At 42.8% G+C, this 72,089-nt stretch overlaps 1 long non-coding RNA gene across 1 annotated transcript; it reads right to left on the reverse strand.

Moving 5' to 3' along the window:
- Window positions 1-5,687: 5,687 nt before the first annotated feature.
- LOC126064196 (uncharacterized) lies at window positions 5,688-45,015 on the reverse strand. Its single transcript, XR_007514458.1, has 3 exons — window positions 44,988-45,015; window positions 18,330-18,407; window positions 5,688-5,707 (listed from the first exon to the last, which is right to left on the reverse strand). It is a non-coding gene; the product is annotated as an uncharacterized LOC126064196 (long non-coding RNA).
- Window positions 45,016-72,089: the final 27,074 nt, after the last annotated feature.

Consider the following 72,089-nt stretch of genomic DNA (forward strand, 5'->3'; position numbering starts at 1 on the left):
TTCACTGGCCCCTGGAGCTCTTGTATTTTCCTCATTTTTTATGTTTTCTGTTAAGGGGTAGGGTGGCCTAAAAAACATTGTATTTTGCCATGTTAGAATGTTCTGAATACAGACATAAGGAAGCCTGAATGGTGACAGCCAGAGGTTCTTCCTTCTTAACGGTAAAGCAAAGACAGCATCAGTTAGAAACACTAAATGCAAAAGAAAAAAATTCACCCTTTTTCATGTATTTAAATATAAGCAGTACTTTTCAACTACCAACCCCCCCCCCAAAAAAAAAAAACCCATTGCAGTTGCGTGGATTTTGACTCATAGTGACCCTGTAGGACGGAGTAGAACTTCCCCGTAGGGTTTCCAAGGAGTGGCCGGTGGATTTGAACTGCAACTTTTTGGTTCGCAACCATAGCTCTTAACCACTACACCACCAGGGCTCCTTTTCAACTACCAAAAAAAAAAAAAAAGTTGCTGTCCATCAATTCCTACTCATAGTGACCCTATAGGACAGAGTAGAACTGCCCCATAGGGTTTCCAAGGAGCCCCTGGTGGATTCAAACTGCTGACCTTTTGATTAACAGCCATAGCTCTTATCCGCTAAAAAACTCCACCAGAATTTCCTTTTCAACTACACTCAGTACTAATCCTAGGTCAGATCTTCAGCCAAAAGGCAGAGCACCATGACACAGTCCAAGCTTATAGTTAGTGACACTGACTCATTTAATGCTGCATAGCTGAAAGGTTTGCCAGGACTTTCATATTTTTAAGATGTATCAAGTAAAATCCACAGGTAAGACTTCCAGGTGATTTGTTTTGGAAGCAGTGTATGTTATTCAGTAAGGTAATTTAAAATCCATTTAATGAGATCATATCATGAAATAATCCAAGGACAGGTAATGTTCACTTTATTTTACTATACAAAATATTTCATTTTTTCTACCTCCCATTAATAAGAATAACATTCTACTTACTGAACTGATTAATTTTTGGAAGAATATACCTTTCATTAAATGCATATGAAAAATTAGATCATATTTCATCTCATTAAGAGATGCATTTCCAATTATATTTAATTTTTATGTTTTAAAATGATCAAAATTGGTAATTTTTATGCAGTTTTGTTCAATTGTGTGATCATTCAATCCAGAAGCACTTTTTTAAAATTGGAGAGCTTAAGGTCATAATAATAAAATATATTTTTTAATGTATCAAAATATACATTTAATGTATTTTTAATGTAATAATATATGATGGGGTGATCAATAAAAGACTTAAATTTAAAAAATATTAAATTACGTTTAAGGGTTGTGAAGGAAGGAGAAAGGGAATATGAATTCAAGAAGAATGTTAAAGAGATTATGTATTTTAACTTTGATGGTGGTAGCTATCAAATCATTATTAGCTCAAGAGACAACCTATAGATTGGGAGAAAATTTGGGGGAATGATTTGTCTGGTAAGGGTCTAATACTCAAGATATATATATATATATATATATATATAAAACCTCCTACAGCTCAGCAACAAAAAGACAAATGACCTAGTCAAAAAAGGAGCAAAGGACTTGAACAGACAGTTCACCAAAAAGGACATTCCAAATGGCCAAGAAGTACATGAAAAGACGCTCAACATCGTTAGCCATTAGGGAGATGCAAGTCAAAGCCCCAATGATTTAACACCTCATCCCCATTAGAATGGAAATGATAAAAAAGGAAAATAAGAGGCTTTGGAGACCCTCACTCATTGCAATGAAAAATGCTACAGCTGCTGTGGAAAACAGTTTGGTATTTCCTTAAAATGTTGAACATGAAACTACCATACGACCTACAATCCCAGTCCTAAGTATATACCCAGAAGAAGTGAAAGTGTGAACACAAACAGAAACCTGTCTGCCAATGTTCATTGCAACACTTTTCACAAAAAAAGGTGGAAAATGTCCATCAACAGAAAAATGGATAAACAAAATGTGCTACATACATACAATGGAATAATACTTAGCCATAAAGAGAAATGAAGTCCTGATACCTGTCCTAACATGGATGAACCTTGAAAACATTATGCTGAGCGAAATAAGTCCCAAAAGGACAAATACTGTATGACCTCACTTATATGAAATAAGCAGATATATAGAAACTGGAGCTTATTAGTGGTTACCAGGGATGGGAGGGTAGGGGAAAGAGGGGTTTTCGCTTGGGAAGCACTGAATTTATGTTAATGGTGGTAAAATAATTAGGAAAAATATAGGGATAAGGGTTGTGCCACATGAAAAATATAATCAGTCATGAAATTGTGCATGTACAAACTGTTGAATTTGCGAATGTGCTGTTGTGTATATATGTACCACAATAAAGAAAAAAAAATCATTATTAGCTCTAGGTTCTCTTTGATACTTTAAAAGGTTGATTTAATAGTTTTATGTTTACATGTCAGTATTTGCAGTAAAATGAAAATCATATCCCTTGCAATTATTTAAATTTATAATGAGAAATTTTAGGTGTGAAATCAAAATTTTGCAATGGTATGCATTATTTTTCAAAATTCTTTTTGAGGTATGCAAGCAAAAATGGAAGACTACTGAACTACAGAAAGGCCACAAGACAAAGACGGGAGGTACTGTTTTCTTCTTCCTGGCTCTACCCTCTTGACCTCCCCAGTCCCTGGTCAACTTGACAAGGGGACTCTGTGCCACAATGGACACAGAATTGCCAACTCCCTGTGGGAAATAACAATAATAATAAACACTTAACACCTCAGTCAGCTATTGCCACAATTATATTGCATGGAAAAACAACAAGGAAACCTTGAGGGCAAACAACAACAAACATTTAATTCAGGTCATGCACCTGTGGGTTGGCTGTGCAGTTCTCCAATCTTGGCCAGCGTCTCAGCTGGGCTAGTTAATGCATCAGCAATCACTGCCCTGTTCCAGATGACCCTTCATCCTCCAGGAGGCTAGCTTGGCTTTGTTATCGTTGCAACTGGGCAGGCAAGAGAAAGAGAAAACCATGCAAGTCTTCTTGAAGGCCTTGGTCTGTCTTGGCACCCTATCACTTCCACCACATTTCGCTGGCCAAAGCAAATCACGAACTGTCCCAGATTCAAAGGAAGCAATTTCCATCTCTTGGTGGGAGAAACTGTAGTTACATTGCAAAGGGGCATTGATATGGGGAGAGGTAGAGAATTGGGGCCATTTCTGAAATTTACCATAAACAATAATAGCTATTCTGAATTAGGTCTTTGAAATGAGCCAGCCGTTCTCTGGCCAACAAACTAAAAACTTTTTCTTAAATCTGATTGGTCCAACCTTGGTCATGTTCCCACTCTTTGTCCAGTGACTATGGGAATGCCAAGTCTGATTAGCTTAGTTAGGTCTGGGTTACCCAATCAATCACTGGCAGGGGAAATGGGGTGATTATGATTGGTTGAGACTAATCAGGGTATACCTCTGGAGTTACGGTCAATTTTTCAAACCCCATTGCCACTACTGAATGGGGCAGAGGTGAGATGGAATTTGGAGGGACCATCCACTACTTATTGTTGTCGTTAGGTGCCGTTGAGTCGGTTCCGACTCATGGTGACCCTATGCACAACAGAACGAAACACTGCCCGGTCCTGAGCCATCCTCACGATTGTTGTTATACTTGAGCTCATTGTTGCAGCAACTGTGTCAATCTGCCTCCTTGACGGTCTTCCTCTTTTCCACTGACCTTGTACTTTGCCAAGCATGATGTCCTTCTCCAGGGACTGATCCCTTCTGACAACATGTCCAAGGTATGTAAGATGCAGTCTCACCATCCTTGCCTCTAAGGAGCATTCTGGTTGTACTTCTTTCAAGATAGATTTGTTCGTTCTTTTGGTAGGCCATGGTATATTCAATATTCTTCACCAACACCACAATTCAAAAGGCGTCAATTCTTCTTCGGTCTTCCTTATTCATTGTCTAGCTTTCACATGCATATGATGCAACTGAAAATACCATGGCTTGGATCAGGCACACCTTAATCTTCAAGGTGACATCTTCGCTTTTCAACACTTCAGAGAGGTCCTTTGCAGCAGATTTACCCAATGTAATGAGTCTTTTGATTTCTTGACTGCTGCTTCTGTGGGTGTTGATTGTGGATCCAAGTAAAATGAAATCCTTGACAACTTCAATCTTTTTTCCACTTATCATGATGTTGCTCATTGGTCCAGTTGTGAGGATTTTAGTTTTCTTTGTGTTGAGGTGCAGTCCATACTGAAGGCTGTGGTCTTTGATCTTCATTAGTTAGTGCTTCAAGTCCATTTCACTTTCAGCAAGCAAGGTTGTGTCATCTGCATAACGCAGGGTGTTAATGAGCCTTCCTCCAATCCTGATGCCCTGTTCTTCTTCATATAGTCCAGCTTCTCGGATTATTTGCTCAGCATACAGATTGAATAGGTATGGTGGAAGAATACAACTCTGATGCACACCTTTCCTGACTTTAAACCAATCAGTATCCCCTTGTTCTGTCCGAACAACAGCCTCTTGATCTATGTAAAAGTTCCTCATGAGCACAATTAAGTGTCCTGGAATTCCCATTCTTCGCAATGTTATCCATAATTTGTTATGATCCACACAGTTGAATGCATTTGCATAGTCAATAAAACACAGGTAAGCATTCTTCTGGTATTCTCTGCTTTCAGCCAGGATCCACCTGACATCAGCAATGATATCCCTGGTTCCACGTCCTCTTCTGAAACCGGCCTGAATTTCTGGCAGCTCCCTGTCGATATACTACTGAAGCCGATTTTGAATGATCTTCAGCAAAATGTTGCTTGCGTGTGATATTAATGATATTCTATAATTTCCACATTCTGTTGGATCACCTTTCTTGGGAATAGGCGTAAATATGGATCTCTTCCAGTCAGTTGGCCAGGAAGCTGTCTTCCATATTTCTTGGCATAGACGAGTGAGCATGTCCAGCGCTGCATCTGTTTGTTGAAACATCTCAATAGATGTTCCATCAATTCTTGAAGCCTTGTTTTTCGCCAGTACCTTCAGAACAGCTTGGATTTCTTCCTTCAGTACCATCGGTTCCTGATCATATGCCACCTCTTGAAATGGTTGAACGTCAACTAATTCTTTTTGGTATAATGACTCTGTGTATTCCTTCCATCTTCTTTTGATGCTTCCTGTGTCGTTTAATATTTTCGCCATAGAATCCTTCACTATTGCAACTCAAGGCTTGAATTTTTCTTCAGTTCTTTCAGCTTGAGAAATGCCGAGGGTGTTCTTCCCTTTTGGCTTTCTATCTCCAGCTTTTTGCTCATGTCATTATACTTTGTCTTCTAGAGCCGCCCTTTGAAATCTTCTATTCAGTTCTTTTATTTCACCATTTCTTCTTCTTGCTTTAGCTGTTCAACGTTCTAGAACAAGTTTCAGAGTCTCCTCTGACATCCATCTTGGTCTTTTCTTTCTTTCCTGTCTTTTCTATCACCTCTTGTTTTCTTCATGTTTGATGTCCTTGATGTCATTCCACAACTCTTCCGGTCTTTGGTCACTAGCGTTCAATGTGTCAAATCTATTCTTCAGATGGTCTCTAAATTCAGGTGGGGTATATTCAAGGTCATATTTTGTCTCTCGTGGGCTTGCTCCGATTTTCTTCATTTTCAGCTTGAACTTGCATAGGAGTAATTGATGGTCTGATCCACTGCTTATGTACCATTATTATTCTTACGCTGTAGAAGCAGCTGAAACTGTGGGAGGAGAAAGAGAGAAAGCTGTGGAATAGTGTAAAACAAAACTAAAAAACCCAGCTTCTGTAGAGTTGATTCTGACTCCTGGTAACCCCTTGTGTGCAGAGTAGAACTGCTCCATAGGGTTTTCATGGCTGCAGTCTTGTAGAAGCACATCAGCCGGCCTGTCTTCCAAGGTGCCTCTGGATGGGTTTAAACAGCCAACCTTCTGGTTAGTAGTCAAATGCTTAACTGTTTGTACCACTCAGTGACCCTGGGATAGTGTACAAAATACTCTACGTATAGCGTGATGACGGGGTTCAACCCCTAGCCCTTCTGTTGGTTTACTAGGGGAGGCTGTTGAGAATCTCACTTCACTCTTCTGGTCTTTTGTCCCTCTTCCACCTTTAGAGGCCCTGGTTGCACAGTGGTTAAGCATTTGGCTGCCAATCAAAAGGTTGGCAGCTTGAATCCACCAGCCACTCCTTGGAAATCCTATGGGGTTGTTCTACTCTGTCCTATAAGGTCGCTATGAGTTGGAATCAACTCAGCGGTAACAGGTTTGGCTTTTTTTTGGGGGGGTCTACCTTTAGGTAGCTTACCTCCATGGTTCTTGCTGGTGCTGATGTTTTGCAATTGTGACTCTCTGGCTTGTCCAAACTCACAAGACCAGCAAGGTGCAGTACCCTCTGCCTCCCAAGCCATGGTGTTTCCCATTCTGTTGTGAAATGTAAGCACTGCTTTTTAAAACCTTTTTTTTTTTTTTAACTCAAAGACCCTTTAGCCTAGTTTGAGGAACACAGATGGCCCATCTGCATTTTATTTAGCATGTGTGAAGCCTGTTTTGACCCCTTTGTAGTCACATCTTCTGACCCCTTCTACACTTAAGTCCAGGCAGTCTTTGAAGGGAGCAAAGTAAAAAAGAGTGATGGTTTGAGCCAGCTGAAGAAACAGGCATCCTTTAATGCCAAGTTCCTTCTATCATTGCTCCATCAAGCTGTTAGTCTTGTTGGTATGATTAAAGCTGACTCATCATGGGGATGCGGCATCCAGCCCATGGAAAGGAGTAGAAGAAGTGGAGAGCAGACAGCTTCCTTTTTAATATATGAGAAGAGAGGGATCTGGGCAGAGTTTCATTTTGTCTCTTAATTTTCTTTATTTCTAATATACGTAGTTGTTGTTAGATGTTGTCAGTTGATTCTGACTCCTAGTAACCCCATGTGACAGAGTAGAACTGCCCTATAGGGTTTTCTTGGCTGTAATCTTTACTGGGAGCAGACTGACAGGTGTTTTTCCCATGGGGCTGCTGGGTGAATTTGAACCGCTAACCTTTTGGTTAGCAACCGAGTGCTTAACCAGTTCTCAAACATATAACAGCTCTTTTATATTTTCTTAGTTACATATGATTGATTTAGACATTTTACACTTGAGAGTTTTAACTATTTTATTGAGTAAATAATGCTCAAAGTGTATAAAATCTTTAATAATCTGAGAATGTAGACATTTTAACAAACACTGGATATAATGCATGAGATTCAATATCTGTGAATCATGTGTGATGATACAGGTGTAGAAATTTCAGGCTTATGTTTAAAAAAGATAAATTAACATAAAAAATGCATTAAATTCTTATAATTACTCATGACATACCTGTCACCTGCCATTAACAGTATTTCCAAATTAATAGTATCCACCCCTGGATACATGCAGGTCCATTGGCCTGAGGAAACTATCCTGGTGACTGTTGGTGGCAACACACTAAAGAGGAAGATTTCTACAAGCACAGAGTTAATCTAGATAATTAGAAAAGGATTGGCTTCATGCTGTCTTGAAATTACAACTGCAATTGAGTCTAGGGTCCTCTTAAGGAAACAGGGACATGGCTTAACAGGGCAACCCAGGGTCTTCTGTGGAGTGGCTAGCCTCTTCTTGGCAGTAATGTTCTTCCTTTGTGCTACATGCACTCATGAGCACACACACATTAACATATCCCATACTCCTACAGGAAGCACAGTTTTCCCTCGAAGGCGTCTGCTTGTGTTACCATAGCAACCCTTGTAGCCAAGTTCCCAGCTGACCAAGTTTCACAAGACACCAGAGCACTTTCCTTTAATACTCTCACCGGAAGAAGCAGAGCCTGAATTGGGCTAAAATGGACCCAAGAATGGCCAGCAGTAAGGGCAATGGGAAATGGTTCTTAGAAGGATCAAGAAGACACCAGGCTGACTCCAGGTATAGCCAGTGGGAAAAGACTGACCATTTATTTGTAATCACTTACCAGGAAAAGGTCAAATTACATGTGGAGCCCTATCTGGACTCACTGCAGGACTCCAGGTCCAAAGAAGTGACGTCAGCTCGTCGTGGATTTCCACTGCTACTACTAAATGCCTGCCCTCCAAGCAGCACCGGATTGTCCAATAAACAAGGTAGCACCAACCCTATTGTGCCTTCCCACCAATCTGCAGCACACAATTAAGCCTGTGTGTATCTTGCTCAATGCAAGCCACTGCATATAGTGCTTACTGGTTAATACGCCCTTGCCTCCAAGACAGATGATCTCTTTCTGCCTCATGGTGGGTAGAGCTTTAGCTGAACAAAAACTTCCATTTCCTCTTCCTCATAAAATAAAACCAAACAAAAACAAAAAGAAAGCAAAGGAAATTGTAATAAAATTTGTGATCACAGAACGATGTTTCTTTTCATTTTTTGTCAAGGGCTATTTGCTGCCAGCTGCATGTTGCAGATTTAAACCAACAGTCAGCCTCTCAATTCCCACCACACTCGTTCTGTGAACAGAATCTTGAGTGTGGGGACTGGGCACGGGATCTAGGACCAGGCAAAGGAGTTCACCTGTGAAGGTCATTCATGCAAGGAGATCCTGATGCCTAGAGCAAGAAAAATATTTTAAGACTTGTTTGTGGCTAGCTTGTCAACATCATGTAAGAAGCTACAAGGTCCTGTGGTAAGAGGAATCCTTATGTGGAAGGCTCTTTAAGCTTTACAAAGTCCTTTCCCACAACAGTATCTTATTTGAGCCTCATAACAAGCTTGCAAGCTGCAAGTGGGCAAGGAAGGTCCTCTGGTATCTATTTGATGAGGAAATTATACAGACCTTGGTGTGAAGCCTAGGAGATATCTGAGGAAAATCATAACCTTTATCAGAAAACTAAGGAGCCCTGGTGGCTTCTAACTGAAGATTGTCTGTTCAAACCTACCCAGAGGCTCTGTGGGAGAAAGACATGGTGATCTGCTTCCGTAAAGATTCTACCAGCCTAGAAAATCGTATGGGGCAGTTCTACTCTGTCATATGACGTTGCTATAAGTCATAATCAACTTAATGACACCTAACAACAACAACATCAGAAAACTAAAAAAAAAAAAGATTTAAAATATGTGAAGTAAGCTTTCTACTCAAAAGACTAGGAAAAGGTTATCAAAACAAATTCAAAGATTTTAAGAAATTGAATTCAAATCTTGGCTCTGCTATTTATATTGGGTAAATGACTTTTGGGCAAGTTAATTCATCTTTCCAAACCTCAGTATCCTCAATTGTTATATGAATATAATAAAAATATCTATCTTTATAAGGTTATTGGAAGGAGCTAATGAGGTACTATATTTAAAAGTGCTTTGTAAACTGTGTTGTTAGGTGCCAGACAGTCAGTTCTGATTCATAGAGAGCCCAAGTACAACAGAGTGAAACACTGCCCTGTCCTGCACCATCCTCACAATTGTTGCTATGCATGAACCCATTTTTGCAGCCACTGTCGATCTATCTCATTTAGGGTCTTCCTTTCTTTCGCTGACCTGAAGAACGTGGCATCAGGATTGGAGGAAGACTCATTAACAGCATGAGATATGCAGATGACACAAGCTTGCTTGCTGAAAGTGAAGGGGACTTGAAGCACTTGCTGATGAAGATCAAAGACACAGCCTTCAGTCTGGATTACACCTCAACATAAAGAAAACAAAAATCTTCACAACTGGACCAATAAGCAACATCATGATAAACGGAGAAAAGATTGAAGTTGTCAAGGATTTCATTTTACTTGGATCCACAATCAACACCCACAGAAGCAGCAGTCAAGAAATCAAAAGACTCATTACATTGGGCAAATCTGCTGCAAAAGACCTCTTTAAAGTGTTGAAAAGCAAAGATGTCACCTTGAAGATTAAGGTGCGCCTGACCCAAGCCATGGTATTTTCAGTTGCATCATATGCATGCAAAAGCTGGAAGATGAATAAGGAAGACCAAAGAATTGATGCCTCTTGAATTGTGGTGTTGGTGAAGAATATTGAATATACCATGGACTACCAAAAGAACGAACAAATATGTCTTGGAAGAAGTACAACCAGAATGCTCCTTAGAGGCAAGGATGGTGAGACTGCACCTTATATACTTTGGACACATTGTCAGAAGGGATCAGTCCCTGGAGAAGAACATCATGCCTGGTAAAGTAAAGGGTCAGCAAAGAAGAGGAAGACCATCAACAAGATGGATTGACGCAGTGGCTACCACAATGGGCTCAAGTATAACAACAATTGTGAGCATGGTACAGGACCGGGCAGTGTTTTGTTCTGTTGTACATAGGGTCTCTATGAGTTGGAACCAACTCAACGGCACCTAACAACAACATACTTTGCCAAGCATGACGTCCTTCTCCAAAAGGCTGGTCCCTCCTGATAACATGTTCAAAGTACGTGAGTCTTGCCATCCTTACTTCTATGGAGCATTCTGTATAAAATATTATTGTGAAGAATGCTTATTCACAGGAAAAGATATAGCATACTCACATAATCTCACTCTTGTAAGAGAAAACATAGCAGGCATACAAAACATGTAGCATGCATAGAAAAATTTGTATAAATAGCTACCAATGTGTTAAAATCAATTGTTTATTATGGGTGGTGACTGTACAACATGATTAATGTAAGTGCTATCCCTAAATTGTACACCTGAAAAACATTGAATTGGCAAATGTAGTGATATGTATTTTTACAATAAAAAAAGGAAAAATAATAAATATAGTAGGAGCCACAAATGCAAACTGCATAAGTAATTAAAATGTTTTTAGTATTCACATGATAAAGAGTAAAAAAGAAACAGGTGAAATTAATTTTAATAATATTTTATTTAACCTAAGATATCTAAAATACTATCATTTCAACACGTAATCAGTTGAAAAGTTAGTAAGATATTTTATATTCTTTTTGAATGCTAAGTTGTTGTGGATTGAATTGCGTCCCCCCAAAACGAGTGTTGAAGTCCTAACCTCTGTACCTCTGAATGTGATTCTCTTTGGGAATAGGGTTTTTCTTTGATGTTAACGAGGACGTACCAGAGTAGGATGGGTCCTCCATCTGATCACTTCTGAGAGATCTCTTATAAAAAGAGCAGAATAGGCACAAAGACACAAACATAGGAGGAAACACACTATGTGACAATGGTGGCAGATTCATCTACAAGCCCAGGAATGCCAAGGGTACCGGCAGCTACTAGAAGCTAAGAGAGACAAAAAAAGACTCTTCCCCTCTTCTCCTAGATCCCATGCTCTGAATTTGGACTTCTAGCTTCCTGAACAGTGAGAAATAAATTTCTGTTCTTTACACACTTTCCCCTCTGTCTTGGTCATGTAGGTTGCTATCACAGAAATACCACAACGGGATGGCTTTAACAAGAGAAGTTTATTCCCTCACAGTTCAGTAAGCTAGAAGTTTGAGTTCAGGGTGCCAGCTCCAGGGGAAGTGTTTCTCTCTCTGTTGGCTCTGGAGGAAGGTCCTTATTATCAGCCTTCTCTTGGTTCTGGGAACATCTCAGTGCAGGAACCTCAGGTCCAAAGACACACTCTGCTCCCTGCACTGCTTTCTTGGTGGTATGAGGTCCCCCATGTTTCTGTGCTTACTTGTCTCTTTTATATCTCAAAAGAGATTGGCTTAAGACACTATCTGATCTCGTAGATTTCATCAATACAACTGCCGCTAATTCATCTCATTGCATCATAGCGATAGGATTTACAACACAGAGGGAAATCTCATCGGATGACAAAATGGTAGACAGTCATACAATACTGGGAATCATGACCTAGCCAAGTTGACAGATACTTGGGGGGAACACGATTCAATCCATGACACCTACCCCCCCAAAATCACTTGTCTATGGCAGTGTTTCTCAATTTGGTTTGTTTTGTTTTTAATTAGCACCCTATCTAGGACACTTTTAAAACTTTTTTGTACCCCTCCAATGACATTTTAGTACCACAGATATATTGTGTATCTGTTTATGTATCGTATGCATACATGCACTGTATATATATAAAGCGATTTTTTTCACCTTGCAAGGACCAATTTTTGCCCCCTTAGGGCAATATCACTCCCATGGAGAATGCATGGCCTATGGATAGTGGAAATACGGCGGAATTTTCTTAAGGTTTTTTTGTATTTTCCTTTTCATTTTATTTTCTTTCCTTATTTCTTGTTGTCATCCTCCCCTTCCTCCTCCTCCTTCTCTTTCTTCTTCTTCTTCCTCTTCCCCCAATTAATATATATTCCTTGTGTACTTTAAAATATAGCAAATATAGCAGTGATTTAAAAAAATAAAGATGGGGGTTAAATGTACTGCACACTGCCGGACCCTTTCTCTATGTATTAAAAATTAATACAGGTTAAAGATCAGAGTATCCCGGAATCAAAATGCTTGAATTTGAATGCTGACACCATCTCATATTTGTGTGACCTGGGCCAAGCTACTTAATCTCTCTAGGTCTCTAAGCCTCACTTGCAAAATAGTGATACCTGATAAAGAGAGATTAAGTATGTATATATATGCAGCAGCTACCATTGTTTTGCTATATTAAATGTAAAAGTAGATTAAATATCACTTTCCCTATATTAAGTGTTCTCAGGACCCTACCAGGAGATGAACAGCTGATATTAAAATCTCACTCATGCCCAATGGGTGGACTCTAACATATTTCCAAATCAAGAAATGCACATAGTTGGATCTCCTGGATAAAATGCCTTAACTTACAGTAGCTGCTCTAATGGAGAGGATTTTAGACACCACAGCAAAAAGGAGGCCCGTCATGTCTCTTCTGCATCAAAGCATGTGGACGTTTATTTGCCTGCTTCTCTTCCATCCTTCCTCAGCCTTAATTAAAAACCTAATTTCTCTATTACCATAACAATGGACAAAACAACAACTGATTTGTTTCACCAAATTCATTCTCCTTTTGGGAACCTGAGAGAACATTATTTATCAGAGCAGCAGACAGAGGTTTAAAAATGGAAACATCTTTCCAATATGTATGCCAAATTCAGAAAATAGATGGCAGTGATATTTCAGCATTTGAAAGCATCTCGAAGATTTGTTCATGCTGTGCCTCAGCACCCAGGACAATGCTGGCAGATGAAGACACTCCATAATTACTTTATGAATAGATGAGTAGAACTAGTATCACCCAGACCTCACTCTTCACGAGTTATAGTTGCTGCTCACAGCAAGTATTTACAAGCAGGAGCAATGATTTAATTTGATTTGACATTCCATCCGATGTTTCGTATATTTTCTCCTGTTGGCAATGAATAAAGACCAGGTTTACCTTCTTATGCACAGTCAAAATGAACAAATCCCTCTAACGTCATTCTACTTGCCAGTGATGAAATATTTCCGAGACGTAAAAACATAAGATTATTTCCGACATAAGCTCCTAAGTTGCTCTTTTTCTAAGGAAACATGACTGTGTCATGGGTTGTAACAGTACCTTAGGAATAAACGTGTGGAAAGTGAACTCCCTGAATATTTTGATATTCTAGGGCACTCCCCCATACATCCTTTTTAAAACTTACCTTTCTAAGGACCAAGAAAATTTACCCCAACCCATATGCAGCCCTGGTTGGCATAATGGTTAAGGGCTTGGCTGCTAACTAAAAGGTTGGCATTTTTAATTCCTTGGAAATCCTATGGGGCAGTTCTACTCTGTCCTATAGGGTGACAATGAGTTGGAATCTACTGGACTGCAATAGGTTTGGGTAATTTTGGTTGGTATTTGTTGCTCAGGGTGAGAGAGGACTAGAAATATCTTTTTCCAAGATACTTACAATATCTCAGTTTCATCTTTGTTTCTTGTTTTGCAGGTTTTTAGGCTTATTTGGAAGAATTGCTGAAAGGAAATTGCCTTAGTTTCCTAGGGCTGCTATAACAAAATACCACAAACTGGGTGGCTTAAAACAACAGGGATTTATTGTCTCACCATTCTAGAGACTACAAATCTGAAATCTCTCTGAATGCTATGGGGAAGGCTTCTTCCTTGCCTCTTCCACCTTTTTGTGATTCCTGGAGACCCTTGATGTTCCCTGGCTTATAGACACATCACTGCGATCTCTGCCTCTGTCTGTACATGGCCATCTTACCACTGTGTCTCTTCTCCTTTTATGAGGATACCACTCATATTGGATTAGGACGCACCCTAGGTCAGAATGACCTCATGTTAACTTAACTGACCCAGTATCTTCAAAGACCCTGTTTCTATACCTGTGGATATAATCCAATATGGGAGTAGGGTTTTTGTTACGTCAATGAGGCCATATTGGTGTAGGGTGTGTCTTAAACCTAATGATTTTTGAGATATAAAAAGAGCAGGTTAGACACAGACAGAAGTAAGCACAAATGGGGGAAAAGTTAGCTGCCACATGGAGATTATCGAAGAACCAGGGAATACCTGGGCTACAGAAACTGAGACACGGATCTTCCCTCAGGGCCAACAGAGAGAGAGCCTTCCCCTAAGCCAGTACCCTGAGTTCGGATTTCTAGCCTGACCCAAACCATGATATTTTCAGTCTCTTCATTTGCATTTGAAAGCTGGACAATGGATTAGGAAGACTGAAGAAGAATTGATGCATTTGAATTATGGTGTAGGTGACAGATATTGAATATACTACGGGCTGCCAGAAGAATGAACATATCTGTCTTGGAGGAAGTACAGACAGAATGTTCTTTAGAAGCGAGGATGGTGAGACTTTGTCTCACTTATTTTGGACATACTATCAGAAGGGACCAGTCCCTGGAGAAGGACATTATGTTTGGTAAAGTAGAGGGTCAGCGAAAAAGAGGAAGACCCTCAACAAGATAGACTGACACAGTGGCTGCAACAATGGGCTCAAATATAGCAATGATTGTGAGGATGGCCCAGGACCAGGCAGTGTTTTTTTCTCTTGTACATCGGGTCACTATGAGTTGGAACTGACTCAACAGCACCTGACAACAGCCTTCTGAACTGTTAGAAATTTCTGTTCTTTAAAGCCACCCATTTGAGGTATTTTTGTTACAGCAGCACTAGCTAACTAACTGGTCCTACTGGGAGCATTTCCTTCCTAAATCACTAACTAGCACACACAATTTTCCATCTCAGGGTCTCTTCTAGGGAACCCAGCCTAAGATAGAAGTTGATGCGTAAAAGTGGAAAGGCTATGAGTGAAATGTGGGAGGGAAGTTTGCAAATCACTATTGTGTCTAACTTTCTTACTTTCTCCTTTTCTCACTTTCCCTTTCAGGGAAAAAACCAAGGTTAAGGCAAGAGAGGGGAAAACTTAACATCATAAAAGGTCAGGGTAGAAAGGGCCCTTAAAAACCTGGGGAAAACTTTATCGTTGCAGGAAGTTTGTTTGGGGCAGCAAATGCTGCCAGTTTTGAAACCACATCACCCCAGAGGTCAACTGCATTTTCAATTCATCGTTTCAGAATTCGCTGATGTCTTTGAACCTCAAACCTCAGCACCTCTCTCTGCTTAGGGCTTTTTTTGGCCACAGAAGTTTACTCACCAGCACACACAGAAAAGGATGGAAGCTCCTGAGAGCTGAGTCTCCCAAGATCAGCCCTCAACCAATGGAAGCTGGAAGTTGGTGCAAAAATATCTCCGATTCTTCATCCCTTGATGGGTCAGTTTTGAGGTGTGTGTTCTATAGAGTCTCTCAGAGGGTTCCTAGCAAGACTGAGCTCCAGATGCCCAGAGTGGAAACCTACTTACTAAAAAAAATCCATGTCGTCGAGTTGATTTCAATTCATGCAATCACAAGTGTTAAAGAGTAGAACTACTCCATAGGGTTTTCTTGGCTCTAATCTTTACAAAAGCAGATCACTAGAACTTTCTTCCACAGCATTGAGTGGCTTCCAACAGCCAACCTTTAGGTGCAAACCTTTTGCATACCCAGGGATCGTAACCCACTCATTAGACCAAGCTTTATTGACATTTCTTCCCTTCTTGTCTCATTTCCCCAGTCCCTCACTACGTTTCTCAGATCAACATCCAAACCAACTACCTTCATCCAGGTCTTTGTCTTAAGGTCTCTTTTGGAGGAACCCAAACCAAGCCTTATAGTTTGGAATAGGCCCACCCAGAACCTGAAAGAAGGGTCCAGTCACTAGGCAAAGGAAATTGCCAAGAGCCAGGGCTATGTGTGTGTCTGGTGGGTAGGAGGGAGCTGGGAATGCAGGGTGTCCAAAACTCAACTCAATCCTAACCTGATAATGGGAATACTCTCAGGAAACAATGACAGAAACCTAGCTAAGGAACAGGCAGTCATGGCTTTGGCCAGAGGAAGGTTGTAGTTTGTTGACTTCAGGACAATAAGAATAATTTCTGATGCCACCAGCTGGTGGTCTGGAGTTCCTCACATGCCTGTGTTGATCATCGAGGCCCATTCTGGAGCTGGGTGGTGGAGACACCCCAGGCCCTGAGCTAAGCAGAGCTGGAAAAGCAGGCAGAGACAATGGGTGGCATCCAACAGATGGTAAACAAGGGTGATGCTTTTCTAGAGGGTAGTCAGCTGCATGAACAGGTTATTCAGGATGGGAAGTGAGGGGAGCACCAGAGCTGAGGCTGTAGAGTTTGAGAATCTAGAGCAGAAGATCTAAGGAGGAGATGTAAAGACTGAGGCACTTTCACATGCTGAATTTATTTTTGTGCCCTTATTGAGCACGAGTCATTCTTCTACGAGCTCTAGAGATCTCTTTCTACGTAGGTTGATATTAAAATATTTAACAACCAGTGAGGCATGGACACTGACCAATCAGACTGGCTCTGGTGTAAGTGACGAGGAAGGTCCTACCAGTATACCTTTGCTGGGCACCAGTCCTGCTCAGAAGAAAGTGGACGCAGCTTCCAAAGCAAGGTCGACATTGTCCACGGACAGTCAGAGAAAAATTTAGGGGGGATAAAGTTTTCTAGGTACACAGGAAGTTGTCACTGCTCCCCTCTGCAAATTATAGGCATGACTGCAGGAATATGCCCATGTTACCTGGAGCTGTTGCTCTCTTTCTTAGTCTCTGCACTCTGACCCAGGAGGATAGAGTGTGGGAGAAGGAAGGAGGAGATCTAGCTTCAGATGTCCTGTGTGAGCCACGGATGAGCTGTGAGACCAGGGTACCTCGAATTCCTCCAGGCCTCCCTTTTTTCATTTGATGTGCAAGTGTGAGTGTGTGTGACTGGATGTGTGTGTGTGTGTCTGTGTCTGTGTCCGTGTCAGAGTCAAAACTAGGGTGAGGCAAGCAAGGTATCTTGGTTGCAAATTTTAAAGAGGCACTCACTCTTGGGTTTGTGTGAACCTGAGAATGAGAGACTCCTTAAATATAGCACCCTAGGCTCCTAGTCCTAATCCTGAACATGGGGTATGTGTGTGTGTGAGAGAGAGAGTAGCGGTGATGGCCCCTTCATGCTTTGACAATAAGACCTATTACCATAATTTATGGAACATTTACTATGGGCCTGGCACCTGAGGTACTTTTCTTGCACTATTTCCCTTAACCCTCAAAATAACCCTGTGTGGTGGGTAATATTCCCATTTCACAGATATGAAAACCAAGACTCAGCTGGAAGGAGATGGAACTGGGATTGAACCTAGGTCTATTTGCCATCAGGTTCTGAGCACTTAAGAATACAGACCCATAACACATTTTGTTTCTGTGACACTGTGGTTCCAAGTCCTCATATAATGTACAATGTGTCTGCCTTTTTTAAAGGATAAGCAGAATGCCAAATTATGAACTAACATAACAGACCAATAAAGTGAGTGTATTTCAAAAGGACCCTCTAGTTTATGAAATAATTCCCATAAGTAGGGAGCCTTCCTTGTGTATTGAGTTCAGAATTTGATGTGTAGCTCTGTTTCCATGGGATATTATTTCTATCTACTGAAGGCACTGAGCTACTCCTCTAGTTTAAAGCAAGGAAACTGATTTATATTAATGGATCTCTTTGCTTTTGAGAAGCATAGCATCCTTCACCATCTTGCCCTAAGTCCTCAAACCTTCCCTTCAGGGGTTATAATCCCCATTTCACAAAAGGGAAAAAGAGGCACAGAGAGATGAAGGGATCAGACCAAGGGCATTGATTAAGGGGAAAACCTGGGCCTGAAACGCACAGACCATGACACCCATGCCTGAGCACCGTGGTCTCTTCCTGGCTGCCTTCACTAACCTGAATCTTGAGGAGAAAGATACCTCATTTGAAAAAGTTCTAGAGAAGTCTGCCCAGCCAGTCTGGAGGGGCTGCTGGTCCTAATGTAAAAAAGCCAGTGTATTCCCCAGTGATTTTTCTCATGCCCAAAGGATATTTGTTTCTTACCCATCTCCATATGGCCTTTCACCTACTTGCGTTTCCAGAGAGCCTTGATAAGAGGCTGGGATGAAACAAGCTCCTTGTAGCTGGTCAGGTATTTCCATTCCTACCTGCAGGAGAAATCAAGCCTTTAGGGGCCAGTTGTGGACCATCAGGAATTTTTGACATGTCTTCCCATGCCTGGGAAAATCACAGAGTTCCCATCGATGTCTGGAATGTTCAAGGCGGCTTTGAAAGAAGCCCCCTTAATGCCCATGTGGTCATAGGTCTCCTCCTCCTTGGGCCAGTTCATGTCCTCAGCTGGCACCCTGCACTCTGGGAAGCCACTGCTGGCAGGTGGCAGGGCTAAAAGAGCATGGAATGCAACATGCCAATTCATCCCCTAATAATCATGCATCTTGTTCATGAAGGCTTGGTAGTGTCCTCTGGGAATAAGAACCTAGCTTTCGGGAGGGAACAGATGTTGTGAGCACCCTTCCTCCTGTGAAATGAATCTGCAAGCACCAGACTAGGCTATGGAGGGCATTGTTGCTATTTTTGCATTAGCTTTGTCATCAGCTGCAAATCAGGGGCACTCCTTCTGATTGGTAGACCTTGACTTTGGTTGAGGTCGAATGTAATAAATGGCCATATGTAGAATGTCTTGGTATTTTATAGGATTGCTTGAAAAAACACAGTTCACAGACTTTATGTATTTTTGTTTTGTGTGTGTTTCCATATACCCAGCCTCATTTCACAGTGGAGTTGTGTTGACATAGAACAGAAGCACATACAATAAAATGGCAAAAAATGTAGCTAGAATAAAAATTCAGGTCCTGGGAAGTATAAACAATCACTTCCTTTGCTTTTTCCTTTTCTATTTTGTGGATCTCTAAAAGTGAGCTTAATTTTTTTTTTTGGACTACTGGTGTATAAATAAAATACGTAGGCAGAAATGTTACCAGACCCAATAACAGGATGTCAGGGATAGAATGGAATGGAATTCGAACGTGCAGGCCACAGATCTCTCCATGGAGGGACTGGAATTGTGTCTTGATTCTGGTTCTGAGTTTATGATGGACAAAACAGACAGGGGGAAGCAGCCAGTTATATAGTCCTTATTATCAGATAAGGCACAACAAATGTCTTTCTCAGGGGAAGTAAAGATTTTAGTACTTGACTCTAAAAGAAATTTCTTGGGTATGAGATTCCAGAGGAGTGATTCACTGCTGTGGGAGACAGTATCTTCCCAGAACAATTCCTTGGAGGCCAGTTGTTGGGAGGTTGGAGGCCAGGGTGAGGTGGCCTGGCTTAGTTTTAAGATGTCAGAAATCCTGAAGAAATTCTGGCTTGCTTCCATAAATGTCTCTTCTTTTGAAGGGCCCTAGGTGGAGGGTGAGCAGTGGCTGGCAGCTGGAGGCTGTGTTCTCCGAGAAGGGCCTGGTGGGAAGGGTCATACTTATAAGTGGGTATGGAGACTCAGAAATGGAAGGAAGTTTTGGACAAGGTGCCAAACAGCATGGGCTGCTATGTCTTTCAAACTCAAAGCTAGAAACACCACAGGATCAAAAAGGAGGGAGCTGGATCTCAGGAGCCAAGGCAGAAACTGTGAGAAAACCCTGGGATAGTGAAGGTGGTAGGATTCCAGTGCGGGGTAAAGGTGTCAGGTGTAGGGGCCACAGGTGGCATCTTGGTTATATCTTTTCTCTCCTGTATTGCCCTGAGCAGATGATTGCCCACCCCACTCATCTCCCACAGGAATGGAAGAAGCCCCACCAGAAGAAGGTTCCAGAGTGACATCAGGGCAGTGGATGGTCACATGTGTAGGTGGTTTGGCCAGTCTTCCTCCCCCAACCCAACCCTAAACACCAAACCCATTGCTGTTGAATCAATTCCAACTCATAGCGACCCTATAGAACAGAGAACTGCCCCATAGGGTTTCCAAGGAGCAGCTGGTAGATTCAAACTGCCAACCTTTTGGTTAGCAGCCAAGTTCTTAACCACCACCCCACCAAGGCCCAGCCCTGAGGACCATTAATTACAGCAGAGTATGGTCCCCTCTGGGAGGCAGTCTTCCCTAGGAGATTGAGCCCTGATTGCTACACTAGGGACTTTATGCCCTGAAGGGACTCTTCTGGAAGGACACAAGTGAGAGCTAGGAATTTTCTCTCTACACCCACCAAGTGGATGGTAGTAGCTATGCCAACTGACAATCCCCAGAGGGCGGGGCGAGAGCTCTCAGGGAAAAATTATAGGACATTGGAGGTGTGCACATGCTTCTAAGAAACTCAACAAATGCAGAACCCTGCTCCAGAAAGATTGAACTAATGGGACAAGAATTTAAAATAAGCATAATAAACATCTTAAGGGAGTTAGGGAAGTAGGAGCAAGCAATTAGGAAGAAAACTAATTAGAGATCTTAGGTAGGAAAAAATATAATTGTCAAAATAAGGCGCTCAGTGGGTAGGTTGAAGAAGATGTGGATTCAGCTGCAAAGTGAATTAGTGAGCTGGACATTTGGGTCATCTTTCTTACAGAAAGTATCGGGAAGGGATAAAGAGATGGAAAGAATAGGAGGAAACAACGTGAGAGCTAGAATGAAAAGTTCCAACATTTTTTTTTTTTTCCTAAGGGTTTCAGAGAGAAGGAAATGAGTAAATGGAGGGGACAAAATAAATATTTGAAGAACTAATGACTGAAGATTTTCCAGATTTAATGAAATAATCAAAGATAGTGACTAGATGCGTGCGTAGAGTGATGAACAGGATAAAAACCCGTTGCTGTTGAGTGGATTCCGACTCACAGCAACCCTACAGGACAGAGTAGAATGCCTCGTAGGGTCTTCAAGGAGTGGCTGGTGGATTTGAACTGCCGACATTTTGGTTAGCAGTTGTAGCTCTTAACCGCTGCGCTACCAGGGCTCTAACAAACAGGGTAGCTTCTCTTTTTCTCTCTCTCTCATTTAGTCCTTCTCTTTTTTTGCATGTGCACACACATACACACACAGCTGGACACAGTGCAGTGAAACTTAAACACATCAAGAATAGAAAAGCTTTTCCAGGGACAAGAAGCAGGTCCCTACAAAAGAATCAGATTCAAATAGACATTAAACTTCTCAACTGCCACCTGGGATGCAAGAGAACAATGGAGCCATCTCTGCAGAATTATATCTATCTAGATGTTCATTTAATTACAAATAGGAATAAACACATTCTTGGAGCTGCACAGGCTCAGAAACAGTCTATCAAAGTCTCTTTCTCAAAAGGCCTTAGAAGGTGCTTCTGAGAGGAAGCAATGAAATGTGGGGGAGATAATGGTGAAAAAAATAACTTGGTACAGTTTATTATTGTCTAAATAGGTAATGACTTAAAATGTCTGTCTATAGCTACTTTGAACTAAAATGTCAGACCATGTCAATACTGCAGGGGTGTTTGTATGGGGCAAAGAAGAGGGGGTGCAGGAAGAGATCAGGGAGGGAATGTTAAGGGGAAAGGTTAAGTTCTTGTCTATTCAGATGGAAGACATACACGTAGACATGGATTGAACAGAACACAAAGTTGGCTTCTTGTTTTAGAACTCATGAATTGCAGTCTTGGTCAGTAGCCACTCATTACTCCCAACACTTTACAAAGGATCTGAAGCAGAATTGGCTTTTATAGTAACAAACACCAACCAGAACAAGCAGCATCATTCTCCTTCTTCCGAGCAGCAGCAGCAGCAGCAACAGTAACAACCCTTCTGAGTCATGCTCTTAAGGAGAAAGACCCCAGGACAAATCCATTTCAGGAATTATGGTTGTGAAAGTCTTGTTTCTGAAAAATTGGATTAAGCTGTTCTTATTAGATGAGCACCATGCCACCCCCTGCTTGTCCTTCTTTGCCAGGAGGCTAGTTGTGGACCTCATATGCCATGTCTCATCTTGCCTTAGTTTTTCTGTATAGTGATTTTCTTTCTCCCTCTCTCCATTCCTAACCCATCCCTGCCCCACCCCTTCTCTTCTATTTATTATTGAACTTCTCTTGTAGCTGTTTTTTTTCAGAAACTGCTTTTGAAGACTTTTTGTATCAGGCAGAGCTATGCTGGTGTCTATGTTGGAGCCCTGGTGGTGCAATGGATAAGAGCTTGGTTGCTCTTATTCATCCAAGGTCAGCAGTTCTAATCCACTGGCCACCCCTTGGAAACCCTGTGCGGCAGTTCTACTTTGTCCTAAAGGGTCGCTATGAGTCAGAATCAACTCGATGGCAATAGATTTGGTTTGGTTTTTACATCTGTGTGGTATCAAGTGGTTAGGAGCTGAGCTCTAGAGTTCCCTGTGTATTAGGCCTGTGATCTTACACAAGTTATTTGTCTTCTTTGTGCTTTAGTTTCTTTGGTGTGAGAGGGCAAATAATAATAATCCTTACATCATAGGGTTGCTATGGGAATCTGAGACCACTCAAGGGAAGGGCTTCACACAATGTCTGAAACATATTAAGTGCTCATTACATGTTGTGTATTAATACTACATCCTTTTCCTGTCATATCTTTAATTTTTTTTTTTTGGAATGAGATAACAATCCTAAAATTATGTTCATGTGTTACAGTCTGGTGACTATCTAAATGGATTGCTTTTGGGGTTTTCTCAGCAAGATGGAAGTTTGTCTGGTCCGTATTTGAGAAAGAGAGAGAGACACAGAAAGAGAGAGAATGAGAAAGAGAAAGAATGAGAGAGAGAATGAATGAGAGAATAAGAGAATTTGAGAAAGAATGAAAGAGGAAATAAATGAGAGAGAGAATGAATGAGAAAATACATGAGAGAGAATGAGAGAATGAATAAGAGAGATAATAATGAGAGAGAGAGAGAGAATATGAGGGTTGGTCAAGGTTGATACTTTGGCTTGGAACCATCAACATCAGGTTTGCAACTGAAGTTGTTGCCATGCATAAGCCCCTCAGACATTGCATTGTCTAATTTTCCCAGCAAAGACATCTTACTCTCATGTTTGTGGGTATTCTGTGTGGGACATCCTTTCCAGGAGCCCCATTCTGCTCACCTCTAACTAGCATCCTGCTGGCATTAGGCCTTTTTATTTGTGAGCAGCTTTCTCCCACTCCTCGAAGCATCCCCTTGTTATTCCATGAACAGGAACAACTTTGAGCTTTGAAAAGGGAACATTAAACAACCTGTTTCAATTTTCTCCTGGCTTCTCAGGGCTGCAGGCCTTCCTCCACTGAGGTCTTTCCCTCATTGTTTGACACAGACCTTCTGGTGGGGGCTTGAGGAATCCCAAATCAACCCCAGATCTGGTGCTCCTTATTAGGCTCACCTCCATCACTGTAGACCACCCTTCCTAGGCCTCTGGGGCTAGGAAAGCTTGTCCTGGATTGTCCCAGACCCTGTGGAGAGGACCCTGCAGAGGTAGGGGCTGCAGAAATCAGCACAGATTCGAGTTAAAAGGTGAGAGGGAAGGTGCATGAGGCATTGAAAGCAACGGACTGCCTGCCCAGCAAATGTTCAGTTTCCACCTGGCAAGTGGAGTTTGCTCAAACTTATGGAAACCACAGTCTGCTGCATGGCAGGATTCCTGGCTTGTAATTCCTGAAGAGTGGGGCCAGTCTCATAACCAAATGATACCAGCATGGCTCCTATATCTCCACTTGCTTGTGCAAGCTTGCACTCTCCTTCTCTGTCCTCCCCAGGCCAGTGGGTTCTCACTAACATAGTTCCGTGCTCACTCCTCCTTGGCATGGGCCTCCCTGGAGCGTAGATCCAGCAGTTCTTGATAGGGGGGCCATAACCAGACCACGCTGTGATTTTGGGGAAACCCAGCATCATATTCCAATACCAAAAACAGTGTCTGGCTGGTGGTTGATGCTCAATCATATCCATGGAATGAATGGGGCGGGTTTTTCTGAAAGCTGTATCTCTCTTCCATTCTCCAGGGGTGCTTCTCCAGCAAGGCTCTTCCATGTAGAGCACTGAGAGAGTTAATGCTTGTATCTCCTGCCATTGTTGGCTGTGGTTCGCCCCTCCCCCAGCTGCTGTGCTGGACTGCTAGGGCTCATAGTTGCCCTCTTGGAGAACTGCCCTCAGAGCTCCCCTTGCCCAGTAGGCTTCGCACCCCCATCCAAAACAGCCAGTAGGGATTGATTTACTAATAAGGGGTATAGAGCTCTTGGTTGCCTCAGAGGGGGCAACTCTGGTGCCATTAATGCTCCTGAACCTTCAATAGACTCAGGCCAAGGCTAGATTTACTTGAGACCACATAAGTTGGGCCCCTCCCCTTCCTTGTCCTGTCCCCTCCTTCTTTTGCACCCAAATTCCCCTTTCAGACTCTGCTTCTAGGGAAATCCACTAAGACACCCATCCAAGGCACTTCTGCTCTCATGCTGAACTCAGAACTGTTGAGTTTGGAAGGACCTTAGAGATCAAACCCCTTGGTTTGGAAGGTGGCGAAACCGAAGCCCAAGTTTGGGAAGTGGCTTGTGGCTGGTCTAACTTGTAAAATCCTGTTGCCATTAAGTCGATTCTGACTCACAGCAACCCTGTAAGGACAGAGTAGAACCTCCCCATAGAGTTTCCAAGGAGCGCCTGGTGGATTCGAACTGCCGACCTTTTGGTTAGCTGCCGAGTTCTTAACCATTGCGGCACCAGGCAAGTGCTTGAGAGCTCGAGGCATGGGGTTTCTCATCTTGGCCCTCATCCTTCACACCCTGGGGATTGACTATAATCCCCTTCTCCCTAGGGTTTCTGAGAGCAGGAAGCCCCTAACATCTGAACCAAGACAACCGAAGGGACTCTATTCACAGTAAGGAGACACTATCCCTGTCCTACCTTGTTTGGAGAAAGGATCCTGCTGGAGAAAGGACACTGACAAGGCTGATAAGGCTGTTATTGTTTCTTCCACAATCTTTTCACAGATTTGTGGAAAAAAATATACATTTTTGGAAACACATATGATATGTATTTGTGAAAAATATATGTATTTGCAAAAATATATATATTTCTGAAATATATATATTTGTGAAGAACATATATTTGTGAAAAATATATATTTGTGAAAAATATGTATATATGTGAAAAATGTATATATTTGTGAATATGTATATGTGAAAAATATATTTGTGAAAAAATATGTATTTGTGAAAAAAGTATATATATATATATATTTGTGAAAATATGTATATTTATGAAGTCGAGCTGATTCCAAGTCATAGCGACCCTACAGGACAGGGTAGAGCTGCCTCATAGAGTTTCAAACTCTATGGTGGGTTCAAACTGCCGACCTTTTGGTTAGAAGCCATAGCTCTTAACCACAACACCACCAGGGTTTCCAAACATATATATATTTGTGAAAAAATATGTATGTGAATATATATGTATTTGTGGAAAAATATATATTTATGGGAAAAATATATACATTTAACCATTTCTACCTGCTTGCTTCTTCATTCCTTGCTTACTTGACCCTTTCACTTCCTCATTCCTACCTCAAGATTGCTGTTGTAGAGACTGTTGGAGACCTCTTAGTATCTATTCTGCCCCTTCATCTTAGTTTAACAAACTCCAATTTTTAGCTGGTACATTGCTTCCCAGCTAAAAGACTACATTTCTAGCTTTGCTTGCAGCTGGTCATGTTTCTCAAATCTGGCCAATGAGAGGAGAGTGGAAATGTCGTTTGGGACTTACCTTTAAAGGTAAGATTTTCTTTCCCTTCTTCCTTCCTCCTTTCTGCTGCCATGAATGTGGATATAATGGCTGGAGCTCTAGCCATCATCTTGGACCATGAGGACAAGGGCTGGATTGTGAGGGCAAGGGCCACATCATGGGAGAGTGCAGGGTGACCTGGGAGAACCCTCTGTCTGTGGTAACTTTGTAGACCTGTCATACTGGACTACCTACCTCTTGGATTCTTCTACATACAGTGGAGATTATCGTCTTTTTAAAGTTTCTTTTTTTCCAGTCTCTGTTACTTGCAATCAAAGCAAATTCTAACTGAAAATAAATACTGGCAACTTTGGTATTTCTTTCCACATATTTCTCCACACCATACAAACATATAAAAATGTATACAGATATGTGAGTGTGTTTTGTATCCTTTGTTTAAAAATGGAGTCATTGCTTTTCTCTGCTTCCAGTTTTCTTATTTGACAATGCATCTCGGATATTGAGGTATTGCCCAGAGTGGTCCAAAAAGAAAAAAAAAAAAAACATCAAACTAGAAACAACATGAAAGTCCATCAATATGTGACTTGTTGAATAAATCGTGGGGTGTCCATACTATGGGATATTATGTTATTATTTAAAAGAATTAGCTGGACCTATATTTATTGGTCTTTCAGAATTTATCCTCCTTGATAAAATGGAGTGCATCTTTTGATCAATGACGTGGGTAAGAAATCCATTAAGTTTCCCTTTTACTCCCAATTCCAGGAAGTTCAAAGCTAAACTACTACTCACTTGAAGTAACAATCACCTTTAGTAAATGAAACAATGGTCTTCTTTCTCTATATAATGCCCAGTCTCTTTCTTATCTTTATTGCAGTAGTCCCAAACTATCTTACGTGCTTTTATTGTGAGTTCTTTCAAGTTCTTTGTGGCAGTAGGTGGGCTACGACTGATAAGTTAATCAGTAACTTTGGCATTTGATGTTCAATTGAAGATCTCCAGGGCAGTTAGAAAGGCCACCTGTGAAGAGTAAATTGAGGGAGCCAGTATCTTTTGACTCTTCCCCTGAGGAAGAAAAGAGTTCCATAGCCCTGGACTATTCCCCAGGCTGATCTTCTGTTCATGGCATGGGAAGTTTAAGAATAGAACAAAGAATTTTGACTCCTGGATATGGCCAATACTACAGACTGGTAGTTCTCATTGGAGGAAAGTGGGATATCTATGAATTAGAAGTATTTAGAAAACCCCAAGACTTCCTGCTTCCTGCCCTGCATAAGATTCTCATTTGTGCTTCAGGGCCTAGCACGCAGAGAATTGTTGCTTAGATACTTTTCATCGGTGGCTAGGAGTTGACTCTGACTCCTGTTGACCCCATGAGTGTCAGAGTAGAACTGTGCTGCATAGGGTTTTCAATGGCCGATTTTTCAAAGTAGATTGCCAGACGTTTCTTCTAAGACACCTCTGGGTGACTCGGACTTCCAACTATTCTGTTAGCAGCTAAGTGTGTTAACTGTTTGCACCACTCAGGGACTCCTTAGAATACTTAACTAACTAACCTGTTGCCATCAAGTCAATTCTGATTCATGACACCCCCATGTACAGTACTTACTGGATACCAAAAGACCAAGCCAAGTGGTTTCAGCTTGCCTCTTTATTCCCTCCTTTCCTCCCACACCTCCTTGTCCTTGGGATCCTCCTGAAATTTCTCTAAAAAATCAGAAGCAGCAATTACCTTTAGAGGGTTCTATATCCAGAGTCGGTAGTTTTCAGTTTGAGTGATCAAAGCCACCTGTCTGCTTGAATTAGACTAATCAAATACTTGCTAGGTCTTCAGTAGATGCAGCTCAGGGATTAGCAGAGCACCTCTAGGCTTCTGGATTTGTTAAACCTCTTTTACTGATCTTGGCAAACAGACACTCTTCCCAGCCCCAAGGAATTTGGGATGAAAGCCCATCCTATGCTTGATCCTTCCATTGAAAAGTTGAAGGTTTTGATCAGGCCCAGAAAGAATAAGCAAAAGCCAAGAAAGACAATCATGTGTAATAATCTCTGATACGCACTTTTTCCCCCACGTACCTGTCAGTTTGTCATACTGTGGGGGCTTATGTGTTGCTGTGATGCTGGAAGCTATACCACCAGTATTCAAATACCAGCAGAGTCACCCAGGGAGGACAGGTTTCAGCTGAGCTTCCGGACTAAGACAGACTAGGAGGAAGGACCCGGCAGTCTACTTTTGAAAAGAATTAGCCAGTGAAAACCTTATCAATAGCAGCTGAACATTGTCTGATATAGTGCCAGAAGATGAGCCTCTCAGGCTGGAAGGCACTCAAAAGATGACTGGGGAAGCCTGCCTCCTCAAAGTAGAGTCAAACTTAATGATATGTATGGAGTCAAGCTTTTTTTTTTTTTTTTTTGCTGATGTGGCATGACTCAAAGTGAGGAGAAACAGCTGTAAACATCCGTTAATAATTGGAATGTGAATATACAAAGTATGAACCTAAGAAAGTTGGAAATCATCAAAAATGAAATGGAACTCATAAATATCAATATCCTAGGAATTAACAAGCTAAAATGAACTGGCATTGGCCATTTTGAATTGGACAATCATATGGTCTACTATGCAGGGAATGACAAATTGAAGAGGAATGGCATTTCTTTAATTGTCAAAAAGAACATTTCAAGATCTATCCTGAAGTACAATGCTGTCAGTAATAGGATAATATCCATGCACCACAAGGAAGACCAGTAATATGACTATTATTCAAATTTATGCACCAACCACTAAGACCGAAGTGAAGAAACTAAAGATTTTTACCAACCTCTGGAGTCTGAAATTGATCACACATGCAGTCAGGATGCATTGATAATTACTGATGATTGGAATGCGAAATCTGGAAACAAAGAAGGATTGGTAGTTGGAAAATATGGTCTTGGTGATAGAAATGAAGCCGTAGATCACATGATAGAATTTTGCAAGACCAGCTACTTCTTCTTGCAAATATCTTTTTTCATCAACATAAGCAGTGACTATACATACACATGGACCTCGCCAAATGGAATACACATAATCAAATAGACTACATCTGTGGAAAGAGACAATGGAAAACCTCAATATCATCAGTCGGAGCAATCATCAATTGCTCATATGCAAGTTCAAGTTGAAACTGAAGAAAATTAGAATAAGTCCGCGAGAGCCAAAGTACAACCTTGAGTATATTCCACCTAAATTTAGAGACCATCTCAAGAATAGATTGCACCCATTGAACACTGTTGACCAAAGACCAGAAGAGTTATAGAATGACATCAAGGACATCATACATGAAGAAAGCAAGAGGTCATTAAAAAGACGAGAAAGAAAGAAAAGATGAAAATGGATGTCAGAAGAGCCTCTGAAACTTGCTCTTGAATATTGAGTAGCTAAAGTAAAAGGAAGAAATGATGAAGTAAAATAGCTGAACAAAATATTCCCAAGGGCGACTTGAGAAGACAAAGTAAAGTATTACAGTGAAATGTGCAAAGACCTGGAGATAGAAAACCAAAAGGGAAGAACACTCTTGGCATTTCTCAAGCTGGAGGAACTGAAGAAAAAATTCAAGCCTCAAGTTGCAATAGCAAAGGATTCTATGAGGAAAATATTAAACAATGCAGGAAGCACCAAAAGAAGGTGTAAGGAATACAGAGCCGCTATGCCAAAAAACATTGGTTGATGTTCAACCATTTCAGGAGGTAGCATACGATCAGGAACCAATGGTTCTGAAGGAAGAAGTCCAAACTGCACTGAAGGCATTGGCGAAAAACAAGGCTCTGGGAATCGGCAGAATACCAACTGAGATGTCTCAACAAATGGAAGTAGTGCTGGAAACGCTCACTTGTCTATGCCAAGAAATTTAAAAGACAGCTGCTACCTGACAACTGACTGGAAGAGATCCATAATTATGCCTAGTCCCAAGAAAGGTGATCCAAGTGGATGCGGAAATTATTGAACAAAATCATTAATATCACATGCAAGTAAAACTTTGCTGAAGATCATTCAAGAGCGACTGTAGCAGTGTGTTGACAGGGAACTGCCAGAAATTCAAGCCAGATTCAGAAGAGGTGGAAAGAGGGATATCATTGCTGATGTCAGATGGATCCTGGCTGACAGTAGAGAATACCAGAAAGATGTTTACCTGTGTTTTATTGATTATGCAAAGGCATTTGACTGTGTGAATCATAATAAATTACGGACAACATTGCAAAGAACTTAAATGTGCTCATGAGAAATCTGTTCATGGAGCAAGAGGCAGTCACTCAAAAAGAACAAACGGATATTTTGTGGTTTAAAATCAGGAAAGGTATGCGTTCGGGTTGTATCTGTTCTCCATGCTTATTCAACCCGTATGCTGAGCAAATAATCTGAGAAGCTGGACTATAACGAAGAAGAACAGGGCATTAGGATTGGAGGAAGACTCATTAACAATCTGCGGTATGCAGATGACACAACCTTGCCTGCTGAAAGTGAAGAGGACTTGAAGCACTTACTGATGAAGATCAAACCCCTACAGCCTTCAGTATGGATTGCACTTCAATACAAAGAAAACAGAAATCCTCACGACTGGGTCAATAAGCAACATCATGATAAATGGAGAAAAAAATTGAAGTTTTCTAGGGTTTCATTTTCCTTGGATCCATAATCAACACTCATAAAAGCAGCAGTCAAGAAATCAAAGAATGCCTTACATTGGGCGAATCTGCTGCAAAATACCTCTTTAAAGTGTTAAAAAGCAAAGATGTAACCTTCAAGACTAAGGTGCGCCTGACCCAAGCCATGGTGTTTTCGATCACCTCATATGTATGTGAAAGCTGGACAATGAATAAGGAAGACAGAAGATGAGAAGAAGAATTGATGCTTTTGAATTCTGGTGTTGGTGAAGAATAATGACAAAAGAATAAACAAATCTGTCTTGGAAAAAATATAACCAGAATGCTTGTATTTGCTGAGAAGCAAGGATGGTGAGACTAAGTCTCACATGCTTTGGACATGTTAGCAGGAGGGATCAGTCCCTGGAGAAGGACATCATGCTTGGTAAAGTAGAAGGTCAGGGAAAAAGAGGAAGACCCTCAGTGAGATGGATTGACACAGTGGCTGTAACAATGGGCTCAAGCATAACGATTGTGAGGATGGCGCAGACCTACCTCGGCAGTGTTTTGTTCTGTTGTACATACGGCCACTATGAGTCGGAACCTACTCGACGGCACCTAACAACATCAACACATTTTTTAAATTAAAAAAAAAAATTGTTTTTTTTGTGGGCAGAAATGTTTGGCCCCTAGAGAAGAGAACTTAATCCACAGATCTGCCCAAAAGGAGAAAAAGAAAGGCTTGAAATGGAAGAAAGAAATGTTAGTAGGCTGAATGGATATTATAAATACTTGGTTAGTTAGGTAGAAAGTTACCAGGGATCTATCACTAGCAGTTGCTAACTTGACATGTGACTCAGACTAAACCATTTTCCCCAAAAGCCTCACTTTACCCAAAAATATAATGAGAAGTCTCTTTAGACACTTTCAACTCTAACACTCCTGGTTTTGAGTAAGCTGGGCCCCTTTCTAGACACAAAGCCTCTGAACAGAGTCCTCAGGTCTGTAATTCAAGCCATCGCTGCTTCTCTTTGGATTGCTACAAAGTGCAGGTGATTCCACGGACCCTGAGACAAATGCCCAGCTACCCCTGAGTCAGACTGACAGAGAAAGTCTTGCAGGGCAGGCTGACCTGGGGCGAGAAGCATCATCCCATTTCTATCAACGACCTGCCTGGGTGATACTTGTAGCAAAAATAAAAAACAAACAACCAATCAAAAAACAAATAAGCAAATATAAAACCAGACAGGAAAGTCCTCCTAATTTTATGTGATGCAAGCTCAGTCAGGTTGTGGTGAGACTCCAGAGGAGGTGCTGGAATGTATATGCTGCCTTAGGAGAGAATGAGCTAGATTGTCAAGGACTGTGCCGGCAATGCGCGGAGCTGGGCTGTGAACTAAGGGAGAGGGGGAAGAGAAAGCAAATATTAGCTCTTTACTGGGGTTCTTTGTTGCATGTGGCAGATATGGATTCCGAATGATGTTGACTGAATGATGTAACCAGAAAACGCAATCCATAGGGCAGCTCATAGAATTAGTGGGATGTCTAGAGGATTGAATCACAGCCAACGTAACATCACAAAAATAGACTGGTAGGTGGAAGGACCCTGGTAGTCATGGCCCCCAGACCTTCTGTTGCCCCAGGACAGGAACCATTCCTAAAGCCAACTCTTCAGACATGGATTGGGTTGGAGAGGGATACTGGTGAGGAGTGAGCTTCTTGGATCAGGTGGACACTTGAGACTATGTTGGCATCTCCTGCCTGGAGGGGAGATGAGAGGGTGGAGGGGGTTAGAAGCTGGTGAAAAGAACACGAAAAGAGAGAGTGGAGAGAGAGAGCAGGCTGTCTCATTAGGGAGAGAGTAATTGGGAGTGCGTAGCAAGGTGTATATGGGTTTTAGTGTGAGAGACTGACTTGATTTGTAAACTTTCACTTAAAGCACAATAAAAATTATTTAAAAAAAATAGACTGGTAGGGACACCCTACTACTGGTAATTGGCCACCAGACACTGACCCCACACCATCAGAAACAATTAATTCTCCTCTGTTCCTGATTCTTGTGGTCATTAGGCCCCAACTGAAAGTATGGGGAGGTTGATTGTGATGGATCAAGCATAGGCCACCTACCTGTGGTTCTTCGGCTGCTATGGTGTGAAACAAGGTTGATGGAGAAGACCCTAAATGTAGGAAAATGGGGTTGGAATAGTGGGCAGCCAAAATAAGTGGTGTGGTCTGGGGGCATACAGCTACTAAACAAGCTAAATCAAGTTAACATGAATTAATCAGATTTCTTCAAGCCTTAGAGGAAAAATATTTTGAAAGGGACTGAAGCTCAAGTTACAGTGGAGCGGAAAAGCGATTCTGAAGATCCTCAAGTTTCTCTACATTACAAAAAAAAACCAAACCCAGTGCCATCGAGTCGATTCTGACTCATAGCAACCCTATAGGACAGAGTAGAACTGCCCCATAGAGTTTCCAAGGAGAGCCTGGCGGATTTGAACTGCCGACCCTTTGGTTAGCAGACGTAGCACTTAACCACTACGTCACCAGGGTTTTCTTCTCTACATTAGTTACTCCTTATTTAGGATTAGAAGCCAATCAGAAGTTGGATATAAAAATGTAATCAAACCTATTATCCATCAGTGCTCCACAAGGATTAGGTCAATGCATCTTTTGGACAAGAAAGTGTTACCTGGGATGGATTCCCCCACACCTATTTGAAAGGAGAGGGAATGGACGAGGGGTGACCTGGCTCTGAGAACTGTCAATACAAAAGTTGGGAGGCTCAGGAGAGCTTGGCAGCAGGTCAGGTGTCAGAAAAAGAACTTTCAGCCACTCTTATGGGGCAGGGAGAACAAAGTGGCTTCCCATCCCTGTGGAAACTAACAAGTGCCTATAAGCAGACAAGTAATTCCCGGGTAGTAGCAGATGGTTAATGCATTCAGCTGCTAATTGAAAGGTTGGAGGTTCAAATCCACCCAAAGGTACCTTGGAAGAAAGGCCTGGCCATCCACTTCTGAAAAATCAGTCACTGAAAACTGTTTGGAACAGTTCTACTCTGACACACATGGGTTAGCTGAGTCAGAATCCGTTCAAAGACACCTTTTTTTTTTTTGGTATAAGCAGAGAGTGCTTTCTAAGAAGCAACTTATACCTCTTCTCTAACCCTCTGATAGTGTGGGGGAGGCCTTTGGGCACTATGCTTGGGTCTGTTTGCAAGGGGAACCACATGTATAGAAATGCTCTTGCATTCACCTGCACATACATACACACACACATCCCCCTTGGAGTAGCTCAGGTCTTCCTTGGACCAAGGAAACACAAAGATGGCAGACTGGGTCACAGAGTGCCGTTGAAGGGATGGGACCATGATCTAGGCCTCCCCACTCACTCTCTGGGTTCCTGAAGATGAGGCAGAGGAACTCCAACAAAGAAGCCATCTGACTGCCTGTGAGCCTAGAGAAGCTTCAGACAAGGGGCCAAATGGGACTGAACCTTGAAGGACAGGAGGACATTGCTGCTTGGGGGACCAGCAGAGATGCTCCCATGGCATTGAATAGTCATGACAAAGGTCCCAAGATCCTGGCTCTTTTCTCTCAGAAACGGTTAGTAAATACCTTCCAATGATTCACTGAAATATTTTCTCCAATCCTGCTGCTACTCTGGCCTTCAACCCCATATTTTTAAGACAAGTCAAACAGTAACAGGTATTTATGGCAGTACGAAGATTTCATACTCAGAGATGTCAGGAAAATCTTGACAACTGAAGAGGTTGCTGTGAGATTTTCCAAAGCACCTTGGATTTTTCATGAGTCAGGCACAGTGCGGTCTTCTTGGAGATAGGACCGTGCTAAGTGAATGAACAGATCCAGAATCTTGATCCTAGGATTTTCTGTCACTTGGGACAGGAGATCCTTTAGCAGCCCCTGTGCAGGATGACGTAGCACTGGGATTAAAATTGTGGAATGTGACCACTGGAAGGGGGCCCTGAGAGTCAGAGGAGGAGTGGAAGTCTTGAATTAGGGCAGGATTTTATCTAACCTATGCCACTAGCTATGGCAGATGGTATAATGTGAACACAGATGTGCTAGAACCAATTCTTTCAGAAGCAAGAGACAGAATGCCTTAAGGGTAGAAATGAATCTGTTGGCTTACATACTTAAAAAGTCTAGAGTAGGCACAGTTATCAGGTATAACTAAATATAAAAACCAAACCCATTGCTGTCGAGTCGCTTCCAACTCATAGTGAACCTATAGGGCAGAGTACTACTGCCCAATAGGGTTTCCAAGGAGTGGCTGATGGATTCGAACTGCCGACCTTTTGGTTTGCAGCCATAATTCTTAGCCACTGTGCCACCATAACTGCATATAGGCCCTTGAATAATGTCCCTAAGACGCTGCCTTTCTCCAGCTCTTGGCTCTGCTTCATTTTGTGTTGCCTCGATTCTCAGGCAGGCTGTCCCTCAGGTGGCCACAAGAAGCCTCAGATTTTCATCCTCACAGCTCCAAGCTCTTTTTGGGTTGCCTCAGCAAAAGTCCCAGAAAGTCATCTGATTGGATGACTTAGGTCATGTGCTCATCACTGAGCCAGTCACTGGACTGGCCCAGAGTTAGGAAATACGCTGATGATACTGACCTGAAACTGACCTTATCATCCCAAGCCATTGGGATTGAGAATGGGGAGTTATAGAGTTTTCAGGAAAAATGGGGAGCCACTTCTGACAAAAGGGGTCTGGCTGCTTTGAAACAAAACCCAAAGATGCCTACTATATTGGCTTATTTGAATCTGAATCTTACTTGTCTCTTTTATACCGCTGGCAGGAGCTTTAGGGTTCCCTAATCTGAGCCTACTCTGCCCTTCCCAGCATCCTGGGGAAGGCCAGGTCTGCCTTTTACACCCAGGTGCCCAGAAAGTTCAACCTCCAGGCAGTGGCCATTCCCAGGCTACTCAGGCAAGGAACAGGAAGTGGGGGAACAATTGAGTTGGCCCTCATACATCATTCTACCCTAAATGAAAAGATGAAACAGTTTATTATTTTAACCGCATAACCCATTAAAAGAAAATGCATAGTCTTATAGTCCTTCCTGATTGAGACTAAGTGCCTCATTAATGCTTCATACACCTCCCAAGGAGCCAAGGGAAGGCAGTGAGCCTGGTGCTTGGGGACCAGGGCCCTGAAAGACCCATGCAGGAGACCCACCTTAGGGAGCTTCAGGGTATTGGAGTCTACTCCCTGGGCAAAGGGAGCATTCTGAGAGGAAGGACTGAGTAGGGGCAACAAATGCCAAGGTTGTTTTTTTCTCAGTGCCCTGTTTGGGGCTGAATTCTTTCCTAGCTGTGATTGAGCGTGGTAATTTGTATCTCATTGTCAGAGAATCAGGGAGTTTTCAAGCTAACGGTGGCTTTGGAAATATTCCAGCTGAGGGCTCAGAGAGGGTGAAAGCCTTATTCAAGGTCACACAGCCATGAGTGCAAGAGCAGCTGGGTCACTAACCCTTTGTGTGCCTCTCCATTTTAGTTCTCTTTCAACCTTTCTGGAGTCCCTGGGGGGTGTAAACGGTTAATGTGCATGGCTGTTAACTGAAAAATTGGAGGCTGGAGTCCACCCAGAAGCATCTCAGAAGAAAGGCTTGGCAATTTGCTTCTGAGAAATCAGCCTTGAAAGCCCCATGGAGCACAGTTCTACTCTGATACACATGGGGTCGCCATGAATCGGAATCGATTTGATGACAACTGGACTGGGCTGGACGCTACCTCTCTAATACAGGGTATTGTGATTTCACCACAGAAATACACTATTCCTGTAGGTGGTGTAGCCAGCACTGTGGGTGCACTCCCTGCTCCCAAACAGCCCTGTGGCTCCTTACTACAAGTGCCTGTTACTCTCGGCCTAAGTGCTTTCTCTGACAGCAGGACCATGCTCAGCTGGCACACAGGCAAGAGGGAGTTAACCACTCCAGAAGCAGCCTGCAGCCAATGGCAGATGGGAGTCGGCATATAAATACCCTAACTTCTCACTCCTGGGTGGGACTACACTGAGGCATGTTCTTCACCATGGTTCTCAAAGTGTGGTCCCTGGAGCAGCAGTATGGGCATCACCTGGAGACTTGGTAGAAATGCAAGTTCTCAGGTCCCACCCACCTCAGATCTAGGGTAGGACCCAGTCACCTATGTTTTAACCTGCCTTCCAAGCATTCTGATGCATGCTCAAGTTTGAGAACCTCTGTTCTTCACAATCTCCCAGAGCTTCCCTGAAAGTATTGAGCCCTGGTTGCTCCCAAGGTAACCTGCTTATTAATGTGCTCCGTGAGGTCTTCCCTTCTCTGTCTCACTCCTTCATCCCTCTACCAATGCTTTCTGAGGTCACCTCCTAAATAAGCCACTTGCATTCCAACCCTGTTCCTTTGTTTCTGCTGGAACCCAGTCTAAGTCAGACAGATGGTATATAGTACAAAGGGCCTTAAACACATCTGAGGTTTTCTTCTTTCTTATAACCACAATTGGTTCTGGATACCAGGTGAAATGATGCAAAGCTCTTAAGAAATCATTGCTCTGGCACATACTGGCTTGGGCCAGTAGCTTACCCTGTTTGAGCCTTAGTTTTCTCTCTGCGAGCCTGGGTTTTTTTTATCTGTACTCAAGACTCGGGAGTCAGAAGGTGTGGGTGGATGGAATTCAGCATGATCCCTCTTCCAGTACATCCTTTGGGATTTGAGGACTGAATGGTGCCCAGTGGAGTCAGCCAGGGCCCTCCCCTAACACCTCTCTGCATTCTTAAAATTTACCAAAGATCATGAAGCCTCTGAGAGAAAAAGGGCTGCGATGCTGGTCATCTACCTACTTGCCATCAAGGTTTAGAGGTGAGTTACATTGTAGAAAAGAATTACAGGAAGGGGCAATGGGCCCTTTGAGGATTTGGGGAAGTCTGTACCAGTTAGCTGGATTCAACAAGTTCTTGAGAACTTGTTGGAAGAGATTCCTGGTCCCAGGTACAGTATATAGCCAGATCCACCACCCCAAGAGTATGTGCTAGACCCAACAGCCATGTGTGTGCATAGAAAGAGCTGTAACTGATGAAAGAGCTGTGACGATAGGGGCTCAGACCCCTACAGAATAAGCATCTTCTTTCTCACCACAGGAAGTCATGGGGAAAAGAGAGAACATGTCTCCACTTGAGCTTGGGCAGCTCAGCCGTGGATGTATTGGTGGGGAGTAAGACCCCAATGCCGGCAGGAGTGAAAGATTTGGCAAAAACCACATTCCTGTGATTCTGCTAGAAGGACAACTATTGCCACCCGTCTCCAGCTCCCCCCACTGCCCAGGCAGCATAGTAGACATTGAAAACACTGAAATCAGAGACAGGTAAGGATGATGGGGGCTAGCAGTTGAGGATCTCAGCTTCAAGCAAGGCTTCTGCCACCCTGATCTCCTACAGGCAAATGTCGTGAGGATGGATTTGATATTTTGGAGGAAAATTTACAAGGCTTTCTGCTAATAAAGTGGTTAGAGTGTGACAACTTGGACTATTTATGTATATTGTTATTGTTGTAGTGTGCCGTGGAGTAGATTCTGACTCACAGTGACCCCATATGTCAAAGTAGACCTGCCCCATAGGGTTTCCTAGGCTGTGATCTTAATGGGAGCAGATCGCCAGGTCTTTTCTCCTACAGAGCCACTGCACGGGTTTGAACCACCGACCTTTTGGTTGGCAGTCAAGTGATTAATTATTGCGCCATCAGGGCTTCTTATATTGCTGTGTATATATATTAATATAATTGATGTATACACAACAATATTAGAGAGCTGTGATAGATAGGAAGGTGTACTGACCTCAACTGGCTGCTGTGGAAACTGAGTCAGCTAACAGTAGTGCAACTGCCCAGCACAAGAGCTGGCACAGGGAAGACACTCAATAAAAGTGCCTTAAATAACACAATGGCTGGCTAGGAGGATAACCTACAAAACACACCAGGAGCATCCCCACAGTGGCAGAGAGGCAGTCACGTGCAAGACAGCGAAGAGCAATAATGTCCCAGACATGGACATAAGAATCTGGTGCAGAGAAGTCAAATCTGTGAGTAACACCCCATGTACAGTGGGCTGACCTGGGTCCTCACACTTTTCTACTTTAATCCTGGTTGCAGCCTCCAATAGAGGCACAGATTTCTGGTGATCGATCATTGGGCATTGCTAGCAAAGCCTTACACTTTCTCCAAAAACGAGACCCTGAATATATACAATACTTTTTAGACTGGAGTAATATGCCATCCCACATACCAACATGCAGAATGGCTGTTGCTCTCAAGGCACCAGCCAGAATAAATGTTTGGTAAAGCCACTCAGAAAAATGTACTAGCGTCACCGAACCAGGAAAATCACCCCCCTTAAACAACATCAGGGAAAAAAAAAAAAAAAAGAATTGCTCCTTCAACTTTTCGAATCTAATCAAATTCAGGAATGGAATCAGCCACCACAAAACACTAACTATAACTCTACATTTGCAACACCACAGGCACCGCCCTTTCTTAAAATACAACGTTGCTGGAAATTTTCCCCTTCCCATCCTTCGTGGACAGGAACTAGTGACTGAATGCTCCTATGAGTTACTGACAGTGCGGTGGACAGGAATTCACCCTTCAAGAAGGTCATGATTTGTCCAGTCTGACTGGGAGTGTGGGGCGGGCCCAAGGGAGACTCCTGGGAAATGTTTCTGCTGCACAGCGGAGGTCCCACCCAGGGCCACTGACCCCACAACAATCCAACCCACAACCGATTATGGGGACGGTGCAGGACCAGGCAGTGTTTGGTTCTGTTGTACATGGGGCCACCAAGAGTTAGGGGCGACTTAACCACAGCCAACAACAATAACATGTATGCTTGTGGAAAATCACATTACTCTGTGTAGCTGAGAGTACCTCAGCTCAATGTTGGACTAATTTTGAGGGGCCAGTGAGGTGTACTGGAAAACATATGAGCTTTAGGACCAGAATGAGTATAAATCCAAGGCTTTCTAGACTCAGTTTATTGAGTGCCAGGCAGTGTGGTAGGGGCTTTAATACAGAATTGCTAATTGTCAAAACAGCCTTGCAGGCTACTAATTAGTCATCCTTTGTAGGATATACAAGAATTTCCAGGTCTCTAAACCTGCCGTTTGTGAGGGCCCACAAGGTGCCAACCACCATGCCAGCTTCCTTACACGTATTACTTCTAATATTAACCAATCTCATGGCTGTCAACCTAGGGTTCCATAAGTGAATATAACAAAATGAGGCAAATATTAACCATGTTCCTAATGGTTGTTATCATTAGCTGCTGTCGAGTTAGCCCCTGACCCATGGCGGCCCCGCGTACAACAGAATGAAATACTGCCCAGTCCTGCGCCATCCCCACAATCGGCTGTGGATCAGACATCATGATCCACAGGGTTTTCACTAGCTGATTTTTGAAAGTAGATCGCCTTTCTTCCTAGTCCAGCTTAGTCTGGAAGCTCAGCCAAAATCTGTTCAGCATCATAGCAACATGCAAGCCTCCACTGACAATGAGGTACATTGACCGGAAGCAGACCTTTTGCTAAAAAAGTCAATAATTGCATGACACACACTTAAAAAGAAATAAACTAATTGCTTCCAAATATGATTGGTAAAACAGACAATTCTTTCTAATAAAATAAGTATTTTATAATCCCATCTTATTAAACAGTTTTATTGAGGTATATTTTACATATCATAAAATTCCTTCAAGTGTACAATTCAATGACTTTTAGCACATTTGTGGGGTGGTAATTAATACAACCATCACCATAATTCAAGTTTACAATGTTTGCATCTCCCCAATAGGCACCCTCATGCACATTTACTGTTAATTCCTATTCCTACCCCCAGCTCTTTACTAATCTATTTTCTTTCCTATAAATTTGAATCTTGGCTGTCTTTAATGCAATATTTCTTGGCTACCGTGTTCTCAATTGTCTGATTTGAGATTAGACAAAAGACATCATGGGATGATAGAAAAAATGCGGACCAGGAGCCAAGTGAAGAACCAGCTCAACTGGGGCCCTCACCAGGTAAGCGAGATTGGGTCTTAGTTAATTTCTTCATTAATAAAGTGGGCATCGCAACACCAGCTTTGCAAGCTTGCTTCATTCCATTTCATAGATAAGCACCTGAGGCTTAGTAGGATAAAGTACAGTAATGTTCTCAAAATCACTCAGCTAGAAAGTGATGGATTTATACTGTCTTTCTGGCCCTGATACTCACATGTTTTCCAGTACATCTCATCGGTCCTTCCCGAATGAGTCCAACTTTGAGCCAAGGTACTCTCAGCTACACAAAACTAAACAAACAAACAAACCAAAACCATTGCCATTGAATCAATTCCGACTCATGGTGACCCTATAGGATGGAGTAGAACTGTCCCGTAGGATTTCTAAGACTAGAAATCTTTATGGAAGCAGACTGCTACATCTTTCTTCCACAGGACACTTGGTGTGTTCCAACCACTGACCTTTTGGTTAGCAGCCAAGCGCTTTAACCACTGTACCACTAGGGCTCCTCTCTCAGCTACCCAGAATAATGTAATTCCCTACAAGCTTACTTATTATTGTCGTTGTTGTTGTTAGCTGCTGTCACGTTTGTCCCCGACTCATGGCAACACCATGCACAACAGAACGAAACACTGTCAGTCCTCCGCCATTTCCATAATTTGCCGTGGATTGAATCGTTGTACTCCATGGGGTTTTCATTGCCTGATTTTCAGAAGTAGATCGCCAAGCATTTCTTTCCAGTCTGTCTCAGTCTGGACTCTCCGCTGAGACCTGTTCAGCATCACAGCAACAGGCAAGCCTCCAGTGACAGACGGGTGGTAGCTAAGAAGTGAACCTGGGTCTCCTGCATGGAAGGTGAGAATTCTACCACTGAACCGCCAGTCCCTCCAAGAACTTATGTATAATTAACCTTAATTGTGAACCAGGTGACTGCTGCCTCTTACCTCTCTAGCAGCTTTCTATGGCAGCTGCCCCTAGAAGTGCACACGTCCCACCAGTGAGAATTTTGAGTGTCTCCTAGATTCACAGTTATGCTGAGGTCCCAGGAGGGTAGCTGTGCTCCTCTAAGCCTGGTCTCAGAAATGGATCAAATGTTTAAAGTGCCTCTAAGCAAACATGTTCCTTCGTGTCCACTCAGCATTTCCATTTCAAATTGGTTCATAGCAAGAGGTTCTCAGTCAAGGAGGTTCACTGTCTCTTCTTTGACTCTCTGGCTCTATTATCGAAACACTCAGGAATCACCTTCCTGCAAGCCCAGGGCCACTCCCATAAAGGGCAGCATCATAGTCTACAACTCTGATCCTGGTAACCAGATTCTAAAGTCATTTTGCCATTAGTCATTTGCTAAAAAGCCAACCAACATGTTCAATCCCAGGAAAAAAAGGAGCCATGGCTCAGGTTATGGCTGGAACTTGAAAGCTCCCCAATCACCACTCAGCTCAGTACATTTGCCAAAATGACTACCTGAACAAAAGAAAAGCCCAGACCCAGGGCCTCCCTAAAATTCCGAACTTGCTTCTAAGGGGTAAGCTAAGAAAACAGTTGTCATCGAGTCAATTCCAACTCATGGCAGCCCCATGTGTGTCAAAGTAGACCTGCTCCATAGAGTTTTTAATGGCTGATTTTTTTTTTTTGAAGCATAGCACCAGGTGTTTCTTCCAAGGCACGTCTGGGTGGACTCGAACCTCCAGCCTTTCATTTAGCACTTGAGTGGGTTAATCGTTTGTGCCGAGACTCCAGGAGTAAGCAAGGAGGCATTTAAGGGAGAGCTGGATTCTGCTGTTGGTTCTACAGCTAATACATCACATGGCCTTGTGTGGATCACTTCACCCACCTCAGGTTGCGGTTTGCTTCTTTGCAAAACAGATTTCATCTGGTCGGTTTTTATTTTTGTTGTTGCTGTTTAAATTATTTTTTATAGCATCCTTCCTCTACTCCCCAGCCCACACAAACTAAACAAATTCTGCCTTTATTCACTTAATATATTTGGGTTTTATGTAAGATTTTACTCAAAAAAGAATTTCACTACTCAAAAGAGTTGAAAAGCACTGAATTGGATGCCTCTAGCTCTAATAATTAATTTAAGACTTTACAAAAGGTTTCTCTCAAAACCGAGCACCATCCCTGTGATGGATGTAAAGTAACACTTGTTTGACCAGCGTTCTACAACTTTCTTTATAGATGTTTTAGGAATTCACCTATGGGCACTCCTTTAGAAATTTAATTCGGACAACAGATAAAGTAACAAACACCACGGACATTTGTGCAGTGCGTTTCTGCCTTCACATTCATTAATTTTGGGGGGCCCTGGCTGTCTCCCTATGTATAGGGTTATTGAGGGAGGTGGTGTAACCCTGGGTAGTGTAAACAGTTGACATACTTGGCTGCTAACCGAAAGGCTGGAGTTTCGAGTCCACTCGGAGGCATCTCAGAAGAAAAGCCTGAATCTACGCCTGAAAAACCAGCCATTGAAAATCCTGTGGAGCACAGTTCTACTCTGACTCACGTGGGGTCGCCATGAGTTGGAATCTAGTCCATGGCAAGTGGTAACTGGTCAGTAACCCTGAAACAGGAGAGTCTCAGGAAAGCCAGCAGAAGTGGCATAGCATGAAAAAGCAGAAGGTGCTTTGGTGAGGCTTATCAGCCAGGGGTCTTGTTTATTCCTTCAGGCCTGAATTCATTCACTTTCAGTCAAGGGTGTGTGTGGGACTCCCCTGGGGACTCTCCTGGGGGGAGGGGTATGAGTGTGTTTGTGTGTGTGAAAGAGTACGTGTGTATGTGTGTGAGTGTGCTTGTGTGAATATGTGAGTATGTGTGAGTGTGTGTGTATCTGTGAGATACAAAGACAGGACTTGGGAAGGAGGCAGAGAGTGAGGCACTGACAGATGAAGGCACAGAGAGACAGAGAAATATTCACAGACATAAAGTTAGAAACAGAAAGGCAAACAGAAATGAGACTGGGGGACAGGAAGACAGATGTTGATGAAAGGAGAAGGTAGAAAAATAGAAGGACACAGAGAAATAGAAAGAGACGTGACCAGCCACAAAGTATTTGTTGACTATAGCTAATAAGAAGGCGCACTGGTAGCACAGGGGTTAAAACAATCAACTACTAATCGAAAGAAGGGTCGGCAGTTCAAAACCACCAGTGTCTCCTGAGGAGAAAGATGTGGCAGTCTGCTTCCGTAGAGATTTACAGCCTCGGAACCCCTGTGGGGTTGCTATGAGTCAGAATCGATTCTACGGCAGTGGGGTCTTTTTTTAGTGGTATACAGGCCCAGGTGGTGCAGGTGGTTAAGAGTTCAGTTGCTAACCAAAAGATGAGCAGTTCAAATTCACCAGCTGCTCCTTGGAAACCCTATGGGACAGTTCTACTCTGCCCTATAGGATTGCTATGTGTCGGAATGGACTCGACAGTCATGGGTTTGGTTTGGGTTTATTACCTTTAAGAGACACCTCCAGAAATATTTGCTGATGAAATGATATGATATCTGAGCTTGCTTCAAAATAACCTGGGGGAGGAGTGGGTGAGGCTGTTGAAGAAAGATTATTGAAACTGAGTGACGGGCAGATGGGGGTCCCTTATAGTATCCTGCTACTTTTGTGTATGTTGGAAAATTTCCACAATGTGAAGTTAAAAAAAAAATATTTGTTGAATGTCTACTATGAGTCAGGCATTGTGTGGGGACTGGGAGCTCGAGTGGACAAGAGAGAGATAGAGATGTGGGAGACAGACATGGAGATGGAGGGATGGAGACAAAGATAGAGGCAGACAAAGACTCACAGAGAGAAAGAGAGAGAGAGAGGTGAGTGCTCAAGGCCATATGAAAAAAGCAAGCTCCATTCCAATATTGGGAAATTGACAATATTCCAGCACTCCTTGGATCATCCCAGGTTAGGGTTAAAAATGAAACAACTGGGACCATCATGGCTCTGCCCACCACCAACAGTGCAGGACTCTGGTGCCTGGCAAAGCCTCCCCATATAGTTTCCAGGAGTTTCTTGGGTGCTCAAGCCCAAGGCCACTCAGCCATCACACGGTGTCCCTCTCTGACATTAGCCCTTTGTTCAGAGTACTACCATTGCTGGGCACCTCTGTCCTTCCCTGTCTCTGGCCACTGGCTTTATCCAGGTCACTGCTTCTACTTTCACTGGGTACACAGTGGACACCTTCATCCTTTCCTCTCACCAATTGCTTCAACCTGTTTGGGGCACTGTTCCTAATTCCACTAGACACTGCCATACCTGCTGGACATCACCACTTCTACCAAGTTGTGCTCCACCCACCACTAGAAGACACAACCTTGGCCAAAGCAAATGCTAGAGCTCTCCATGTGACAAAGTGCATGAGGGTCTGTGGCAAGTGGAGGAGTGAAAGGCTTTTCTCCACTTGGACTTACACAGAGTTGGAGGATTACCAGGGCTGGGTTGCTCGATCCAGGGTCCCACGACTCTTCATTCCACAGTGTTTTCCAGTTTTACTCAGAGAGCTCTCTCTTCCAGGGCAGACATGAGTCCACAGGGGCTAGGTGGGGGCAGATCCCAGTGACAGCCACCACACTGTGCTCATCATGGCCCCCTTCTAATGAGCAAGACCAAGCATGGCCCGCCCTTCAGATGATTTTCCTCCCTCGTGGTTCTGTGGTCTCCGGAAGGCCCGTCCCATTACTTCCCACCCCCAAATGTCTTGAGCCAGACAGAGACCAAGCTTGGACAGAGAGCAGATCCCTCCTACACACAACCATCAGGAAGCTGAGCTGCAAGTCTGAACATTGCCTGTGCTCTGAACTGTCACATTCCAGGGACACGGCTGCTCTTTGGCCACATCCTTTCCCTAGGAGCCCTCCTCTGTGTTTGAATTCAAGAGGATGCTGGGAGCAAGGTAGAACCTGTAGTCCATCCAAACTGACTCCTCTGAGTTCTAAGAGGTAGAGATGTGTTTTCCAAGAGAGACAGAAACTTCCTGCAGTGAAAAAAATGATTCCTCCGACCATTCTCTGAGAGTGTGGACATGTGCAAAGGAATGTATCTAATGTGAAGGCATGGTTGAATCCATAGTCCCCATTCCTTTGTCTTTGAGGAGGGAAGGGCATTGTCACTGACTGTGATAACTCCTGTAAAGCACCTGGCTTTAAGCCCATCACTGGTGGAGTCTCTGTCGGTTGGTGCTCTGCTTGCTTCTCGAGGAGTCCCATGTTTCTTTCTTCTTCCTCCCCGCCAGGAAGATCTTGTCTCTGTAAAGCAGGAGATCTGCTGGTGGAACCAACAGAGGACTTTTCGTTCTAAACCTTCCCTCAGCATTTGAATGGGGACTGGGGAGCAGGTTTAGGATCTAGGCCAAGGAGCCTGGCTGAGGCATGCATCCACCCCCACCATTGCCCGTGAGTTGGTTCTGACTCAGGGTGACCCTGTGTGTGTCACAGTAGAACTGTGCTTCACAGGCTTTTCAATGGCTGATTTTTCAGAAGGAGATCACCAGGATTTTCTTCCGAAGAAAACTGTAACCTACCTTTTACCTCGATTTAGCAAGTGTTTATTGCATCTCTACTGTCTGCTAAGTGTTATGCTAGGGGTTTCACATCCCATGAAATAGATATTATTATTTTAATAATAATAATAAATGTATTAATTAAATGATTTATCAAATTATTAAATTTAATAGTTTTAAATGAAATTTAAATTATATCTGAAATGTTTAGTATTATTATTACAGCAGCTAGCATTTATTGTACAGGTGCTGTGCTCTGTGTTTGACACGCACTGTCTCATTGAATTTTTACAATAATCCCATGAGACAAGTACTTAGGTTGCTCTCATTTCACTGGTGAGAAAACAAGGTTTGGAGATAGTTGGGAGTCCCAGACCCCACGTTTGTCAGAATGCCTTCTTACGCTGGCCCTTCTGGTTCAAGAATTGAGCTAAGGGATATTTGGTTATAGCACAAAGACTCTGGATGTTGTACCTGTATAACTTTGAGAAACCTCTTAAGGCAATGACGAACCCTGAATCAGAAAGGGAAGAGGCAGCAAAAAATACTTCCCTGTCATAGGCAGCCCTGGTGGCCCAGTGGTTAAGAGCTCAGCTGCTAACCAAAAGGTTGGCAGTTCAAATCCACCACCTGCTCCTTGGAAACCCCATAGGGCAGTTCTACTCTGTCCTGTAGGATCGCTATGAGTTGGAATTGACTTGACAGCAATGGGTTTGGTTTTGTTTTTGTTCGTAGGCAGAGCCTGTCAGCCATATCTGAGACAGCCAGGGACATATAACCCCATAAGCAAGGTAAGCACGAGCTTACTTGTGCTTTCTTACTAATCCGTAGTGAAAAAGATGGGGTGAAATCTATGTGAAATTGTTCACTATAGATTAGTATGTAAGCACAAGTAAGCCTGTGCTTACCTTGCTTACTGGGTCATCCACCCCTGTCAGGGATTGTAAATTTGAAAAGAGGATTTCATTCTGTAGGAAGATGCTGTGAGGTTGGGAGAGAGACAGATGCCAGCCATACCTAGAAGCAGACTTTTTTTTTCCACTTTCTTGATAATATCCTTTGACTCACAAAAGTTTTTTATTTTATTTTATTTTTTATTGTACTTTAGATGAAGGTTTACAAAACAAACTGGTTTCTCATTAGACAGTATACATATTGTTTTATGACATTGGTTAACAACCCCACAGCATGTCAACACTCTCCCTTCTCGACCTTGGGTTCCCTACTACCAGCTTTCCTGTCCCCTGCTACCTTCTAATCCTTGCCCCTGGGCTGTTGTTTCCCCTTAGCCTCATTTGTTTTATGGGCCTATCTAATCTTTGGCTGGAAACCCTGGCAGCGTAGTGGTTAAGAGCTACGGCTGCTAACCAAAAGGTTGGCAGTTCAAATCTACCAGGTGCTCCTTGGAAACTCTATGCGGTAGTTCTATTCTGTCCTATAGGGCTGCTATGAGTCGAAATCGACTCGATGGCAACAGGTTTGGTTTTTAATCTTTGGCTGAAGGGTGAATCTTGGTAATGACTTCATTACTGAGCTAAAAGAGTGTGTGGAGGCCATACTCTCAGGATTTCTCCAGTCTCTGTCAGGCCAGTAAGTCTGGCCTTTTTTAGTGAGTTAGAATTTTGTTCTACATTTTTCTCTAGCTCTGTTGCAGGACACTCTATTGTGATCTCTGTCAGAGCAATCAGTGGTGGTAGCCGGGCACCATCTAGTTGTACTGGACTCGGTCTGGTGGAGGCTGTGGTAGATGTGGTCCATTAGTCCTTTGGACTAATCTTTCCCTTGTATGTTTAGTTTTCTTCATTCTTCCTTGCTCCTGAAGGGGTGAGACCAGCGGAGTATCTTAGATGGCCGCTCATAGGCTTTTAAGACCCCAGGCACTACTCACCAAGGCAGGGTGTAAAACACATTTTCTTTATAAACTATGTTATGCCAATTGAGCTAGATGTTTCCCAAGACCATGATCCCCACAGCCCTCAGCTCAGCAGTTCAGTCCCTCAGGGAGTTTGGATGTGTCTGTGACCTTCCATAACCTTGCCTTGTACAAGTTGTGCTGGTTTCCCCAGTATTGTGTACTGTCTTACCCTTCACCATAGTTACCACTTATCTATTATCTATTTAGTGTTTTTCCATCCTCCCCCCTTGTAACCATCAAAGATTGTTTCTTTTTGTGTAAACATTTTCATGAGTTTTTACAGTACTGGTCTCATACAATATTTCTCCTTTTGTGATTGACTTATTTCACTCAACATAACGCCCTCCAGATTCATCCATGTTATGAGATGCTTTGCAGATTCATTGTGTTTTATCGTTTGGTAATACTCTATTGTGTGTATGTGCCGCACTTTATCCATTCATCTGTTGATGGTAATCTAGGTTGTTTCCATCTTTTTGCTGTTTTCAACAACGTAGAAGCAGAATCTCCGATGTGGTAAAAAAAAAAAACTTGAAATTGTTCATTACGGATGGTCCAGTAAGCAAGGTAAACACTGTGCTTACCTTGACTATAAGATAATCCACCCCTGTAAGACACCCTGACACAAGTAAGCATCTCACCCTTACCCTTCTTACTGTCTAAGCTTGCTGGGATCCTATCACCCTGTTAGGTCAGCTGTGTTTTTGACAATCCCAAACAATGCTTTACATCACTCATCTGAGTCAATGTAAGATTGAGTGTTGCCATCATTAATCTCCGGTGATGAACTGACATGTAGGAGGTGATCATTTACCCTGCCATTTCTCTCAACCCATCTTTGGAGTTTGAAGTTTATCTTCATAGTTTAGTCCACCTAGAATTCAGTCACAGCCCCAAAGACTGTCACCTCTCCCCACCACTGAAGAGAGTTCCCAAATGCATGGATGTGGCTTCTGCCCCAGCAATCCCTTCAAGGCCTGGAAGTGAGAAAGTCCTGTATAGACTCCCTGTCTCATCTCCTCATTGGTTCTGTCAATTCAATCTGGGTGTCAATAGACACTCTTAAGGTCTCCTAAGCTTTGCTACTCATGGTGTGGTCCAGGGACTCTCAACATCAGCATCCGCTGGGAGCTTGTTAGCAATGGAGAATCTCAGGCACTTCCTCAGATCTGCTGAATTAGAACTTACTCTTTGAGAAGATCCCCAGGTAGTTCATGTTAAATTTGAAAGGGACAGCTAAACCAGAGGTTCTCAAACTTGGCTGCACACTGGAATTACCTGGAGAGTTTTTAAAACTACCAGTGCCTGTTCCCACCTCCAAGAGATTCTGATTTCATTGGCCTGGGAGAGGTTTGGGTGTAGGGGATTATTAAAAGCTTCACAAGTGATCCCAGTGCTCAGCAGGGATTGAGAACCACTGACTTAGAGAATTGGGTAACGCCTACTTTAAAACCAGTTGCTGTCCAGTTGACTCTGACTGGTGGCGACCCCCATGTGTGTCAGAGTAGAACTGTGCTTCAGAGGCTTTTCAATGGTTGATTTTTCATAAGTAGATCGCCAGACCTTTCTTCCAAGGCACCTCTGGGTAGATTTGAATCGCCAACCTTTCCATTTGTAGCTAAGCATGTTAAAAGTTTGCACCACCCAGGGACTCCAGAACCCACTTTAAGTAAGGAAACCCTGGTGGCATAGTGGTTAAGAGCTATGGCTGTTAATCAAAAGGTCGGCAGTTCAAATCCACCAGGCACTCCTTGGAAACTCTATGGGGCAGTTCTACTCTGTCCTGTAGGGTCGCTATGAGTTAGAATCAACTTGACAACAACAGGTTTAATAAATCTACTTGAGTGTTATGGATTGAACTGTGTCCCCCCAAAATGTGCGTCAACTTAGCTAGGCCATGATTCCCAGTATTGTGTGGTTGTTCACCATTTTATGATCTGATGGAATTTTCCTATGTGTTGTAAATCCTAATCTCTGCCTGTCGTTAATGAGGCAAGATCAGGCTATGTTTAATCCAGATTAAGTTGCATGTTAAGTCAATCTCTTTTGAGATATAAAAGAGAGAATCGAGCAGAGAAGGGGGGGAACTCGTGCCACCAAGAAAGAAGTGCTGGGGGCAGAGTGTGTCCTTTGGACCCAGGGTCCCTGCACTGAGAAGCTCCTAGACCAGGGGAAGATTGACAACAAGGACCTCCCCCCAGAACTGCCTCCCCCTAGAACCAACAGAGAGAAAGCACTCCCCGGGAGCTGGCACCCTGAATTCAGACTTCTAGTCTCCTAGACTGTGAGAGAATAAATTTCTGTTTGTTAAAGCCATCCTCTTGTGGTGTTTCTGTTATAGCAGCACTAGATGACTAACAGGGTGAGTGACCCACTTGCAGGAACCCCAGAGAACTGAGGGTGAATTTCACCAGGGATTCCAACCTAAGAACCAGCACCTCCCCTCACCCCCCAACCCCTCCTGGTTCCCTGGCAGGGAGCAGCTGAGAGGCTGAGACCTCTATTTTGCAACAACCAGATGGTGCTGGGGCTTCTTTGGCAACATTTGATGGGGAGGTGGGCAGTGGGGGAGCAAGAATTTCCAGCGAGGGTGCTTCTATTGCCCTGTGGCCAGGTGCCCAGAGTTCCTGGTGGGAAAGGAGCTACAGCAAGTTCGTCTGAAGGGCAAACGCCCTTGAGCTCCTTCCTGAAGTATGGAAAAGCAATGAAAAGAGTTAGAACTTGGGCTGCCGCCTTGCCTTGCTCTTACGGGAAAAACAGAAGTTATGGTGGGGGGAGCTTGTGCTGAAGGCTCTCCTGGCACCACTACATTGCACCCTTGTGAGCTGCACCCCTGACCCCGGCGACTGGTGAACTGCAACAGTGGCAGGGAGTACCTGGGCTCACAGTCCCTCCCTCTGCTCTCCTTGCCCGCTCCCTGCATCCTTGCAGAGGCACTGGGAATTCACCAACTGCAGAGGCCCTGAGTCGCAGCGGTTTCCTGCGGGCAGTTATTTTGGGAACAGGAACTCGGATGTTTCGGAGGAAGAAGGGTAGCCAAGGGCCTGGAGGCAGGCAGGCGGGCACAAGGAAAGGGCCAGCAACTCAGCCACAGAGAGCTGTGGCCCCACGGCCCAGACACAGAGGCAGGCTGGCCTCACTTCCCCTCCCAGCACAAAGACGTAGTCATGTGGCCTCTGGGGCGATGACAAGAAAGCGCTTCCATTGTCCACGCCTCAGGTTTCAGGGAATCAGACGCAGGCAGGACTGGCTGTTTTTGTTTTAAAGCAACAGGGACGAAAGCCAACAGCATTTTCGACTCCGGAAGGGGGGTCTACACATGCACATGAGCCAAGCAGGCTTCTCCAAGCTTGTTTTTCTGACACATTGGAAACCACACAGTTCAGAGAAAATTCATCTCACATGCTCAGGCCTGCTTTCCCGGAACGTGTTCAGAGACTGCTGGGTCAACGCTGCCAAACTCAGTGAGCTGCCCTCCCAACGGGACAGCACGATTTGCCAAGGGAAAAAACACACAGCCCAGACCCTCGGGGGGGAATTGTGCACAGTTCAAAGGAAGGGTGGGCTTCCAATTGGACAAGGCGCTTCCCCGATTACACAGCTGTCACTGACCCCTCCAAAGGCCACCACTGCATCTTCTTGAATTCCCTGTTCCCAGACAGAGCTGCATCTGTGTGCTCAGCTGCTGACCATCCTGCTCATAAAATTCCCTGGGTGGTGTGTGGAGAGACAGTGTAAGGCTGGCTGTGGAGGTGTTTTCTCTGATAAACTGTGCTGGGAGGCAGCTTGGCTTAAGAGGAAAGGGCTTTGGCCTCGCTGAGATCTGGACATCCATCCCCATGTTGCCACTTACTGGTGCAAATGGTTAAGCACTCAGCTATTCACCGAAAGATTGGTGGTTCGACTCCAACCAGAGGCACCTCAGAAGAAAGGCCTGGAGATTCGTCCCATAAGATCACAGCCATTGAAAACGCTATGACTTCCGAAACTATTGCCCAGAGATAATCCCCGAAGTCTTCTTTAAACTATCGTTTAGCTTAACTAGTGAAAAATGTCTGCCTTGAGCCTTATGCTCTTTTAAGAACTGTCTATATGGGATCAAACTGACAACAGCAACCCAAAAAGATTAAATAGAACCTAGAATTTTTTTTTTTTTTTTTAGAGGACAGAGGGTTATGTTAATGGAGGGAGTGGAACAATTTGAAAAAGGAGAGTGAGCATGGTTGCACAACTTGAAGAATGTAACCAATGTCACTAAATTGTACATGTAGAAACTGTTGAATTGGTGTATGTTCTGCTGTGTATGTTCTCAACAACAACAACAACAACCTGTGGCACACAGTTCCACTCTGACACACGTGGGAGTGCCATGAATTGGAGTTGACTCGATAGCAACCTTTTTTTTGTTTTTGGTAGTCTCTTACTAGCTGCATTTCTTGTTTCTGAAACAAGAATTAAAGGCAACCAGTTGCAGAGATATTCTAGGGAGAGAGGGAGAGATGATGGCGAAAGTGCTTAGCACAGGACAGGGGACATCATAGGTGCTTACGGAACCCAAGTTCCCTCTCACCACTCATTGGAGACCTAGTGGGTGGTTCTAACTTGTCTCTTTAGCTACAGTCTGAGGCCAGATCCTTTTACTTGGTTTTCAGGAGAGCAAGAACAGCTGCTTCCTCAATCAAGAATGTTGAGGGTATGGAATTTCACAGTAAAAACAGCCCTCCGGACTCAGGGTGCAGAAATGGACCTCTTTGTATTTTCCTCCATTGAATAAGCTTTGTTCCACTGGGCCACAGGGAAACTTCAGCCAGTTCACTGTAATGACTCCAGGCATTTCTAGAGTCAGTTTGGGATTGGCAATTTGGTCCCAGTCCTGCCCAACATTGGTACTGTGTGATTTATGACCTCTCTTCCTGGTTCTGATTAAATGTCTAGGCTCTCAAGAGCAGGCAGTGGTTGGGTGACTGGCTGCAGGTTGATAGGGAGTTCCCACCTTGTTCTTTCCTGCTTTAGGTACCTTGTGGAGGGTGGTGGGCAGCTTCTTCACAAAGAGGGTGGGATAGGGGCAACCCTGTGGATATATGTTTTTCACGTAATTCATGCTGTGCTGTGGCCATTTGGTGGGTGGCCTAGTCCCCCAAAAGTTCCCATAGAACCAAATCAGCCATGCTTCCTGGGATAGGGTGAATGTTTTTGCATGTGGAAAGGGTACAGATTTTGGGGGTCCAAAGGGCGGAATGTTATGGATTGAATTGCGTTCCCCCAAAATATGTGTTGAATCCTAACTTCTATACCTTTGGTTGTAATCCTGCTTGGAAATAGGGCTTTCTTTGTTATATTAATAAGGCCATATTGGTGTAAGGTGTGTCATAAATCTAATCACTTCTGAGGGATATAAGGAGTAGGATAGACACAGAGATAAGCAAGCACAAACAGGGGAAGGTAGATGCCGTATGTACGTCGCCAAGGAACCAAGGATTGCTGGCTACTAGAAGCTGAAATAGATGAAGAAGGACAGCCCCCCCCACACACAATCTAGATCTATACCCCTAATTTAGATTTCTAGCCCTCTGAACTGTGGAAAAAAATAATACCTGTTCTTTAAAGCCACCCACTTGTGGTATTTCTGTTACAGCAGCACTAGGAAACTGAGATACCTCCCTTCGGCTCCCACCAACACACTGCACCCCTATTTGATGTTTGTCTCCTCAAAATTACCTCACTCACCTAGCAACTTCCAAGGCAGCAGGCTAGCTCTTTCCACTAGGGGATAAAGGACCTTTGGACTCTCCTCCAACCACTCCATGGCCAAGGACACTGGGACAACTTTGCTGCCTGCCTGCTTACCTTCCTTATAGAGGCTCCAGCTACCATATACCTTGCTGGCTCAGCTAGGCATCTGGGTGAGACTGCTTCTTTCAGAAACCTCCAGAAGAGAAGCAAAATGCTTTTCCCTTCTCTCTCAGTTCTCTCCAAATCTCATGAGAAATCCTCTACTATTCCTTGCTCCTCCTTTGAGGGCATATGTGTTATGTAGGTGGAATGGAGCTCATAACTTCTCATTGTTGGTCTTTAAACTCTGGTCTCCTCTGGTTGAGCAGGGCAAAATCTGGTTTTTGTCTCTTGGCAGTTCTTTGCATCAAGCCTGCCCTCATCTCAAACTTAGAGCTGCTTTCTTTAGCAACATTAGGGCCTAGGGTCTTTGCTCTCAGTGCTGGGGCATCTCTGCAATGCACGGTCTTGATTTGAGTTTCCAGTTGATGGAGAGTCCCAACAAGTAGCCTGAGGGAGCAAGAAGGGGTACATTTAATTAATATTTCATGTATCAACCTGCCATGATTACATACTTTTTAAGTCAACTGGTTTTAGGCTCCCTCTCAAGCTTTCAAGCTGTCCACTAGCCACTGGCAACCATCTTTTGGTGTGACTTTGGGCACATCATCTCAGACCTCCAAGCCTCAATTTTCCAAGGTTCATCATCTCTAAGGTCCCTTGCAGCTCTAAACTTCTAACTTGCATGCATTTGGGATTCCAGACAAGCCTCTGTATGCTGAGCCTGATATCCGTGTGAAATATGATGAGTCCTCATCAGGCTCCAGTTTCTCTAGTAATGGAGGGGAGGTCTGGTATAGATTAAATATAATCCACTGATAATCCAAAACCCCACATTAGCCTTTGGTTTTGATCTCATATATTAAAGCAGTGAACAGGCTACAAAATTGACCAATTTGAATTCTACCTGTCCCTTCCCCCTCTATCCTCTCAAAGACACGCTAATTTGATCTGTAATGTGGCCAAAAGGCAGACAGTAGAAGGGAGGAGAAACCAGAAGCATGGAAAATCCCCAAACTGGGTCATCTACCCCCTGGATAATGGGCCGTTGCCTGAACTGAATGCACAATGAGCACTCATCCTGTTTCAAGCCAGCCCCTGCCCCTCTGCTGCAGTGGCTGTAATCTCCATGGCCAAGTGCATTAACTGTCAAGCTCCTTAGACAAATTCCACCATTTCTCACTCCATTCACAGGGAGCCTGTATTATTCAAAATAGAGAAACTAGTTGATTATCATTTGGAAGTAGTAACAAACCTTCCCAAAATGCCAGACTGGGGACCCAGGGACTGTGTTTTCTCCTATCCAGACAAGTAAAGGCAAACAGAAATGTGCATACATTTTTTTATGTTTCCCATCATAGTTTATAAATTCCCTTGCATGAATAAACCATGAATTTATCCAACTTGTAAATATGGCTGAAATCCCACATGACCTTGCACTAATCTCTATCTCTACTTCATGATCTCTTCTTTCATGTCCCTTTTTTCTTTTTTCCTGTACCCATTTTTGGTCACGATGATCTCTATGCATCTCAGTTAAAATCCTTAAGGTGAAAATCTGGTTGGCAATTGGCCAGTCAATGGCTAGATTGCCTTTGGGTCAGGTGAGGATGACTCATGGTCTGCTCCATCCACAGTCCCTGTCTGGAAGAGGTTGTCCCATGTACTTTAGAAGTCTGCCCACAGGTACTTGAAGTAAGAGTGGCATCTGAAGTTGTCGGTGCTTGTAAAACTCTTGGTTCTATGGCAAGAGACTGGACCAGACATGTGTCAAAGTCCTTCCCCACCATGGACCACAGCTTGGACTACATGAGCCTTTAAGCTCTAATGTTCTATGATTTTCTTCCTGAGCTTTAAGATTCCTACAGTCTCTCAGCAGAACTTGTCAGATCACAGTGCCTGCCTTGGGGCATGCTGGGAGTTAAGAGGTCCTAAGCCAGAGGAGACCTGGTGGTGCAGTGGTTAAGAACTTGGCCGCTAATCAAAAGGTCAACAGTTTGAATCCAACTGCCCTTTCTTAGAAGCCCTGTGGGGCAGTTCTACTCTGTCCTATAGGGTTGCTATGAGTCAGAATCGACTTGATGGCAACGGTTATGCCAGGGTTGAAGCCGTAGAAAGGGCTGGGAGTCAGCAGGAATGCAGAAATATCAGTGGCCAGAACTGTGACCCTGTGGGATGTGGAGGACAATCAAAGACTAGGGCTAAAGCAGGTGTCACAGGTGTCCTGGTAGGGTTGGACATCTAGATGTTTCTGGGATGTGGAGTTAGGTATCTGCGGCTTCTACCCTCTGATTTACCTTGGGGCTGGGGAACATCCTGGGAAGATGACTCAAACCCTGCCCACAATTGGAGTTAGACCCCACCCAGATTCTCTTTACCTGTTGGTGCACCCACCCCCAGCGGCTGTGAGTGTTGGCTGCTGATAATGTCTCATAGTTTTCCCCTTCTCCAGAGAATTGCCCTTGGTTGAGCCCAACGTTATGCATCTCACCCCCCCACTCCATCGAGTAGATTCCTACTCATAGCAACCCTATAAGACAGAGTAGAACTGCCGCATAGGGTTTTCAAGAGTGGAACCTTTATAGAAGCAGACTGCCACATCTTTCTCCTGAAGAATGACTGGTGGGTCTGAACTGCTGACATTTCAGTTAGCAGCTGAGTGCTTAGCCATTGTGCCACCACCTCTCCTTGACCAACTGATACAAAGGTAGAAAAGGCCAGCTCCTTGCTTTAACGTTGGGCCAACTTTATTTCGCAATTAATCCTCCAGAGCTCTCCATGAGATCAAGCAGATTCCAGCTGAAACCATATCCTTGGTTAGCTCTGTTCCTTGCCCCATCCTGCTTCCCATGCTCCCCTTCTCCTGAGACCTTCCTTCCAGAAATCATGTGTGACTAAATTCTCATCTCAGGCTCTGTCTGCTTCTGGGGAACCTGGAACAAGTGACATTTTGTGGTTCCTTAACACCTGGGAAGGGCTCTATCTTAGAATTTCCGAGGAGAACACCTTTGTTATGCCCATTTCTTTGATGGCTTTGGAATCTTTCATTTTCACAACTTTGGAATGTTGGAATGTGTTAATCCACCAACATGGTGGATTTATCAAGACTTTATTAGGGAATAACGTAACTACTGCTCTCCAAGGTGAATTCATTTAGAGCAGAAGGATACTTTTTTTTGGTGTTAAGAAAACCAAAAAAAAAAAAAAACCAAACCCATTGCCGTCAAGTCAATTCTGACTCATTGGTGTTATGGGAAGTTTTAATTTATCATACACTAATAATTTGTACTATAATAATTGGGTTAAGAAAAAAAAATGAACATATTTGTGTTATTTTGAATTGCTTGCCAAACGCACAAATGATATCTTATTTCCTCTGTCTCTGACCTGTGGACCTAGATTTAATGGGCTCACGTGAGTAGGTAAGGCCCACATGGTTAATCTCTCTTTCTTAAAGTCGACTGTGCCATATAACATAACCCGACCACAAGAGTGATAGCCTATCATATTCACACAAGGCATGTATAAATTTCCTCTAGCGTAGGAATTTGGGGGGATATCTGCCTACCGGAGTCGGTTTCTTGTTTCTCTCTTTTGATCCATAGTTCTTGGCTTCTACCTTGGCTGGTGTAGGCTGCAACAACCTTTTACATATGGGGTTCCTGGGTATCAGGCTACTGAGAATGTACCCTAACCTCTGGCACAGGTGCCCAACACAGCAGTGTGGTGGGAAGCTCCACCAGAAAACCCAGTTGGGGCACACCTGGATCTGAGCCCACCAACCTGTGAGCTCTGACAAGGTGACAGTACTAAGAAATCATTAGCTTTTCTTAAAATTTTATTTCGGGAAACAAATGTTTTCTGTTGGGTGACTGTAATATACATTATGCAGCTACTTAACATGACATGAGAAAATGCATGCTCATTTTTAGAGAGCTGATTATATGTATGTCCATCTGTGTGTGTGCGGTACGGAATTATGAATGATTTCCTGCGTATATACAGTAGCCACTGTTAACATTTATCCACAGATCCTTCCATTCTTTGTAATCATTCTATGCATGCACACACATATACTACATGCACATGCTTGCATAAATACATATTTATAGCCTTACATAAATTAGAATAATAATGTATATACCATTTATTGTCTGGTGCTTATTTCATTGTCTCATGTCATGTCAAATGGCTGCATAATATTTATCGCACTCACCCACGAGCATGGACTCTGGAGCTAGACTCCCATGTCTTTACTAGCTCTCTGACCCCAGGCCAGCTGACTCCTTCCTGATTCTTGTTGTTCTCATCCATAAAATGGGGATAATAATTATACCTCTTTTAAAGAATGGTTGTAAAAATTAAATGAGTTTTTAAAGGAGTTTGAACACAGTACTCAGCACACAGTAGCGGCTCAAAAAAGTTACCTATTACTATCCTTGTTGTATTATTATTCAAATTTCTATTGATGGGCATTAAAGTTGTTTTCAGTATTTCACCATGATGAATAGCCCCCTGAAAAAATTCTTGTAGACAGATCTTTGTGCATATCTGATAATTTCCTTGGAATGAACTGCTAGAAATGGAGCCTGCGGATCAAACGAGGTTTTTTGTACACATACTGCCAAGTCGTCTTGTGAAAATTGCATGCTCATGCACACTCCCAGCGTCTGAGTGTTCGAGCATCAGAGGAGACCAAGATGGTAGTCACCATCTACCAATAAAGCCCCCACACATGGCAGAGGCTCTGAAAAGACAGGACACACATAAAGATAAGTCCTCCAGAGCAGATCTCTACGCAGGTATCACAGTCACTTGTGAAATGTCATAAGCAACTTACTATGGATAATCATCAAAATTTCCGAATTTGTAAACGATATACTTTTTAGTGAAACTTAGAATGTATTCTGTGTTATCTCTAAAATAGCCAAGGCTTCTTGCCTTGCATTCTGATATACTTTTTTGAGGAATGGAGTTGCAGCTACAAAGAGCATGTACTTCTTTTGTAATTAGGAAAAATCAATCAATAAATGAAATGCATATTTTTACAAGAACCTAACTGGAGGCCTTGGGTGGCAGAAAGGAAACCTCTTCCTCATAACCTTCCAGTTGTTATAGGAAAGGTCAGTTTGTAGGTAGTGAAGGAAGCTGAGGAAGTCAAAGTCAGACAGCTTCAAGATCACTATTAAAAAATAATAATTCTGCTGAGAGAGTGTCATGGATTGAATTGTATCCCCCCAAAATATCTGTCAACCTGGGTAGGCCGTGATTTCCAGTATTGTCCACCATTTTGTCACGTCATGTGATTTTTCTATGTGTTGTAAATCCTGGAAACCCTGGTGGCATAGTGGTTAAGTGCTACGGCTGCTAACCAAAGGGACGGGAGTTTGAATCCATCAGGCACTTCTTTGGAACTCTATGGGGCAGTTCTACTCTGTCCTATAGGGTTGCTATGAGTCGGAATTGACTCTATGGCACTGGGTTTGGTTTTGGGGTTTTGTAAATCCTACCTCTGTGACGTCAATGAAGTGGGATTAGCAGCAGTTATGTTAATGAGGCAGGACTCGATCCACGAGATTAGGTGTGTCTTAAATCAATCTCTTTTGAGACATAAAAGAGAGAAGCAAGAAGGGAGACTTCCCACCAAGAAAGTAGAACCAGGAACACACGTCCTTTAGACCTGGTTCCCTGCACTGAGAAGCTCTTAGAGCAGGGGAAGGTTGATGACAAGGACCTTCCCCTAGAGCCGACACAGAGAGAAAGCCTTCCCCTGGAGCTGCCACCCTGAATTTGGTCTTCTTGTTTCCTAGACTGTGAGAGAATAAATTTCTCTTTGTTAAAGCCAACTGCTTGTAGTATTTCTGTTATAGCAGCACTAGATAACTAAGTCAGAGAGGAATGCCACTACTGGAGGATCAGAAGAAAAATAAACAAGTAAAATTACCAAATGGCATTGACACTGGAAACCATGATTATGTCATGACTCCAATCATCATGGTCATATGCCCTGTAGGGGCTGAAAGCATAGAAAGTTGGGTTGATCCAAGACAAGGGGTCAGTAGAATAGTAGATCCAAAGGATATTGAGGATTCTGGCAATACAGTGCCATGAGCAATGAGCCTTAGGCCTAGGCTGGAGAAAGAAGGAAGCCAGGTCATGCCTGGGGTGGGAAAGAAAGGATGGGAGAACCTGAAGGTCTCAATACCATAAAAGAACACATATAATTCCAGGTGAGTTCAAGATCTTGAAGGATGGGTGGTGTGCTCAAAAATGGATATAACCAAGTTTAAAATTCCTCACACCCTAAACATGAACAGGGATCGTGTTGTTGACCTGCAGGTGGGTAACAGTTGCTGAAATTAGGGTTTGGGGACCCTATCAGTTAGCTTTTGATGTGTATCAAAGATTCTAAAACTTAGTGGTTTTAAGCAACAACCAAATATAAAACAGCTGGGTAGAATAATGCCCCTTGGAAAAGGTTGTGAGTGGACAGGCCAAGCTTGGATATAACCAAACCACTGTTGAATGAACACTTCCGGCAATGTGGAGGGCCAATCTCTACTTTCCAAGGGAAGCACTTCATTATAAAACAGTTCTAGATGCAAGAAAATCCTTCTTTGGACTGAATTGAACTTAAACCTGTCCACCTGCAATTTCCATGTGTATGTCCCAGTTCTGTGCACTGAGCCAGAGGAAGTAGCAAATCTATGTACAGTCATTCAAGAAGACCCTGAGATGCTAAGGTGGAACAAACTTTTACAATATTCTGGGTAATGCTTTTTCATGTACTTGAAGATCCTGATTGACTCTCCCTTCTTCCTTGCCAGATGACCAGCTGCACACAAGCCCCCATTGCTCTAAGTTCCTAACTCGTATAATGAAGTTAATTCCTCCCTGGAGGAAAGACAGGGAGTCACTGAGATCAGGACGAGAGAATTATTTTTGAGCGCTCTAAAGATGCAGTTGCAAAAATAGTTTGGTGATTAGACAGGTAATCCTAACATCCAAAAGCCTAAAACAGCTAATTGAGGCAAAGGCTGATTTCCTGAGCCTAAATTATATGCCTAATTTTTTTCCTCCACTACTTAATAAGTATAAACCAACACCAAACTTGTTGCTGTCAAATCGATTCCAATGCATAGTGACCCTACAGGACAGAGTACAACTGCCACATAGGCTTTCCAAGGAGCAGCTGGTGGATTCAAACTACTGACCTTTTGGTCAGCGTCTAAGTTCTTAACCACTGTGCCATATAGCCCTAAGAGACAAAAATAATTTACCAAGTGAGTTCAATCATGTTAACTCATTTAAACCTTTCAACAACTCTGCAAGGTAGATTGAATTATTTCTATTTAATGGGTGGGAAAATTGAGCCTCCAAAAGCTTGAGTGGTCAGCTTACAATTAACCAAACCTGTTGTTAGAGGCCATTGAGTTGGTCCCCCAATTCATGGCAACCCCAAGCACAAAGAAATGAAATGCTGCCAGCTCCTGCATCAGAAGGGCAACTGGAAATCAGGGCTTCAAATATGTGTTCCGGTTCGAACCCCTGTTGAGAATTTTAATTTCTAACAAGTTCCTAGGTGATGCTAATACTGCTGGTTAGGGACCAGTTCTGAAAATGAATAGGAGAGCAGTGGTTCTCAAAATTTATTATACATAAGAAACACCTGGGGATCTTGTTAAACTGTAGATTCTGATTCAGTATATCTGGGGTGGAAATGCAAACCAGTTCGAAGCCCTGGTCAGAATACAGAGCCCACCTGCCTCTTGTGGAGGGGGCTTTTGGGAGGTGACCCGACCCAGGCACTAATCCTCACTAGTATTTATACATCAGGCAAGAGTAGTGCTGCAGAGGCTAGGCAATGGGGTTTTTTGTGATCACGTGCTCGTGTGTTGCAGGAGAGGCAGTGAACACCCTGCCCTCCTGCCTCTGTTGCCAGGCACTACAGCAGGAGTCAAGGGGCAGATGCCATTGTATCATTGAACCAGGGAGAGAGGAAAAGAGGCCTGGAGTGAAGCCCACCCAGTGCCATCGACTCATAGCGACCCTATAGGACAGAGTAGAACTACCCATTAGAGTTTCCAAGGAGCACCTGGTGGATTTGAACTGCTGACCCTTTGGTTAGCAGCCATAGCACTTAACCACTACGCCACCAGGGCAAAAACAAACAATAGCATAGGATAAAACACTGCTAGCTTCCCAGAAGGTAGACCGCAGGGTGATTTGAACTACTGAAGGCCTCAGTAGGTTTTCAGCAACACCCCCTCTCCCAGCCTCTGCTCTTCCTCTCTTTACCTGCTGTAAATAGGTGCTAGTTCACACTTAGCCTGGCCCTTTCCTGTGAGCTAGGGAGAAACAGTCCTTCCTGCCTACTTCCTCCTCCCTAACTCTGACAAAGGCACAATGAGAAGGCCCTGAGCACTCCCTGCCCAGAAGTCTGATGCCTGGGTACAGTCTCCACCTGTGCCCACCTGTGCAGGCAGCCTAGCTGGCCCTAGAGCAGTGCCCTACTGAATTGTGCAAGTGCCCGGGTTCAACACACCCACAGTATTCAGAGTAACTCAAATACCGAAAGGTGGCTTCTGTCCACAGGCTTTCAAAGTCCAGTTCTCCAGTTCTGGAGGCTGGGTCTGTAGTAGCTCCCTGGCATCTTGAGAACTCATCAAAACCAAGAGTTTGGCTTGGATCATCCAAGGTTCCTTTCACCTCTGAAAATGTATAGAGACAGTTTGTTTTTTTCCAGACAGAAGGAAGGTTGACTAACGGGGGAGGTCTACTTAAAACTCCCTTTTTGGCTCACACTCATTCATGTGTCCCACATTTCACATGGGCCATTCACGTTAAATGGTGGCAGTGTTGTTCCTGACTCACTTTTAATCTGGGCTTTTGAATATCTGTGGTTGGCAAAATAATAATCCTCCAAAGATGCCCACAACCTAATCCTTGAAGTCTGTGAATATGTTATCTCACATGGCAAAAGGAAATTGGCAGATATGATTAAGGGTCTTGAGAGGGAAAGGACATCTGGATTATCTGGATAGACCCAATGTAATAACAAGAGATCTTATAGGAGGGAGTGTGTATGTGTGTGTGCATATGTGTGAGGGAGAGATTTGAATATGCCACACTGCTGGCTTTGAAGATAGAGGAAGGGGGCACAAGCCAAGGAATGCATGTGGCCTCTAGAAGATGGAAGAGGCAAGGGAATGGAATCTTCCCTAGAGCTTCCAGAAGAAACGCAGCCCTACTGACACCTTGATTGTAGCCCACTGAGACTTCTGACGTTCAGAACTGTGAAATAATACATTTGTGTTGTTTTAGGCCAGTAAGTTTGTGGTAATTTCTTACAGCACAAATAAGAAACTAATACAATGTACTAATACAAATTTGTGGTTCAAATTTGCTGGGGACCCTTACTAGGAGGTGTGCACCAAGGCAGATATGAGTGGATATAACAATCAATGTGGGCTCATATCTTAGGCTGGTGTTATGGGTTGAGTTGTGTCCCCTCAAAAGTTATGCTGAAGTCCTAATCCCTGATACCTGTGAACGTGACCTTATTTGGAAATAGGGTCTTTGCAGAGTTAACATGCGGTCATACTGGAGTACAGTGGGCCCTTAATCCAATCTATCTAGTGTCCTACAAGAAGAAGCTGATTCACATCAGTCTTTTCTGGTTGATTTGGAGAGTCTATGGCTGATTTCATGGACAGTCTGCCAAAAAACAGACCCATGACTGTAACCACTCTACAGATTGACATGGATCCTCTCAGTGCAAAGTTGATATGTGCTTTGGAGTCTGAAATCCCAGGTAAAGAACTGAAGGGCTTGATGACTCAGTGCATGCATTTCTTCTTTCACTTGTCAGACCTAAGAAGAGGGGAAGAGACACAGAGACAGAGAGATGCAGAGGGAAGAGGGCTATGTGAAGACACAGGCAGAGTTGGGAGTTACCCTGTCACAAGCCAAGGATCACTTGGGACCGCCAGAAGCTAGAAGAGGCAAGGAAGGATCCTCCCTTAGAGCCTTCAGAGAGAGTATGGTCCTGCTCACACTTTGATTTCAGACTTCTGGCCTCCAGAACAGTGAGATAATAAAGTTTTGTTGCTTTAAGCCATCCAGTTTACGATACCTTGTTACAGGAGCCCTAGGAAACCCATACAGCTAGAATTCCTAGAAGCTGACCCTGAGACTGATTTGAGTGTAAGTCATTTATTTGGGAGTGTGGGAAAGTGGGGAAGTAAGCCAAGGAGGCAAAGAGTTACTCTTTTCAAGCAGGTTAGCCCTGTGGGCAACTGGGGGTCAGTCTGACTGGGGATCTCTGGGAAACACTGTGGAGGAGGCCTCAGAGATGTCTCACCTAAGAGTCAAGAAAACTGTGGTTTTACCTTTTATCAGTCAATGACTGCTCTGGGCCGCCACCCTCCCCCCACCCCCCACACTTCCAGCCTGCCCCGACATGGGCTGCTCAATGCCCTCAGGCAAAGAGTTGCAGGTACATGCAGTAAGAAGCCATTGGTGTGTAGGGAAATGGTGAATACTGAGGGAATATGGTGGACCAAACCATGGCTGATTTCATGGAGAGTCTGCCAAAAAGCAGGCCAATGACCGCTACTGCTCTGCAGATTTACGTGGATTCTTTTAGTGCAAAACTGGAATGTGCCTTGGATTCTGAAATTCCAGTTAAAGAACTGAAGGGCTTGGAGACTCAGAGCATTCATTTCTTCTTTCACTTGTCAGATCTAAGGAATTTCTGGAGGGTATGGGATGTGAACAGCTGGCTCTAGGCACCACCAAAGAAAAGGTATGTTTTTCTTGACTGTGATCTTCCAGGCACTCCTTGGAAACTCTTTGGGGCAGTTCTACTGTGTCCTATAGGGTCGCTATGAGTTGGAATCGACTCGACGGCAATGGGTTTTTTTTTTTTTTAGTGGGTGATCTTCGAAGTCTGGGTTAAGGGTTTCTGGACAGGGATGGAAGGCACTTTATGAGCAAATGGAGAAAGGTGTTTAGTGAGGACTCGTTTACTTGATAAAGACGAAGTTAGACTGGATATTGGCTAGAGAGGGAAAAACAAAGCCCAGGGAAAACCAAAGGGAATCTAAAATTTTACATGAAAAGAGAACAAGAACCTCGTAAGGTACAACCAGTCTTGGTAAAGACTTCATCTGAAATATAACTAGAATGGTGTCATGTTCAAAAGAATGGCAAGCAGAGTCACACTATGGAATAAGATGACCCAGAAACTCATGACCGGGAAACCCATGGAGAAGCACAGAGAAGAATACTCTGGTGAGGCTAAAAGGTAGGAAGAATAATCCATTTTGGGTAATGGATTTTAGTGACAGGGCTCGAGATGGAGTGTTAGCAATCCAGACTTTTGCTGCAAGCCCACTCCGTTGAAAGCAGAGCACATTCTTAAAGTGCCGCGCTGACAACTTCAACACCCAGAAAGACAGGGAAAGCCACAGGGGAGGAAAAATTATTCTGGGATTAGTTATGAACAATAATAAAAAAAAAAAAACTAGTTGGCAAAATGTTGAGAGATAAAATTTTTGTATAAAGTGACCGTTTTACCCTGGGGTTCATAAATATAACATTGGAGAAGGTAAGAAATAGATTCTAGAGTTCAGAAAGTAGATTTCAATAACATTCACACACAAAAAAATAGGTACAAATCTGTGGCTAGAGGATCCAAATAGTGATATGACACAAGATAAAATGGAAATGAAAAAAATGAAATTATAGTAACGCAAGAAGAAGGTATCTCCAGAGAGAAATGTAGTTGTACATGAGGCTCTCAGATAAATTCTAATCAGACATGAGGGAAAAATAGAAAGAGGGACACAGACAAGGACTATGATCAAAGTAAGGTATAAGCCAGGGGATTTTCAGTAAAAGGAAATCCCAGGAAAACCCTTAACCACCCCAAATATTGAAAATAATAATAGTAATAATAATTAATGAACATTTACCAAACTGTTTCTATATTCTGCTCATCATAGAAAACATCCTATTTGATCCTTATATCAATTCTATAAGGTAGTAAGAGGAAACTGAGGGTCGGTGTGACTAATGACTTGTCACACAGCTGGTAAGTGGCCCAGGTGGGTCAAACAAAAATGTTTACAGGTGAGGTAGACTTGCAGCTGGTTCAGCTGTCCCTCAAAGAGCAGTGGCTAATGCCTCCATTTAACCTGTGGAAAGGTTTCTAGTGTGTTGTCAACCAGCTCTGCCTTTGGCACACATTTGGTTAACATTTTTATGAATGATCTTGATGCAGATTCAAAATTAGTAGGAGGAGCAGGACTTTTTGGACAAAGGTAAACAGGTGTTCATGTGCAGGCTGAGGAGCCCCTGGGGAAGCACAGGTTGTGGGGAAATTCCAGGGGCATGTTGGGATGCGGGCTAGATAACCACAAACCTTAAATGAGCTGGCTGGGTGTTGTGTTTTTTTAGACCAGTCCACATCTCCTGAGGGTTTGGTGGGCTGACTGTCTGCCCTGAGCTCCCCATACTTGCCACTTCCGTCTGGGTCACTTTGACCTGACTGGTCGTAAGGAATGTCCAGGGATACACCACTGTACTAATTATGCTATCGGCTGCCCAGGACCTTCAGGTTCCTGGATTCCACCACTTGGTCCTCATTGCTGCTTGCACTTTCTGTGGCCAAGGTCTCTTACATACTTCTAAGCGCTTGTTCTCCTTCTCAGTATGATTTTTTCTGCTTTCTGTCATTCACGAGTCTCTGAGAGTACCTCTTATTACTTTTTTTTGTTGTTGTTGAATTTTTGTTTCATTCTGTTTGGATTCCAGTTGTCAAGATACAATCATTTTCTTTTACATAAGGCATTTTAGAAAAATGTACTTGAATCTTTACCTTATGGTTTTAACACTCATGGAAAAAGTCTTTTTTTTTTTTTTATTAACTTTTATTGAGCTTCAAGTGAGTGTTTACAAATCAAGTCAGACTGTCGCATATAAGTTTATATACACCTTACTCCCTACTCCCACTTGCTCTCCCCCTAATGAGTCAGCCCTTCCAGTCTCTCCTTTCGTGACAATTTTGCCAGCTTCCAATTCTCTCTATCCTCCCATCCCTCCTCCAGACAGGAGATGCCAACACAGTCTCAAGTGTCCACCTGATATCATTAGCTCACTCTTCATCAGCATCTCTCTCCTACCCACTGTCCAGTTCCTTTCATGTCTGCTGAGTTGTCTTCGGGAATGGTTCCTGTCCTGGGCCAACAGAAGGTTTGGGGACCATGACCGCTGGGATTCCTCTAGTCTCAGTCAGACCATTAAGTATGGTCTTTTTATGAGAATTTGGGGTCTGCATCCCACTGATCTCCTGCTCCCTCAGGGGTTCTTTGTTGTGCTCCCTGCCAGGGCAGTCATCGGTTGTAGCCGGGCACCATCTAGTTCTTCTGGTCTCAGGATGATGTAAGTCTCTAGTTCTTGTGGCCCTTTCTGTCTCTTGGGCTCTTAGTTATCGTGTGGCCTTGGTGTTCTTCATTCTCCTTTGATACAGGTGGGTTGAGACCAATTGATGCATCTTAGATGGCCGCTTGTTAGCATTTAAGACCCCAGACGCCACATTTCAAAGTGGGATGCAGAATGTTTTCATAATAGAATTATTTTGCCAATTGACTTAGAAGTCCCCTTAAGCCATAGTCCCCAAACCCCCGCCCTTACTCCGCTGACCTTTGAAGTATTCAGTTTATCCCGGAAACTTCTTTGCTTTTGGTCCAGTCCAGTCCAGTTGAGCTGACCTTCCATGTATTGAGTATTCTTCTTCCCTTCACCTAAAGCAGTTCTTATCTACTAATTAATCAGTAAAAAACCCTCTCCCACCCTCCCTCCCTCCCCACCTCATAACCACAAAGGTATGTGTTCTTCTCAGTTTATACTATTTCTCAAGATCTTATAATAGTAGTCTTATACAATATTTGTCCTTTTGCCTCTGACTAATTTTGCTCAGCATAATGCCTTCCAGGTTCCTCCATGTTATGAAATGTTTCACAGATTCGTCACTGTTCTTTATCGATGCGTAGTATTCCATTGTGTGAATATGCTACAATTTATTTAACCATTCATCCGTCCATGGACACCTTGGTTGCTTCCAGCTTTTTGCTATTGTAAACAGAGCTGCAATAAACATGGGTGTGCATATATCTGTTTGTGTGAAGGCTCTTATTTCTCTAGGGTATATTCTGAGGAGTGGGATTTCTGGGTTGTATGGTAGTTCTATTTCTAACTGTTTAAGATAATGCCAAATAGATTTCCCAAGTGGTTGTACCATTTTACATTCCCACCAGCAGTGTATAAGAGTTCCAATCTCTCCGCAGCCTCTCCAACATTTATTATTTTGTGTTTTTTGGATTAATGCCAGCCTTGCTGGAGTGAGATGGAATCTCATTGTGGTTTTAATTTGCATTTCTCTAATGGCTAATGATCGGGAGCATTTTCTCATGTATCTGTTAGCTGCCTGAATATCTTCTTTAGTGAAGTGTGTGTTCATATCCTTTGCCCACTTCTTGATTGGGTTGTTTGTCTTTTTGTGGTTGAGTTTTGACAGAATCATATAGATTTTAGAGATCAGGTGCTGGTCGGAGATGTCATAGCTGAAAATTCTTTCCCAGTCTGTAGGTGGTCTTTTTACTCTTTTGGTGAATTCTTTAGATGAGCATAAGTGTTTGATTTTTAGGAGCTCCCAGTTATCTGGTTTCTCTTTGTCATTTTTGGTAATGTTTTGTATTCTGTTTATGCCTTGTATTAAGGCTCCTAAGGTTGTCCCTATTTTTTCTTCCATGATCTTTATCGTTTTAGTCTTTATGTTTAGGTCTTTGATCCACTTGGAGTTAGTTTTTGTGCATGGTGTGACGTATGGGTCCTGTTTCATTTTTTTGCAAGTGGATATCCAGTTACGCCAGCACCATTTGTTAAAAAGACTATCTTTTCCCCAGTTAACTGACACTGGGCCTTTGTCAAATATCAGCTGCTCATATGTGGATGGATTTATATCTGCGTTCTCAATTCTGTTCCACTGGTCTACGTGTCTGTTTTTGTACCAGTACCAGGCTGTTTTGACTACTGTGGCTGTATAATAGGTTCTGAAATCAGGTAGAGTGAGGCCTCCCACTTTCTTCTTCTTTTTCAGTAATGCTTTGCTTATCCGAGGCTTCTTTCCCTTCCATAAGAAGTTGGTGATTTGTTTCTCTATCACATTAAAAAATGTCATTGGAATTTGGATTGGAAGTGCATTGTATGTATAGATGGCTTTTGGTAGAATAGACATTTTTACTATGTTAAGTCATCCTATCCATGAGCAAGGTATGTTTTTCCACTTAAGTATGTCCTTTTTAATTTCTTGTAGTAGTGCTTTGTAGTTTTCTTTGTATAGGTCTTTTACATCTTTGGTAAGATTTATTCCTAAGTATTTTATCTTCTTGGGGGCTACTGTGAATGGTATTGATTTGGTTATTTCCTCTTCGATGTTCTTTTTGTTGATGTAGAGGAATCCAAGTGATTTTTGTATGTTTATCTTATAACCTGAGACTCTGCCAAACTCTTCTATTAGTTTCAGTAGTTTTCTGGAGGATTCCTTAGGGTTTTCTGTGTATAAGATCATGTCATCTGCAAATAGAGATAATTTTACTTCCTCCGTGCCAATCTGGATGCCCTTTATTTCTTTGTCTAGCCTAATTGCTCTGGCTAGGACTTCTAGCACAATGTTGAATAAGAGCGGTGATAAAGGGCATCCTTGTCTGGTTCCTGTTCTCAAGGGAAATGCTTTCAGGCTCTCTACATTTAGAGTGATACTGGTTGTTGGCTTTGTATAGATGCCCTTTATTATGCTGAGGAATTTTCCTTCAGTTCCTATTTTGGTGAGAGTTTTTATCATAAATGGGTGTTGGACTTTGTCAAATGCCTTTTCTGCATCAATTGATAAGATCATGTGGTTTTTGTCTTTTGTTTTATTTATATGGTGGATTCCATTAATGGTTTTTCTAATATTAAACCAGCCTTGCATACCTGGTATAAATCCCACTTGGTCGTGGTGAATTATTTTTTTGATATGTTGTTGAATTCTATTGGCTAGAATTTTGTTGAGGATATTTGCATCTATGTTCATAAGGGATATAGGTCTGTAATTTTCTGTGATGTCTTTACCTGGTTTTGGTATCAGGGAGATGGTGGCTTCACAGAATGAGTAAGGTAGTATTCTGTCGTTTTCTATGCTTTGAAATACCTTTGGTAGTAGTGGTGTTAACTCTTCTCTGAAAGTTTGGTAGAACTCTGCAGTATAGCCATCCAGACCAGGGCTTTTTTTTGTTGGGAATTTTTTGATTACCGTTTCAATCTCTTTTTTTGTTATAGGTCTATTTAGTTGTTCTACTTCTGATTGTGTTAGTTTAGGTAGATAGTGTTTTTCCAGGAATTCATCCATTTTTTCTAGGTTTGCAAATTTGTTAGAATACAATTTTTTATAATAATCTGATATGATTCTTTTAATTTCAGTTGGGTCTGTTGTGATGTGGCCCTTCTCATTTCTTATTCGGGTTATTTGTTTCCTTTCCTGTATTTCTTTAGTCAGTCTAGCCAATGGTTTATCAATTTTGTTAATTTTTTCGAAGAACCAGCTTTTGGCTTTGTTAATTCTTTCAATTGTTTTTCTGTTCTCTAATTCATTTAGTTCAGCTCTAATTTTTATTATTTGTTTTCTTCTGGTGCCTGATGGATTCTTTTGTTGCTCACTTTCTATTTGTTCAAGTTGTAGGGACAGTTCTCTGATTTTGGCTCTTTCTTCTTTTTGTATGTGTGCATTTATCGATATAAACTGTCCTCTGAGCACTGCTTTTGCTGTGTCCCAGAGGTTTTGATAGGAAGTATTTTCATTCTCGTTGCTTTCTATGAATTTCCTTATTCCCTCCTTGATGTCTTCTATAACCCAGTCTTTTTTCAGGAGGGTATTGTTCAGTTTCCAAGTATTTGATTCTTTTCCCTAATTTTTCTGTTATCAATTTCCACTTTTATGGCCTTGTGGTCTGAGAAGATGCTTTGTAATATTTCGATGTTTTGGATTCTGCAAAGGTTTGTTTTATGACCTAATATGTGGTCTATTCTAGAGAGTGTTCCATGCACGCTAGGAAAAAAAGTATACTTTGCAGCAGTTGGGTGGAGAGTTCTGTATAAGTCAATGAGATCAAGTTGGTTGATTGTTGTAATTAGGTCTTCCGTGTCTCTATTGAGCTTCTTACTGGATGTTCTGTCCTTCTCCGAAAGTGGTGTGTTGAAGTCTCCTACTATAATTGTGGAGGTGTCTATCTCACTTTTCAGTTCTGTTAAAATTTGATTTATGTATCTTGCAGCCCTGTCATTGGGTGCATAAATATTTAATATGGTTATATCTTCCTGGTCAATTGTCCCTTTTATCATTATGTAGTGTCCTTCTTTATCCTTTGTGGTGGATTTAAGTTTAAAGTCTATTTTGTCAGAAATTAATATTGCTACTCTGCTTCTTTTTTTGCTTATTGTTTGCTTGATATATTTTTTTCCATCCTTTGAGTTTTAGTTTGTTTGTGTCTCTAAGTCTAAGGTGTGTCTCTTGTAGGCAGCATATAGACGGATCGTGTTTCTTTATCCAGTCTGAGACTCTCTGTCTCTTTATTGGTGCATTTAGTCCATTTACATTCAGTGTAATTATAGATAAGTGTTTAGTGTTGTCATTTTGATGCCTTTTTACATGTGTTGTTGACAATTTCATTTTTCCACTTACTGTTTTGTGCTGAGATGTTTTTCTTTGTAAATAGTGAGATCCTCATTTTCATAGTATTTGACTTTATGTTTGTTGAGTCGTTACGTTTTTCTTGGTTTTTATTTTGAGTTATGGAGTTGTTATACCTCTTTGTGGTTACCTTAATATTTACCCCTATTATTCTAAGTAAAAACCTAACTTGTGTTGTCCTATATCGCCTTGCTTCCCTCTCCATATGGCAGTCCTATGCCACCTGTATTTAGTCCCTCTTTTTGATTATTGTGATCTTTTACATATTGACTTCAATGATTCCCTGTTATGAGCATTTTTTTTTAATTAATCTTAATTTGTTTTTTCAATTTCCCTGTTTGAGTTGATATCAGGATGTTCTGTTCTGTGACCTTGTGTTGTGCTGGTATCTGATAGTATTGGTTTTCTGACCAAACAATTTCCTTTAGTATTTCTTGTAGCTTTGGTTTGGTTTTTGCAAATTCTCTAAGCTTGTG

Source organism: Elephas maximus, chromosome 20, assembly GCF_024166365.1.
Source record: "Elephas maximus indicus isolate mEleMax1 chromosome 20, mEleMax1 primary haplotype, whole genome shotgun sequence".
NCBI lineage: Eukaryota > Metazoa > Chordata > Mammalia > Proboscidea > Elephantidae > Elephas > Elephas maximus.